Source organism: Melanotaenia boesemani, chromosome 16, assembly GCF_017639745.1.
Source record: "Melanotaenia boesemani isolate fMelBoe1 chromosome 16, fMelBoe1.pri, whole genome shotgun sequence".
Taxonomy (NCBI): Eukaryota; Metazoa; Chordata; class Actinopteri; order Atheriniformes; family Melanotaeniidae; genus Melanotaenia; species Melanotaenia boesemani.
Genome location: NC_055697.1, coordinates 22,904,094 through 22,955,569, shown reverse-complemented (window position 1 = coordinate 22,955,569; position 51,476 = coordinate 22,904,094). Strand labels below are relative to the sequence as shown.

The 51,476-nt window shown below is 38.4% G+C and overlaps 2 protein-coding genes across 6 annotated transcripts in view; one reads left to right on the top strand and one right to left on the bottom strand.

Annotated features, from left to right (window-relative positions):
- The first annotated feature begins 4,638 nt into the window (after positions 1-4,638).
- On the top strand, positions 4,639-47,947 carry LOC121655812 (equilibrative nucleoside transporter 1-like). Of its 4 annotated transcripts, none has more exons than XM_042010661.1 (13): positions 4,639-4,755; positions 34,462-34,544; positions 34,704-34,785; positions 35,611-35,777; positions 37,477-37,616; positions 38,654-38,788; positions 40,493-40,590; positions 40,819-40,900; positions 41,578-41,663; positions 42,771-42,879; positions 43,111-43,196; positions 45,195-45,394; positions 46,195-47,947. In XM_042010661.1, the coding sequence occupies exons 2-13, from the start codon at positions 34,516-34,518 to the stop codon at positions 46,304-46,306; spliced, it is 1,326 nt and encodes a 441-aa protein (XP_041866595.1). In that variant the 5' UTR covers positions 4,639-4,755; positions 34,462-34,515; the 3' UTR covers positions 46,307-47,947. The 4 variants fall into 4 exon arrangements, with proteins under 4 accessions (XP_041866595.1, XP_041866596.1, XP_041866594.1 ...); XM_042010662.1 differs by lacking the exon at positions 4,639-4,755 and adding an exon at positions 15,985-16,005; XM_042010660.1 differs by lacking the exon at positions 4,639-4,755 and adding an exon at positions 21,401-21,504.
- A 1,616-nt stretch (positions 47,948-49,563) lies between these two features.
- Positions 49,564-51,476, bottom strand: part of atl2 (atlastin GTPase 2) — a 14,883-nt gene continuing 12,970 nt past the window's right edge. The window contains exon 14 of one of the 2 annotated variants that reach the window (XM_042010656.1): positions 49,564-51,476. This exon is cut by the window's right edge and continues 20 nt beyond it. In XM_042010656.1, coding sequence (XP_041866590.1) covers positions 51,377-51,476 — 100 coding nt within the window. In that variant the 3' untranslated portion in view covers positions 49,564-51,376. The other variant, XM_042010655.1, reaches the window with a different exon arrangement.

Sequence of the window (51,476 nt, the reverse complement as noted above, 5' to 3'; positions counted from 1 at the left end):
AAACTCTGTCGTCATCAGGAATTCTGCAATCTGTCCCGCTGCATAACTGGGTCACAGATTTAAGCCAACCAGTAAAGTTGGTATATCCTAGAAGGAATGTAAGTGTGGATGGAGGAGAGGGATGTTTCCCTTTGTATCAGGGTGTGAAGGAGGACAGCGAACATCTGGTAGACATGGAAAATACACAAAAGTATCATCAAGCAGGGAGTTGCACAATGGATTATTGTCATGCATCTGTAATTAAGGACAAAAAGGAGGATACATGGGTGCTAAAACAGTGCAGTTTTTTTGGATGATTGGGAAGATGCACAAAGAGTGATGCTGATTTTACTGTCTGCCAATAAGTTTACTATAATAGATGTCTAAGTCCAAGCTGTAATCACAAAGGCAGATTATTTTGTGGAAAAAAAATGAAGGGAGGCCAGATGATACTTTTATCTTACTGTTTACTGTTGACTGTTAGTCGCAGTATAGATATAGATCACATGCTAGGCATTCAGTGGCACGAGGGGCTTGTCTATTAAAAGAGAGAATGAGGGTGGCTGTTGTTGTCTCACATGCCTCTGTTCACGGTTACTTTTAGATGATTGCATCAGGAAAACCCTTACTTAAAATCTGTTAACTATTTGGTACTAAATCAGTCAGGAGGATTTAAAAAAAAAAAAAAAAAAAAAAAAAAGAGTTAAATGAAATGTACAGATTGCACGAGATATTGGCATTACTGACAGATGATGTGCTTTCCTGTCCTGGAAAAGACTTATGACCGAGTTCCCTGAAGGAAGATGTGGGTGAGCCTCAGACATATTGGACGCCAGAGTTAATTCTGCATGCTGTTATATACTTGTATGATCTATTGTGAGTTACATCTGATTTTGTTAGACACCAAGTCCCACATGTGGATGTTGGATTTTGCTACTCCTGTCTTTAACTGCCAATGGACGAAATGTAAAGTATCACAAGGCATCAGGCATGGAGATCGCTGTTCTTCTTTCACTATTACAGGAGTCCCCGTAGTGACCTCTTGTGTGATTTACAGGCTGTGGATGCATCTAGAGTTTGAATATCTGGCTGAAATATGAATCAGCACTTATAACCTGAGGCCATGTTACTCACATTGATAAGGACATCGACATATGCAGTACTCCCTTCAGGTGAAGAAGGGAGTTTTCTCATGTGGAGGAGATGGAGTATCTCAGGATCTTGTTTACAAGTGAAAGGGAAAATTATTCATCAGATTTACTGTAGCTTTAAAACTTTTTCTGTGAAACAGTCATTGTATCATAACCTTGGTGGTGAGGGGGGAGCTAAGCCATGCTGTAAAGCTAACTTCTCTACCCTCATTTCAGCCTAGCCTTACCAGAAATTGAGAAATATAAACATTTGTCCACACTTGAAGTACAAAGCAGTTTCACCATCCAGGCTTCAAAACTGTGAGATGGCAACTTTGTGCCAGGTAGCACCACATCATGTGACAAGAAAAGCAACCTATGAATGTAAGCCTTTGTATACCATGTCAACATATATTTTTCTAACCCTAATATTTGGATTCTGAGTGCAATAGGAAAGTACTCCACAGCTGCCGCTGCTTTAATTGACTGCAGTTCAAGATTGTTGCACATGTTATATATTTTTAAATAAAAGTGCTGCAGGCAATGAGAGTGGGCACAACTCACTTTTTTTTTCTTTTTTTTTTTTTTTTTTTTTTTTTTGCAGAAGCACATGTTTACTGTCTCACATGGAAACTGTGAAATTGACAGCGACAGCTCAGATAAAACCAGATAAGATTGATCAGTTTTACCAGATGTCACGACAGCTGGCAGCTCAGTCTTGGGCTGACTTCTGCAGTCCAGGTAAAACAAAACTGATAAGTCCCGGTTAACAGAAATGGTTGTCCAGCACAGCATGCAGGTTAGAGTCGTCCCTTCATGTTGTTACAAGCTTGTCTCCGGGGAGGTAGTGGTTGTGTCGTTTATTTTATTGTAGCCCGCACAGCGCTGAGGATAGCTACATTTTTACTGGAGATAGGAAAGAATTTAACTGGCTAGTTTTCATGGGTGTAGCCACCTTTCAAAAGTAGAATTTTACCTAATTTACCTTTAAAATGGGAGGAGCCAGCTCAGGCATATGACTTTGGCTTTATTGAGACTCAAAATGCATGGACCTACTTACTCTCCTTATGATACTCTTGATCTTGTTCTGAGGCATCAAAAGTGAACTACACTATTCATACCTTGTGTGACTAATAAGTTTTGAGTTTATGTTACTTGGCTACAGAATGGCTGAGAAGCAACTAAATGTCTATCAAACAGTGCTGCTAATTTTAAGGAATCAACTTCATTCAATTTTTTCTATAATGCTGTGTGCCAATACAACAGAGGACAGCTACCTTATTGTTACTCCTACACAGGTTGATCAACTTGTTAACGGCAGCAAGTTTAATATGTACAACACTAGACACTGTCCTCTGCAAAAGAAAGTACTAAGTCAAAAGAGGTGGATCTTTATAGCTGCCTGCTTTAAAAAGTCTTCAAGAAGATTAAAAAGAAAGTTATGTTAGGCTAATATAGAAGAATTTCACTTAGTCTTTAAAGAATGTTTAATATATAGATAAACCTAGAATTGCTTATTATTCATCATTGATAGAAGAGAATAAGAACATCCCCAGGTTTCTTTTCAGCTCTGTAACTAAGCTGAATAAGAGTGAATAAGCTCTGTTAAGACATGTATAACTGTCAGCTGTGATGACTTCAGGAGTTTCTTCATGAATAAAATAGTTTCCAATTATAATTAGTAATACAATAGTACAATTATAATTGCAGCAGCTTTGGAGGCATCTGTAGAAACTGATTTACTTCAGGGTTTTTTTCAGGCCGTACAAGGCTGTACAAGTGATGCTATTGACATGGGATGTGAAGGAAAGTGTGCTATCAAGGATGACACCCAGACTATTGACCTGAGGGGAGGGGAAAAGAACAGTGTTGTCAGTGGACGTAGTAAAACTGTGAGATTTGGCTAGTGTGGATTTGGTAACTATGAGCATTTCAGTTTTCCACTGGCAAAGGGAACTGGGGAGAGAAAAATCAGATGAGTGATAGGAGTGAGCTGATGAGGAATTTTTTTTAGTCCGAACAAAATTAGATACAAGTATCTGTGGAATACAACTATGAAGGGAGTGGGTCAGAGGATTTAGTGAGGTTTCTGATAAAGCTTACGATTGGAGAAGGCTTGGGTAACCCTTAGCGATCCCTTTAGTTACCCCACCACAGACTTAAGCTACTAGAACATGATGCACCAAGCACTTTTCCTGCACTTTTCTCGCTCTGTCCTTCATGTGTATATATATATATATATATATATATATATATAAATAAACCTTTTTTTCTTTATCATACATATGTAATCAAACCAGTAAGCAGACTGGTGTTAGTGCGGGGTTAAGTGTCTTGCTGAAAGTCACTTTGAAAATGGGGCAGGGGATCCAACCCCCAACCTTTGGAGTAATGGACCACAGCTCTCACCTGAGCTATATGCATACCCCAGAGCTGCCCGAAGATTTGCTGAGAGGATTATCCCCAAACTGCCTAAGAGCAGCTGATGAGTCAGGTGGAGCTGGAGGGGACCAGGAGGTCTGGCTGTCACTGTTTCCCTGATATTACTGCTGCCTAGTCTATTTCAGGCTGCAGTTTAGTGAACACATGAATGACATATCAGATATCAGCCCAGTTCAAGTGTAATGGATCCTTAGTTTAAACTTAAGTTAAAAACAAACAAACAAACAAACAAACAAACAAACAAACAAACAAACAAAAAGCATGTTTTATATATTTTGCTTTCTTAATGTGTCCATTTAAAAAAAACCTTTTTCTGCAATGGAAAATGACAGAGAGCCTCTCTTCACCTCCAGACGTCAACATTATTCATCTTGTTAAACTTCATGAAGCTGCATTCTGTTGACCATAAAAACAATAAGAAATGAAACTAAAACAGCTGCCAAGTCACCAAATATTTATACAGAATGAATAAATGTTCCCTGAAAACATTTATTTTCTATTATGCACTGGATAAAAGATTTGGACAGCTTTAAGAGCAGGTATGAGTAAGAAAAAGGATGTTGAGTAATATTTAGGATGGTTTCTTGAATTTAAGTGGTAAACTGTGCCCATCAAAATGACCACCCTAATTTGCATGACAAGTAAAAAAGCTGACAGAAATTAATTCCCATCAACACGTAGACTACTTTGTAGAAAATAATGCAGAAATGTAATTAATAACCTCTTCTGGTAGCTTTATAGTTTTGGCTCCACAGCTGATCAGTAAAATCAGTAAATAAATAAATGAGTGGCTGCAGTTTGTAATGGATTGTGTTGCCAATTAGAGCAAAGTTGAGTTACAAGAACCAGTTAGAGATTTGTTACATAAATAAAGAGCTTGTGAGTTTTTTTCACCAGCCAGCCAATATCTGATTCTAGACTGTGACGTGTGTTTTACAACCATTATAATCTGGTGGCCTATTTGTAAAAATCCAAAGTAACCTGCTATTTGTCGGAATCTGGACCAGTCAGAGACCCCCCCTCCCTCATTTAACCATGCAGCCTTGCAGCCTGTGTGTGTGCCAGCTGCACGATTACAGTGCGTCGAGTTTTGCATCTGAACGAAAGGAGAGAATAACAAGCGAATGCATGCATCAACGACTTTTATTCCCACTAACCCACGCGCATCTCACATGAGACGGCATCGCAGGCCGGTTGTATGAGGGTAAGTGGTGCGCATTTAAACATACAGTCAAGTGTAAAGGACGGTGGGCAGACTGCTGACACAGCCTGCCAAAGGAGCTCTGGTGGTGATAGTGGAGCGGGGGCACGCACTGGGAGTCCACGGGACGCCCACAAAGTGTACGTTATTATTCTGCAGTTGCAAACTCAGAGCATGCTAATGTTAGGGAGAGATTCTGTGGGGCAGGTGGAGCTCCTGCTGAAGAAATGATGACAAGGTCAAATGGTCTCTGTAATTCGCAGTGCGCTGCGCTACGTGGACGTGACTGGCGCATCATGTCCCCAGTGTGCTGAAAGTGCGCCAGATGATTGTGTGACTGAGGGCATATTGGGCCAGAGCTATTCTTGACTTGTGATATCAGACAGTCTGAATGTATGCGGCTGCTTTGAGGGTCAGCATTAAGAATATCTCCTGCATCCATGTTGTGATAGCTGCAGAGGAAGTTGAAAGAATACTTGGTTTTGTGCTCAAAAGTTGCTGGCCAGAGGTCGAGACTTGTACACAGTTTGAGTTGAAACATCACAGCAGGCGAAAGTGTGAGAATATTTATACTCCACAAACACAAACACACTCCACAGCCACAGATAACATGAAAGAGCTCCAAGAAAATATCCCACTGAGCTAAAACCACTACTGTATAATAAAAACAATGACACCATGTTTTTTAGTTCACAGAGAGAGAGATGCTACTAAAACTACTCTGCTTAGTGTGCTTTATGTAATGTTGGTGAAGTGTGATGACTTTTGAAGCTGGTCCTGGGGTTTTGACAAAGCCTCTGTGATAAACTCTTCTGTTGATGTCACTTTTCACCTGCTGCTGTAACTCAGGATCAACAAGCTGATGCTGCCAGTGTTGAAATCTCAGTCAGCAATCAGGTAGCTGATCAATAAAAGACAGAGAGGATTTGCAGCTACACTGTAGCTAAGGCAATGTTGGACTTGAGGAACTTGTGTTCTCCTTTTTTTCAAAAGTTTTAGACAAAAGAGATGGCTAGATATCCTGATGTTTAGTTAGCGACATGAACCTATATGATACATCTTGAACCGGGTTAACCCTGATGATTATTTCTTTAGGAGCTTTCTTTTCCAGACATTAGATACAGTTTTACAAGCTAAATAATTTGATCTTTTTGATATGGATTTGCCTATTCAACAGAGGCACCCTTTGATTAATCATTCTGAAAAATGATAATCCACAAAAACATTTATTCGCATGCGTTTAAGGATCTAATTTATTTTATTCTTAAAATATGTATGTTTTGTATTTCATTCCTTTAGACATTTTGTTTTCATTTTTTGGGTTGTAGTGTTCTGTTTATCTGTTTTTTGTTTATATGTACCAGTCATGTGGCGCTGCTGAGACATGTGAATTTCTTCACTGTGGGAAAAATAAAGTCTTATCTTGTTTGTTATCTGTTATGTTCTTTTGTATCTCCAACTGGGTTGAGTCTCATATGCTCAACTGTGGGCTGTCTCAGACAGAAGATGATGATCGAGAGATAATCATACTCTGTTGGCTGTAGCGCCTAAACGGCGGTTTTATGTCATACTGTGAGAGGGATTACAAGACAGCTGGTGTCCCGATTATGTGACCAAAGATTGCCCCTAAAATTAAAAAAAAGGGGTAAAAGTCTTTTGGAGAAAAGAAAGTCTTTGTCTGTAGTATGTGTACTACAGCTAGTACTGTGACCATGCAAAGACAGCTGCAGCCCTGAAGGAACTAAAGGAGGACAACTGCACACTGGTTTCTTGTCTATATCTTAGTTTTCTGAAACATCATGTTCTAATTTGAAATGAACAGGTGCATTAATGATAGCCGCGTTCTAGCTTGGGGTCTGAGCTAGCATTCTAGAAAAAAAGTCTGTGTTGCTCATGTTAACTTTAGTTTTCCTGATATTTGCTGAATTCCTGTTGGACAGCTAAAAGCATTGATGTTTTGGTGGTTTTGAATTCTGTTTTGTGCTGACAGTTAACATTAATGTTGAATCCAAGTCTCAGCTAACATTTGCATTTTGGATTTTTATTAAGTATCCAGCTCCAGTTAAAATCAGTCTACAGTAGGGATGGCCATATCAATACTCTAGAGTCAAAATATTGGATTTAATACTTCTTTGAATATCGAAATCCTACTCTGCTGATACAAAACATGTCATTTGTTTTTTTACTTCTGGGCATTTTAGGCAACAAAATTGCATGTGAAGCCCGGCCACAGTGTGGCTGCTTCTTCTTGTTTTTGGTCTTGTACTTCTTCTTTTTCTTAACCTTCTGTGTCACATGATTATGCTCGCCTATCAGATGTTATGATGATGCTGTTGTTAATGCTGTTAGTGATGATGAGGTTATGTTTATATATTTTACTGGTTTAATGCAGGTTATAACACATTATGTTTTAGTATATTTATTATATTACTATTACATATTATATATATATATATATATATTTTATTTTCCATTTAATAAATGTAAATAATCTTATATTAATCTGCAGTTTAAATTTTTTTATCCAGCCATTATCTATTTCGCTTTGTCCATTAAGGGTACGCGGGGAAGCTGGAGCCTAACCCAGCATATAGCAGGTGGGAGGCAGGGTACACGCTGGACAGGCCACCAGTCCATCGCTCTGATTATTTTATATATTTTTTAAAACATTTGCATTCATCTTATTTTTTTTCCATTTACTCATAAATATAATTTATTATTGTTATTAAATGCATTTCTTTCAAGTATTGACTTTGATATTTAACTATATTTCATGCAGCCCTTACAATAAAGATATTAATGTGCAGGAATGTGCATAATTAATGTCAGTGTGCCATCAAATAAATCAGAAAAACAGTTTTAAGGTCAGAAAGTAGTATTACTTTAACTTATATTACCTACACACATTAAAAAAAAGTTATTTCCTGAGGACTGAATTAGCTGGCATTATCAGCTAATTCAGCATTTAACAACATTTGTCACTTGCAAATTCATCCATATTAGCAGAAAAAGCCAGCATTAGCAAATGTTAGCCAGTTAAAACCAGAGATTCCCCACCGTTTGTGCTAATGTTAGCTTACCTGTTCCATGGGAAGAGAGTCAGCCTGGGGTAGATTTTAATCCCCCAAAATAGAAACATCTTGACTTGTCATTGCAAGAAATGAACAAGTGTATTGATGATAGCTGCTTTCTAGGTTGGGAAAAGTTCTGCTGTTGTGTATTCTTGTGCATTGCCAAAGTGATAAATCTAAATACCCGATATGAAAAAAGGCAATGAACGTCCTCGCATGACACTCTGCTAGTGTTGACTGTAGTTTTCCGAATATTTGTAGCATTTCTGTTAGACAGTATGTACGTTTTACTCTTTGTTTTCAGCTGTTATGGAATTTGTGTTGAATCCTGTGTTATGCTGGGAGACAGGTAGCATTTTGTTGACTCCAAAGCTGGAATTTCAATTCTAGTTCTGAACGTACAGCCTCAAAGTTTAAAATAGTGTTTAAAATATATGTAACTTTCAATAAAGCTCTGAACCCTCCTGATAGCATTGTAATAAGCCTTCAGTACTGCCTTTACCTCCACCTACTTGCATCGTCCCTTTCTGTAGCCCACTAAAACACATGATGTGCAACCAGTGACTTGTGTCCTGAGACAGTTAGATCACTATAATCAGAAACTTCATTCTGAAAGTCAGGAAGGGACAACAACACATGTGGTTTGCAACAGAGTAATGTGATTTAGTGGAAGAAAACCAGGTTATTAAGACTGGGTCATTAAATGCCTCATTCTGTGTACAGCCAAATGCCCTCAGGCCCATAAGGTCACTGATACTGATGACTAGTCATAGAAAGAGCAGGGATGTAGGTAACAGGAGACGTCTCACTGAAAGGTCACACCAGTCTGTTTATTATTGTTGTTAAATTTTTTAAATAAGAATAAAACAGAGAGATTGGCCTTCAGAGTTTCCATAGGAGTACAGACTCATTTATGCTCCCTTTATGTACATCAATAGGTACATCCATTTCAAACATCACTTCCGTCATATTCCCATGTGTCCTTTGTGATAGCATGGCTGTTAGGCAGTGGAGAGGATCATGATAATAATTCTTCATAAAAGGAGGCAGCACAGTAGATGGTAGTGGTCTGTGCAGACTGGACTGTTAAAAAACGTCACCTGCTACTCTTATTATATTGATTTTGATCCCTTTTTGTTTGTGGTCTGTGTAGATGTTCTGCATTATAACCACTCAGACCTTATAGAGGATAGAGAGGAAAAAGATGTTAACTGAATTTTGAGAGCTTTTGTAACACACACACACACACACACACACACACACACACACACACACACACCTTAGGTAAAGTATTTGAGCATATTAACTCAGAAAATAAGTTGTGCTATAGGTCAGTTTAGAGTAAACACACTGGAATGTGCTCTCATTAAGTTTAATAAGTAAGTAATCTCAGGTTTGTTATTACATCTTGAATAAAGAGCCTCAAAGTCAAACACATATGAACTTGCTCAGTTTAGAGGAGGCAAATTGGGGTCAAATGATCTTTTATCAACAAACATTCAGTCAAAATAGTATCCATAACACAAACAATGTATATTTCCTAGTAAAAAATGAACAGCCTTGTAATGTTTTTGTATGACAGCTAAAAAGGTTAGAAAGCCATTTTTCATCAGAAGATGAAAGTTGTGATTATATAACTTGTTCATGCTGCTTCAGGGAAACTCCTTGCAGTAATCGGAAACATATGTTTGCCATTTTGAACTTTTGAATAACATTGGAACATTGTAAGACAGCCAGAGGCTTTCATTGTACTTTTAGTGTGAAATGGTCTCTTCTTACACAGTGGCTTCTAACGTTGTGTGAATTCCTGAACACGCTTCAGTTTGATTCTCACTCATTCACACCAAGAATCCTACAGCACTTATTATTATATAAGACCCAGTATATATGAGCAGCAGTTGTTTTCTTCTACCACAATGAACATATCAGAGGCAACACTGGGATTCAGTGTTTAGCTCAAGGACACTTTAAGATGCAGAAAAGCTCTTACATTACAGGCATTTAACAGATGCTTTTATTCAAAGCAGCTTACAGTGGTTAGGCAGAAGCGTTAAGGGTCTTGCCAAAGGACCCAACTGGAAGGTGCTAATATTCGTCCCATGGAAGATACATGAACCACAGCTATCACTGCTGATAATGTGCTGTCTACAAAATGAAAATGCATTTCTATATTGATGTCAACTCTAGTAAAAATGTCAGAATGCTGATTAAAATGTCATTGGCTTTTCAGAAAATTTTAGAAAAATAAACATTCTGCTCATGAAGCTACGATTTTTTACTTTTAAAAGACAAGTCTTGACTTAATTAAAAGTCTTCTTTCATCTAACAGCTAATTTAGCTACCTAGCAGCTAACAAAAGCAAAAGTCAACAACCTGTTAATCAACGTTAGATTTAACCACTGATGTTCAATTCTCTTTGTTACACTGGACTCCAAGGAGACAAGGGCAGGTTAAACACCCTTTATTAACAGACAGGATATTTAGGAAGAGGTCTTACGGTGACAGAATTGAAGGCGTAGATCAGAGGGACAGGAACCATGGAATGGAGTAGGGGTGAGTCTGCAGTGTGTAGATTGAGGTCCGACAGGGAGTGACTGTTGTGCTGGAGTATTTGAGGACTGGTGAAACAATGGAAGACAGGTGTGACAGGTTGGCTTGATTATGATGATCAGATCAGGACCAGGTGTGGAGGATCAGGGAAGTGCAGATGGAATGGAGTGACTGGCTGAAAGTGGAAGGACAGGCTGTAACACTCTTCAAACTTGGAAATACTGAGGCGCTTGGTAATATCATAAATTTATTAGCATTGTACTCTGGGAAATTGTTATGCGTGCTTCATACTGTAGTTGTGTAAACTGTGGTTAGCACTTGCAATCTTGCACAACTTCTGTTGGTATGGTTACAACACAGCTGTACAGTTGGAAGAAACCAAACAATCTAAACTCCAGTGTAATTTAATTACGAATATAATCACACAAAAAACGTAATTCTTTAAATAATGTTATCAGGTCAGTTCAGTTTATTTTGTCCAGTTCCATACAGTTTGCTTATGCTGTGAATTGGCCTGGGTTCTGCTAAAACACATCTCAAGTCACTTTAAACAGATAATAAACTATTTGTATTTCCATCCAGTCTGAAGGAAATGATGTAGGACTTTTTCACTGTTTCCAGCCTCATTAATGTGTCCATTTTGTTTCTGAGAGAAAACAATATTAGTCATATGGTGCCAAACAGGATTGTATCCACATTTGTTAAGGCTGAAGTTAATGAAATGTAGTATAACATTTAGGGAAGTGTGTCTCTTAATTTTCCTAATAAAATTTAGATGAGCAGTTTTACTGTATAACATGTCATAACTGGAGTAAATATAAAAGTTAATAAAAAAGAAAAACAACTTATTGCTGCATAAAGACTAGAAACAAAGAGAAAGTGATATTTGGAAGGACCCATTCCTGCTCTGAAGGTGCTGTACAAAACTTTTTTCAAGTGCATACTGGAAAATAAATGTTTTCAGGGAACATTTATTTATTCTGTATCAATATTTGGTGACATGGCAGATGTTTTTATTCACATTTCTTCTATTTTATGGTTCAAACCCACCAACTTCACAGATAAGTTTAAACAAAACATTTTAATTCTTTCTTTATTTAATCTTATTGAGTTTCTTTTGGGCTTTGAATAGATCACACCAGCTTTAGCTAGTTGCTGTAAATTTACAAAGAATATGTTACTTGTTTCGTAAGAGAAATATGTAACACTTCTTTAAAAGAGGAAGTACTTATGAGTCTACAGATTTGGGTACAATTTTTTTTTAGAGGAAATGCAAGCACACATTTCTAGACAACCGCAGCTTAAAGCAAAACAACATTAATTTCCAACCTGAAAACTGTCTTTCTGACTCATTTTGATGGCCCTCTGACATTTGTTAAGTTCATATTTAAGCTGTCATTGCCTAGTTCAGTCACCATGTTATATGAAAATTAATTGGTCTCTTTTGCATTTTGTTATTTCTAACCTTTTTAATTGCCCTACTTCATCCCTGCTTCACAGCTTTCTGCTCCAGCCCAGACCATCACATGACATCTGCATTTTGTTTTACTGTACCGTGTCACATGCCAGCAACTGGATATTAACAAACTGACCATTTTGAATGTGCACCATGTCTGATTCAGCAAAGAAATGCAAGAGGACATTATTGGAGGGAGCAAGGAAAAGAAAAAGAGAAAATAATAGAGTAAGATATAAGACTAGAGTCAACAAAATTGACTGGCTGGAGAGAGAATGGACAGATTGCAAGACAGAAGCTGAATTAGTCTTCGTTAGGAGGCGACAAAGCATGAAAATCTGACAAAGTTCACCAGTGTGGCTAATTTAACATAATTTCTATTATCAGACCCCAACTTAGTCAGGTTTGAACGTTTATTCTGCTATATAATGTCCATGCAGCTATGAAGCAAAGCCAAAAACAGCACACAGACACAAAAAGAAGATGATGTGAAATTTATAAAAGCATTAGACTTTAATGAGCAAGAAGGAAAAAGGTTTTACTGATAGTAAAATATTACTATTGGAAGCTCCTCAGTCAAAGTGGGGACCTAAACTCTTCCCTGAGCTGTATGTTTCCTAATATTTACAACTGTTGCGTGCAGTCTTTGGGCCCCTGTTGTAGCAGATGCATTACCCTCAATCATATGAGTGTCACGCTGCCATGTGGTTCAGGAGCAAGGGAGGGATCTGGTATCAGTTTCTATAATTACTTTATCTCAGCTTGTGATAAATTAGGCAGCTTTAGGGACAGAATGGGGTTACAAAGGGCACATGAATGATGTATGGATTTTCATTCAGAGGTCTTTGGTCCCAGAGAAATAGTTTAAAAGCTCTGCTCAGCCTTAGATCGTATGCAGAGTTCTCTGAGACCTGTGGACAGATTATATAGCTTTCACCATCCTAGTTTTATCATTATATAAACTTGCTCTAAAAGTAAAATGAACAGCTTTCCATCACTGACATACTTTGGTCAATAAACAAGGTAAATTCCATGCAAATGAGACATACTTGTGTTATAAAATCTTTGATTTCACCTGATTCTGGCAGTATATGTCATCACTATATTGTTTCCAACAGTCTTATAACATTTTCCTCAACATTTTCCTTAATAATGTCTTTAAGTTCATAGGAGCAGGTTAAAAAACTGAGTATTCATGCATCGATACTTGTACGCACAAAGGGTCCCATCACATGCTACAAGACAGATCAAGTGAGTAATGGGTTTCTAGTGGGCACACAGTGTGTTAAATTCTAATAATCACGGCACAGATAACATAATAATGGCAGCACTCCAAATTCCTAAGAAAAATCCGACTTTGCCTTCTCTTACCTCTGTTTGCTTACTTTCCTTATCAGGCAATGACCGACAGGATGGCTGTCAGCTTCTGATAAGATGCAAGATAGGAAGGATGAGGACAGGCAGAGATTACATTTTAAGTGTCAAACAGATCACTGAGGAGAAAAAAAAGATTTCTATGTAGTCATGGGCTGAAAGGAAAATTTACACTGGACCAAACATCTTAACAGCTGAGACTGCCAACAGGGAATTCATACTTCCTGAATAGATCCAACAGGTGATGTTATGAACATCGAAAAATGGATGCAGAAAGAAAACATATCTAATTCCATACTACACATACATACAAAGAAACATGCTCAGCAAACACACATGGACTGATACATGAACTCATGTAGCATGCATATGTGTGCAGTGAAGGAATAAGCTGAGACTCATGAAACCTTGAGAACTATGATTGCACAATATTAGAAGATGAGATATCCTTGTTTAATTTAGCAATAACGGATTTGCTTTATATGAACCAGTACTTCAATATGATAATCCCTACTGTATTAAAAAGGGCTGCATTCTACTGCTGCAAATGCTAGTTTACCAGCGAGTTAACTGTGGAGACATGGTGACTAGACCAGTGAGAAGTAAGGCAATCAGTGTGGAGAACACTTCTGTCAGAGGAGAGTGTGAGGTTGTGAGATTAGTTAATGTTACTGGAGATTAGTGCCTTTGAAGTACTGGCAGGGTTTCTTACGCGGATCCTTTGAAAGTATAGGCAACGGGGAGAGCTAGTGGTCAGAGTTCTTCTGCAGAGGGTGGACAGATCCAGGAATATTCAGGGAAGGCAGCCAGTAGATCCAATGTTGTGTAAATGAACCAGCTCAAGGGCAGCAGATTTGTCTTGATAAATGATCAGGATGTTCTTCAGCAGCAGTGTTTTTTCTAGGAAGCAAAGGACACAAAGAACATTACAGTACAGGTAAAACACTGTAAGCATAAATATAGCGTCCATTTGACAAGAACATGGCAGATAATAGAGCTTGAGCTGGTCCTTAAACACTGATCAGAGATGGTTAGATGGAAAAATAGTGTGGAGGAAGTAGGGCAGGAATCTGAAAGGAGTAGGATCTCCACCTGACAACAAAACCTCAACCCAGGATTATGACAGTAAGGAAAATTTATTTAATTTGAATCAGGTGTTTTGGGACAGGGAAACATTTAAGACCCACAGGAAACTGGCCCTTGATAACCAAAATTAGACATCCCTCTTCTATGATAAACAACAGCATAACAATCTTGAATGCTACACAACTAGATTTTTTCAACCACTCCTTTCATCCCTATATGCCCATTTTCTTTCCTTTGGAAACACTTGTTATCACTATGATAAGTTGTGAAGTAAATAGGTTACAATTAGCCAGAATTGGTCATCTGAAATGACTGTTTTCAAAAGGAAATGTACAGATAAAACTTCAATATCTGCAATTTCTAGTCGACTGATAGGAATTCTCCCCTGAGTTGCTGAAGGAAGTTAATTTAAGATAACTGCAGTTCAGTTTTGCGAAACCATAATGTGAATTCCAGCTTATCTTTTAAATTGTGATTAATTAAATCTCACATAAAAAACATCCATGATGGATATTCTGCAGGTCGTAATTGCCTAAACAACATATTAAAGTTGTCTTTGCTGGGATAAAATCAGAAGTTATTGATAAAATTTAAATTATCCACTTGTTTTTATTGCTATTGTCCCTTATGTCTATTAAAACTCTGTCACATGACCTTTTGTCATGACATTTTGTAGGGAAAAGTTGCGGTCTTAATTTTTTTCCAGTGTTGCATCCAGGATTTTCTAGTTTAGTTATATTTTTACTCAGGACTTTGAGCTTGTAGTTTTTACTCTGGTTTTCCCTGAATGAATCTCAAATGGGCCATAAAAAAGATAAAAATGCTGCACTACTTTACTCCTGTTACTCAGCCTCTAGATTTGTTACCCCACGTTTCCCTTTATACAGAAACCAGTGTCTGCACTGTACTTGAATGCTTGCTTTTCTGACAAATTTCTACTTTTACATAATAAATAATATCTGTAGCTTGTATTCCACTTATTTTCTAAAGTAAATTGTTTTATTTTTCCATGTTTGCTGCAAATCATGGATTATTTTCTTGCTTGCTTCATTGGCCCAGCCTACATGGCAATTCCTTCATGTATTGACAGAAAACAGATGTAGCAAAGTTGCATAACAAGAGAAAATGGAAAGTCTCAAATGTAATGACTATGACTCAGACTGGGAAAGAAATCAAAGATACGGCCCTGCAGTCATATTTTCTAATCTGGCAAGAGCAACGTTGATCATAGGTTCAGCTTTGAATTGAAACTGCTGGTGGGATACTAAATATACTTCAAAGGGTTACCTGTCCTTTTTTCACTTTTTACTGTCTCTTGATAAATCTGTGTATTTCTGCCAGAGTTTAGACTGTGTGCACTTTCGCAACCCATGTGTAAGTCTTGGCACTAAGTTGTGATCCTGGATTCCATCTTTCTCTACAGGCTGTTTTCATGCCAACATCATGTACTCTGGCCCAGGCTTTACAACAACTCCTGCTGGAGAAGTGGATTCAATCCTGTCATCTGGACAACACTGTTACAACACGTACTGAATCCAAGCACAATAGCATGGGAATGCTGAAATGATAGGAATGCACACAATCCTCCTCCTCCTGAGATTCAGGACACAGTCTGATCTGTTGATGTCCAAAATGTCCTTGATTTTATGAGAAATTGTTGGAAGAGGATCAGCAGTCAGTGAAAATAAGTTACGTGGACTCTTGCTTCCTTTGAAGGTCTGTTTTTGCTTTTCTTACTTATGTGTTATGAATGATCAAAGTAGTTTTTCCCAAAACACAGTGAAGTTATTTATTTATGGAAAATATAATAGAAGTTATTAAACTTTCTATAACAGACAAGCAAATAAAAATATTAATTTGAAAGGTGGAGTAATAAAACAGTTAGCTTCAATTTATAGATCTTAAACTAACATATCTGATTTTCTGGCAGGAATATTTAATTCTTTATGTGTTTTCTGTAGCCTACGCCTAAAGTCTAAGTATTGGAGGAGGGAAAGCAGGGCTGATGTTTACTGAGGATTTTGGGTGGTTGGACAGAAGAGCGTGAGCAATAACTCTTGTGCAGACTGATGGGACTGTTACCGGTTCCAGAGGTACTGAAGCTCAGCTGAACAGATAAAACCCATAATGGATGGTTTTAAATCTTCTCCCACAGATAAAATCCTTTCACAGGAGAAGAATTTAGTCTAATCCACCATGACAGAGATTTCATTCAGATTTCTTTCCCCTGCAGGCAATCACATTTTGCTTGGAATTTGAATGGGCTACTTGGGTTAAGATGAGGGGCCACTGATCTCTTACAAACGTCCCTCAGGAGTTCTTTTCTCTTTGTTTGCTCAAGTTTTAATCCCTGAAAACGGAGTCCCAAAATTTTTAATCCCAGCATGGATTTACTTCACTCTTTCAGAATCCTCAGAGCCATGTAGAGGTTGAGGAGGCCATTCTGGGGAATTCCTTGTTAAATGTGGTCCTTTTAAATTTCAGTGTGCAGTCAGAAAGTTACTTCCAGTCCATTTATATCATACCCTCTTCCTCCTCCTACTCCTCCTGTGTGTGCCTCTTATGCCACAAACTTCACAGGATATTCTCGAATTAGACGTGCATGATGTTTATTTGCTCATCTTCTGTTCTACAAATGGAATAACAGGGAAATGTCTGGGTCAGCAGGAAGTGAAGGAGTTGAGATTTTCATCTGACAATACACATTCTTAGCAAAATGAAGGGCGATTGATTATTTTTCAGGTTCTTCCTGTTAATGGGAAAGACTGGTTTAGTATCAGACTACTTTGGCTGTTTGTTCAGCTTTCGCAGGCTGAAACAGGGTGCAGTTGGCAGAGAGAAGAATAGCTGCTGAGCTGTTGAGGCTGTTTTCTTGGTTGTTTATCATCTCTGTGCATCTGTCCTACTATGTAACCATTTCCAAAAAGACTGAAAAAAAGGCAAAGATTAAGAGAGCTGTGTCTAAAATTTTGAGTTTTTAAAGAAAAGAGGGCCAAAATTCTTCAAAGATGTGAAAGAGCATGGCCTTGTCCCAACTTCTTTTAAAACCAGTCGTGGGGAACCCTTGTCCTTTGCGGCCAGCAGTCCTGCAAGTTTTCCGTTTTTCCCTGCTTCAACACACCTGATTAAAATCAAATGGATCCAACAGTCTATCAAGTCCTGAACCGTGACTCCTTCATTTTAAATCAGGGCAGTACGAGGGCCAAGGTTCCCCACAAATTTAAATGCATATGCTGTGTTTAATTCTGTTGAATTTTTACTTTTGTTCAATTTGTTTTGTGCTTGTTTACATTTCACACAATGTCTCGACGTTTTGTGAGAAGGTTTGTAGATTTCTTTACAATTTTTTTACATTCTATGTTCATGAGATATAAATTTTACACCAAAAGCAGCACATTTAAATGGGGTTTTAAACAAGGTTACACCTGCTAAAACAAGTAGATTCAAACATTTTCCATAGCGTGCAATGGGTTTATCATCAGCGGTCTGAAGTCTACAACTTATCGGTCCTTATCAGTTTGTTTTTTGTTTTTGACTAAGTTACTGTCAGTTTATGAGCCCCATGTAAGACGTTATGGTGAATAAATGTTTTGTTTTGTTTGTTTGTTTGTTCTTTATGAGCTGTGCCCATTTTTTGTTGCCTGGACTGCAGCATTGTCAGTGAATATTAGCATGTACACCCAGATGTTGTGTTTCCATTGATGCCAAGCTGAGCTCAGCCAACAGCCAGATGTTTGTGGGTGAGAGTGGGTTTTCTAACCAGTGTCAAAAGGGCTTGGTTGTCTTAATGAAACCATTGTTTTGTTATAAATTGTTTCTGTTTTGCTACTTTTCTCATTTTCCCTTTTCTTTCTCTCACTCTCATCTTTGTGGAAAAACCCAGTAAAGGTTGTGGTTTGCTGCACTGCTCTTCTCTGACCCTTTTAGTAAAAATAAGCCAGTGAACAAGACTCAGAGGTAAAGAGACAAAACAGGCACATTCAGCTGCATGACATAAATATATCTAAATGTGCCCCTTATGGAAATGAAGTGTAGATTTGTGTCTTCACACGAGCAGAGAGCAAGAGAGAGAGACAGATGTCCCTCAGTTCTGTGCAGCTGGACTCCTCCTCGTTGGATTTTGGGTTAGCGAGGAAGCAGACTGTTCCAGCTCTCTGTTACAGATGGTTTCTGTCCAAAACCACAGTGAGCTTTTTTTAGGCTGGGGGGTAGACAGGGTGTGGATGACTGAATACCTACCACAACTATATGAGTAAACAGCAGAGACCAACTTTCTAAGTATACAGCCTTAATACCATGAACACCACCCCTACACAACGCTTCAGACAGACTGATGTTTTGAAATTAAACATTACATTAGTGAGACTTTTTGCAGACACTTGAGAAAACAATTTGTTCTCTGGAGGAAAATAAAAACCTCTTGTGTGTGTTTACTTGCATAACAGAAGCAGCTGATTTCACATTTTTCCTTTACCAATCATTTGTTCCACATTATATAAAGACTAAAGCTGGTTTTGCTGGCATGTTTTATATAGGCAAAACATTTTTTAATGTCACATGATTACAAGCCCTCTTAGAATCACTTTGTCTTATCTTCTATTCAAATGTTTTGTCCTTACTTGCCTCAGACTATGACCAGCCTTAACCTTCAGTCTGTACTCACATGCATTTGTTCAAACACTATAATGTGTAAATAAAGGAAAAATTTCGCTATTCACTCCCCATAATCCTCTTCATGCAAGTAGTCTTTCTATCTAATCATAGTATCTGTGTAATTTTCTCTGAATTAACAAACTACTATCATTTACTGTGTAATGAAATGTGATCAAGATATGAATGTATTCAGGCCAGTTAAGTGGCATCTGTGAATAGGATCTGCAGCTGTGTTTTTCAGAGCTTTATCTGCATCAATGTAAGGGGTTATTGGTTCAGGAAGTGACTTCTTAACTGTGCATTTGAAGCGAGAGCAGCAAATTAACTCCAGCAGGCTTCTTCTCTGTCAGAAATAAGGAAAACGGAGCAACCAGGACCCCATAGTAAAAGGTCAGCTGTATTTATCGTCTCTGGTTACCAGTGATCAGAGATGCTGTGGGGAAATATTGGATTTTGTTATTACTTTTTCATTAGTGCGATGACATTGATTCATTTTTCTAAAACCAGTTTATTTAAACTAGAGTTGGTGTAAAATGCCAAAATACTGTAGACAAATCAACGTTGCTTTAAAAATGACATGAACAATGAAGTGACTTATATATACACAAAAAGAACCAGACAATAAAGTGGGTAAATTAACAGATTTAAAGTTTTTTTTTTCCCACTGTTGTAAAACAATAATAATAATAATAATAAAAAGGAATCTCATGCATTAGATTCATCAATATTTAAAGCATCTTTGATTACAGCTTGTAAAGTGCTGTTTCTTTCTATGTTATTGTAACACCAAATAATGAGAATAATGTTGAAATCTGGCCTATGAGTCCTAATATGAGACTCTTGGTTCTAACCAAGTTGTTCAATTTTCCAGGGCATCAAATATTTGCCAGTATCGAGCGCTATACAGCTGACCTCTATAACATTCACACTTTAGGTGTGAGTGTTGTGTTATTTGACACTAACATTCATTTGATACTTTATCAGAAAATTTAGTCTTTTCTTTGTTTTCATCTGCGGATGTCTTGTGAGATCACAGTTTTGCTCCATAGTTTCATGTTGGGGATTTTTTTGGTTATGTTTAGGCACCAAATGACATGGTTATCGTTGGAAAACAGAATTCTGTGGCCCAAAATAGACTAAAAACAAACAACTGTGAATGTAAATAAATGATGGTGAAGGGGATCCAGTGTGTTACCGTGTTTGCTAAAGGGGTTTGATTAAATGTACGGATGAGATGTGCTGGAAGAGGGACTTTTCTTTCAAGTTGCTATGTTTTTCAGAGAAGCGGCAGACATGAAAAGATGATATCTGCATATTTGACTTCCACAATGAAGCATAGAGGAGGTATAATGGCAGAGTGAAAGCATGCTAGATCAGATGATCTGGACATCACATTGAAGTTAAACCTGTTTCAGATGTGATTCATTGGATAGCAGAATGAAGATATAGCAACAGACTGATGCTGTACAGATACAGAAACTTTAAAGAATCATGGAAAATTATGTTGGATCACAAACTAAGAGGATTTCTCCCAAAGCCAAGGGTGGCTGCTTTGAAAAAAACTCACTCTGTGTTTTATTTTGGTAAAAAAAAGAAAAGAAAAGAACGGAACAAAACAAAACAAAACAAAACAAACAAAAAAAAAAAAAAAAACAACAACAAAACACAGAGTGAGACGTTTCTTAAACTTTTTGTTTCCATATCATCTGGCCTTTTAGTTATGTTACACATTTCCACAAACACCTTGCATTTGTTAAAAAAAGAGGGAATCAAAGCTCCAAATTTACCATATTCTTGACACCCAGTGAGAACATTTACAAAGTGACTAATATTACTCACCCAGGAAGTGTTGAGCACCACATGTCATACTAGTGTCTTCCTGTAGATGCTGATGATTTCAGTGTGCTCATAAGGTTTACAGTTAATAGTTCCCTGCAATCAGAAAAGTTCTTACATCATATATTGTAGAAAAGCAGGATAAGCACTGACATGAAACAATATATTCCATAGCAACAAAAAAGTTACATGCAAATTTAACTCAAGAGAAGTATAATAGGTATTAAGATTAAATAATCATAAAACCTGTCTCAGAAACTAGACACTATTCTTATTACCACCCTTCTAACGGTTGATAAAACCTAGCCATCTTTTAATGTAATATTCCATTACAATTAAGCTGTCAATTGTATTTCATATTAATCTTAATTAGCAAACAGGTTAAAGCTGTTCAAACTGCTATATAACAAGTTTAATATTTGATCCATTTGCAACATAATGGGTCTAACAAAGAGAGTAGCAAATAAAAACAAAACGGTCCTTAAATGCAGCACTTGAGTGTTTCAGTAACTTACTTTACAGTTCTGTGATATGGTGGATTTGAGATTATTTTGGCTTTAATTTTCCTAAAACATGCCCCTTTCTGTTACTTAATGTAATATGGAAATAACCATTCTAGCAGAGGGGGGTGCCCAAACTCCCATTTACGAGGAACTACTCAAAGTGTATGGTCACATTTGTCTCCCTCGCCCGCGCTGCTCAACATAACAAGCCAGCTTTAACGAGGTAAGGAGGTCTCTGTTGTGATTGAACGACAACGTGGACTGTTAAACGGTGCTGGTATCTGGGTTTGGATCGTGTTCCAGGAAGAAAGGGGGACTATTTGACTTTATATTCAGCTGTAAAACTCTGTTACCGGCAAAATAAGTGATCATAGTGTGAACGGTTATTTGTTTCTTAAAGAGGTAGACTAAAAGAAAAACGTGCCTGTTATTTTTAATTTTTATGGTCAATCCATGTCAGTTTGCCCATCTTCCTCTATTCATGTGTATTAAATTTAGCGCCAAATTGCCGGTCCCTTCTGTTGAACCCGGCAGTTCTGCTAATCGGAGCGAGCTTCATATCCTGGTGTAACAAAAAGTTTTGTTACCCTTCATATTCGGTGCTGTGGGGAAGACGCGCATTGAGGCATAAAAGAAAAACGGCGTTTAAAAACGTCCTTTCAGAAACAAAGAGGTGCTCGGTGTAATGTGTCACATTATATTATTTTAACATTGTCTGCTGTGTTTTTGCTTGAATGCTTCAAAAGTTCGTGATAGCCTGTAAATGTCAGTAGTTCAGAAGCTTGTGATGAATCACGGGGCGCGTGGGTCAAAGCACGTGCGTTATGTGCAGTTTGAGTGGCAGCACATGGATCCAAAAGTTGGATCACAGGACACAACAGACTCAAAGATAAGAGAGTAGTCCATTCAAAGCTTTATCAGCATGTCAGTGATGATTTGAAATCTAAGTGTGGCGTTAACACGAAGCTTCGGCATTCCTGCTGCAGTGGGATTAAACTGTAGTAAATGTGTCACATCTGTCTTTATGTAGGTCACTAAAACAAGTCATATACTTGTTGCAGATTTGTAATATTTAGCACAGCGTGTGGTTGAATGATGCCTTAATTACTTTGGAGAATATTTTTGTTGGATAATAATAAAAAGTATGGTGGGATCACACTAACTGAATGAAGAGAGATGGTCCTCTGACTGAATGATATTGTTTCCTGGCCTGGATCCATGGCACATGTGTATATTTGTGACTCTGCTAAGTCCCCCCTAAGCAAAGAGAAGAGTATTTTCTTTGTCCTCCCCAGAACTGCAGGACAGCACCATTGAGTCACTACATCTTGTGTGGTGTGACAGTTAAGTTTTGCCATCTGCTTTTTGAGTCAACAGTTTCCATACTCAAAGCAAAAGACATGTTTTTTTTTTTTTTTTTTTTTTTTTTTTTTTTGCCAATGCTGGCATAATAAAACGTTCATTATTCTTCTTTCATGCTGGTTTGAAAAGAAAGTAAGGCTAAATAGAATCATCAAAACATAGTGAAACAACAGCTCTGTTAGCTTAACTCACTGAAAGCAGTCATGGTTATGAGTGGCGTTCATGAGTCTGCCATATAATCAGGCCACTTGAATGAACTGGGCTGCTAGTTTCTGTCAAGAATGACGGGAAAGGATTGGGGGTCGGGTGGAAAGGGGGTGGGTTGTTGTGATTACAATGGATGGGGAAACCTTTATTCTCAGCCAGCCTTTTGTCATGGATTAGGTTTTCTTTTCTCCAATTTCCAGAGTTTTCCCCCCTGCAAAGATTTGTGTTTACACTGTTCACAGTAGCATCTTCTTAAAGACTGATTTCTTGTCTTGGTGTCTTGTTGTTTCCTCTTCTTATTTGTACGGTCCTGATTACATCCTTCATTAACAAAGCCTGACTATCTCTGAGGTTTATGGGGAGGCAGCTACTTAAGCACAAATTAGGTTCAGGCTATTTTTTAAAACCTGAAGATCAATTTGTTTTTCAGTGGTCACACACAAAAACTGAAACAAATGCAGAATAGAACATCACAATGAATCCAAAAGAAAACATAACAAAAGCAAAAAAACCGAGTAAAATAACCTTTGTTTAAAACCAAAATAAAAACTAATTTTAAAGATGTAAACAAATCAGTAATGCCTGTGCAAAATAATGCTACAGTAGTTAAGTAATGGCAGTTTCTAATACTTTTAGTCATATTTGGGGACTAAGAGCCTCTATCCAGAGGGAAGAAGCCAAAAATCAATGTGCAACAGATGGGAGTCCTCATCCAGAATGGAGGAGGCTATTCATTGTTAACTGCCTGGCATACAGGGATGCTAGCAAAAGTAGTGTCTCCTCAATCAGTCGAGAAGAAAATAAACATATTTGGTTAAAAGCTTTCCTCTTCTTCAAGGATGTGTGACCAAACCACAACACCAGGGAGAAAGATAAAACTGATTCAGTGAAAGAACAATAAAACATTGCCGTTATGGTGTGAAAGTGTGAGAGTTTCCTTAAACAATACAGACACTGTTGATTCTTACACACAGCTTCACAGCTGGTTTCAAAGTACAACTTTTTATCAATGATAGTCCCCAGATATTTGTAAGACTGCACAACCTCACCGCTCTGACCTTTGATTAAAGTATCTCTCTGTGTGAGTTTTCCTTAGAAAAATCAATGATCATATCTTGTTTTTAAAATGTTGAGCTGGAAGTAAGAATCAGATCATGTAAAAATCACTAATAACTGGGCTGTGGCTGGACTCATTTCCCTGTAGTAAACTTAAAGTAACAGTCATCTGAGTATGTAATAATGGATCTACTGCCTGGTTAACAAACAAATAAAAGTCAAGCATGTGTTTAATTCAAATCCAACTGTTTATAAAGCATCTGTAGCACAGTGAGTGTTGCATCCTCTTCTCCTGTATGAGACCTGTATGCAAATTCAAATCTCAGACCTGACTAGTTTTTAATTCTTTTCATCAGAGGTCAGAGCTACTGGCCCGAAATCTCCAACAGTTTTGACACAGCTGGACTTAAAGAGAGGGTTGACTTCATCTTTCCATGTAGTACAGGGGTGCCCAAGTCCAGTCCTCAAGATCTACTATCCTGAAACTTTTAGATACAACCCTTCCCCAACACACCTGAAACAAATGGCTCAATTCCCTCATCCACATGTCATTCGGCTCTACAGATGCCAGATAATGAGCAAAAAATAGCAAAAAAATAGAAAAGCAAACTGTAACTCATGACTGCTGCTTGTGCATGTGGCCCAGTGTAACAGAGACTAAGTCATGTACCTGCAGCTGATGGCTTCAGGTTCTTATGTTGAATTTTTACTACAGGAGTAAATGAGTTGGAAGAGACGGCATCATCTCATGGTTTTAAACGTTTTATTTAAAGCTGGAGACAAGCAGCATAAGTAAATCTAAAAATTTGTTTTGAGTGGAGCTCTGTTCCCAGTGTCATAATAATGTGACTTGTGATTTTGGATCAGATATTATTTTAATTTATTAACATGTCAGAACAGGTTAAACCTTTTAACCTTGAGCAAATATATAAAAATCTTCTTCCAGCCAGAAATATTTTCCTATTTTCTCTGTTTATGATTATAAACATACTGTAGCTGCATTTTCAGTTTGTAGAAAACTTGATATGATCCTTAAATGTCTTCAAATTGCTGACATTTCTCGTCTTGCATTTATCTGATCAAGAACACTTATTAGGCACATTTTTATCAGAACATATTTGAATATGTGCACATTGGGAGATACTTCTTATCAGACTGATTACAGGACTGTTGTGGTTGTTTTAAGTTCAGTGAAAACACAACTTCATGCTCAGTTGAATTTAATGCTATAGCAAAACCATGTTTGCTTTCTCTTAGAAATGACTGGTCGTTGGATTCCCAGCAATGATTGGTTGATAGCACACTGTGATGAAAGTAATTTTTAGTAACATAAACATCTAGACAAGTGCTTATTTATTGGTCATGAAAGTCTTTTTTTCAAACACCCCCATCACCTGAAATTATGTCCACATGATTACTCTGTGTACAAAATAATTATCTGATAATTCAAAGTACCAAATTTGTTCTTTATCTACCAGTAAAGAGAAACATGAATCTTGCTGCTGATCATCATTTAAAACACAGACTAGACTTCTTGAAAATGGTTTCTTGGGCTTGCGGGGGTGATAAGCTGAATGGAAGCTTGCATCTACTCTTTTAGGGTTAAGTAACCTCCAGCCACATGTTCTCCAATTTTTACATGCAAATGCTGAAGACTGTAAAGCGTTGCCTTTAGACAGAGTAAAGACTGTCTCTTAAAGAAAAGAAGGAGGAAAATCTCATACTTTTGCATTGCCATTGTAGACTGTTTTATTAATTCTGTTTACTTATTCTTGTCCGTCAAACTTGTTGATGCTTGAAGCCACCCAGAGGACATCAGTCCACTACAGTCTAATCAGTCTCTTGTCTATTGTTGTTTACTGTACATCCGGCTTCCGTGTGGCCCCTGCACACTGAACGGGACACAGTGCACAATTTCTCTTTTGTCCTATTTCTCCTGCATAAAGAGCACATGTTGGATAATGGTTGTGTGTGTGTATGATGCAACAACTGGAAAAAGAAATCAATTTGATGCAGTTTTCTGTCCTGCTGTAACCCAGTTCACTGGGTTTGTTGTGTGATTGTTCTTTACTTAAATGGCTTGAATACGACCTGAAAACATCAAGTGTAGAAAACTGGTTTCTGTGGCTTTTCTTATAGTTCAAGCAAGCTCGATGTCCTGATATGTTTTTCCATTTCTTTCTCTTTTTGTTTCTTAATTTAAAAAGTATAGAAGCTACAGTGGCTTCCCAGTTTAATACTGGTCAAACCAAATGGCATGACATGATACGTGTGGCTGCTCAGCCTCCATTAGAAGTGGGAAACGACCTCCAGGAAGGACATTTATTCATACCTCTCCTCATATGACCGCCATCAAAATAATCCATGTCAGAGCTGGAAATAAAGGAGACCCTGTAATAGAGGTATACAGTAAGAAATGTGTGCTTCTCTCCTTTTCTACCAACTTTAAGCTTTGGTTTAATGTGCATTTTAAGAAATTATTTAATATCTAGTCTCTGCTGTTCTCAAGTTTGACTTTGCACTGCAGTCCTTGTCACAGCTTGTCGGCTTAAACTCAGCAGACAGACACATAACCTCCATGGCTGATAGCATTACTAGCCACCATTCTAATATTTAAACCATCTCCTCAGCTAATGTCGGCTCTTCCTTCAGGTCTCAATTTTTAAGATGCAATTTGTTGTGAGTTACTTCTCTTTAAACAGAACTTATCTTCCTCTCGTGTGAATGGTTGCATTCAGGTCATACTTGTTACTGTGGAGTTTGACCAGGACTGCTCGGAAAATCGGATTAACTTAATTCCGATGCCTCATCAAGATTCATTATTGTGGGTATGTTTTGATCAACATTGAATTCTAGGTGGATGGATGGATGGATGGATGGAATTGTAGAAGTTGTTCAGAGTCAGACAGATTATTGACAAACTGCTGCCCTCAGTGCATCTTCCCACAAAACAAGCCGCAAATAACACAAAGAATATCTTGTGGAACATTAAATCTACATTAGCCCTGTTGCAAAATTAAGCTTGATTTGTACTCCTGCAGCGTCTGCGCATGGTAGGGCCGGCTTAGCTGAAGCTGGTGAAATGTGCTATCGCACTCGTGCATAGGGTTGCGGTGTTATGTTGCAGTTTCTCTTCTGCCGTTACTGCACAAATTTGGCAAGAAGATCCAGAAATCTGGAAACACCTAATCACAAACAGACCAATCAAAAGGGAGTACTTGTGCAAGCAGGGGTGCACGTGAAGTCTGGAAGAGGTCTGCGTCAAGCCTCCACGGACCTACGTGGAGCATTCGGCAGTGATGCCGTAACCGACCTTACGCAGACGCCGGTTAAGCCATCGTTAGTGGACACTTTAGTGAGAAAATTAGCCAAAGTTTAGTAGTGGGGCTTTTACTAGTAGTGGGGTAAATGTTAGTTAAGTAGTCATAATGTAGCATGAAATTTTCAAACAGTCATTGGGTTCATGTGACAATATGCTTGATAGTGTAAACTGCTTGAATTTATGATTGTTAATTTTCTTTCTTTTTTTTTTAATGTAAGCCTTGTTACAAGAGCAGGATAAAATAAGTCACAGCTTGATCTTTGTTCATTTGAGTGTCACAGATAGGCCAGTCACTGAAAATGGGATAGTGTACCACTCCACAGACTGCAAAGTGCCACCGTGTGTGTGTGTGTGGTGGCCACCATTTCAGCACCCAGCAAACCTTTGCCAGCTGGCTCTCATTGATGACACGTTACGAGAGAAGTCTGCTACAGTAAGATGTAACTAAGGTAAAAAAAAAATTTATTGGGGGTGGGGCTAAGTGAACAAGTGACCCAGGTCACCAGTGACAATCCACGCTACACTAAATATATTACTGGCCTCATTTCATTTAAACTATCAAATTTCCACAGAACTAAATGCATCTGAGTATTTTTCTGATAACGTCATATTTCTCCCCTGAGCCTCCAATTTGAACCCCTCTTTTATGTGCTCATGTGTAGCACGTCTGTACCGGTACATTTTAAACTGTGGCTGGTGCTTCTGTAATACTGCTGCCTATGAATGATAATATTTGGCTTGAGCTTGTTTAAATCATGCAATATATATGTGTACATACACTCTTCAAGCCTTGGCTAGGGGAAGATTCGAATAGTGGCTTTTCTGTGTGGAGTTTGCATGCTCTCCCCATGTATGCATGAGTTCTCTCCTGGTACTCTGGCTTCCTCCCACTGTCCAAAGACATACATGTCAGGTCAACTGGTCACTCTAAATTCTCCCTAGAAGTCAGTGTGAGCAAGCAGCATTATTTAGTACTCATTTAGGTTCATGGTATCAGCAAGCTCTGAACAGCAATTACTTCCAGTCTGTCTGAAATGCAGGTACCACTGTTCACCAGCCTCTTGAGGTGACCACTGATGTACAGTCAATTTAACAAAAAGTCAATCTCAGTTCTGGGAATATATCCAACCTAACTTTAGAGAATTGCTTTTAGATGCTACAAGGTCCTCATGGAGAAATATTAATCCATCAGAATCTATTTGTGCATATTGAGTGAAAAGTTAGCGGCCAGAAAAGGGGAAATGTGATAATAGACGCAAATGGCCAGAAGATGACTAACATAGTGAGAGGACTTTTAGATTTCAGCAAGAGATGGGAGCTCCTTACCTACTATTCTGTCTACATTTTTTCTTGTCTAGTAACACCAAAGGCGACCTTGTATTCCAGTCCACATTCCATATTGACTTTCCTCAGACACTGGTTTCTTAGTTAATGTCAGCTATAGCAGTCTCGTGTCTCTGTGATGCGTGATATTTAACAAGTTAACCTGTGGTGACCCCCTTCACCTCCAGGAATGACTCCCTCACTACCTGCACATGACCAGCCAGAACAACCATGCCATTCATCATATCTATTAGCAACAAGTGCTGAGCTCTGGAAGTGCCCTGAGTGAGTTTAGATCTTTCAGATAATCTGTGGAGTTTTTAAGTAATATTTTCATTCAATCAGAAAAAGCTAATACTGTGGTGGCATTTCTGGAACTTGATGTTTTGGAACATCTTTGGACATTTTCAGATATTCACAGTTGAAGACTGTAACCAAGTTCTCTGATATCTTGCTAACATACAAGTAGTAACTCTGTTTTGAGAGTAGGAGCCATTATCCCATTTAGACTTTATTGTTGACTATTTTTAGTTTTAATTATCTCTTAGTTAAAGAGTGTCATGCAGCTTGGTATTTCTGTGGTGAGGTATCGCAATGAAGAACCAGTAAATAAAATCCAAGCATTTAATTATTCATTTAGGACAAGTTAGATCATATACTTACAGATGCCATAACAGATGACTTGTCTCCCACCTCACATCCAAAGTTCAGCTAAGCTAACAGTGCCTTGTCCATTTCAGACTCTTACTATTTCAGACACACTATCCTGTAGGTTTTAGATGTCTAAGACCTGCAGGATATTGTGCCTTGAGGACCAGGGTTGGGAGTCACTGGTCTATAATCATTTACACATGCCAAGCAGCTGGCTCAGCCCAGCGTTGGTGTGTGCTTACACACATTAAACTGGCATTGCAGAACCAGCTGAGTGGCAAAACTGTTATTGACTTGAGCACTGTGATGTGTGATTCAGACCCTTTAAAGCCTCATCTTTAAAGATCAGCTCAGACATGCCTCAGCAGCCTAATGATGCTTGGGTCTTTCATGTTTGTATGACTCAAATCTGGCTGTCTATATATGAAAGATGCAGGATCTTCTAACCTTGTGCAGAAAAAGGAGGGTGGGTGGACCAAATGTGCTCTCCAGGGTTGAATTTGGTCTGCCTTTCATGTCTTTGGGCCTTCCTGCTTTCTCCATTGTTTTTTTTTTTTTTTTTTTTTTTTTTTTTACACTTTATTTTTGTGTTTCCAGGAATTTATAAACAAAGCAGTAAGTAACAAGTTACAGAAATACAAAATTTTCCTGGCATCGTACCGTTTATCCAAAATAACAACAAACTTATCAAAATAAAACAGACAGACCAAAAAGCAACAAAAGCACACAAGTAAAAGAAAAACAGATAGTAAATAAATAAATAGCTAGGGGAGGGGATTATAAACCTGAATATAAATATTCACAATAATTCCTGATCATTCAAATTAAATATATGTTGTCAACTCCCTTTGCCAAGTAAGAATTCCACTTTTCCCAAAGAACATCACATTTATCCTTCTGGAGCCTCAGGCTCAGAGTCATACATTCCATACTTTGTATGTACCTGATTATAGTTATCCATTGGCTAATAGTGGGGGGATCCTTACTAAGCCACTGTCTTGTTATAGCCTTTTTACTTGTTACCATAAAAATCTTAAGGAGGTATCTATCATTCTTGGGTAGGCTAGGGTCAATATACCCCAAGTAGAGTGAAATACATGTGAAGTCAATACTGTAACCCAGAACGTCTGCAATGATGGTATGGACATCCTCCCAGAAGGGCTTAATAACAGGGCAATTCCAAAATATGTGTGAATGGTCTGCTGGGGAGTGTCCACATCCCCTCCAACATTGAAGTTGGGCTCCAGTTTGTTTACTAATTTGTTTTGGGGTTAAAAAAAATCTTACAAGGTTTTTCCATGAGAAGTCTCTCCAGGTCTGTGAAACAGTAGTTGTAATCTGTGTGTTAATTATATTTATCCATTGCTCTGGAGAGATTGCTAATCCCAGCTCCTCTTCCCATTTTACCTTTATGTAAGTAATTGAGTGGCCCCTGAGATCAATTATATGCCTATATAGTTGACCTATAATTTTTCTAGATAATTTTTTATTGTAGGCACTGATAAACATTTGTGTGATACCTGATAAATTTTTTGGGATATGCCCTTTCATGTTTTTATCAAAGTAATGTCTAAGTTGAAGATATCTATAAAAATCTTGTCTAATCAGACCAAATCTTTCTGACATTGTCTTGAAGTCTATGAAATCCTGATCTTCTACCATTAAACGCAGTGCTGTAATTCCCTGTCTTTCCCATTGGACCGCACCTCCGGAAGCTATAGCCAGTTTAAAAACTGGGTCATATACTGGCCAAGTCAAGATCAGGATTTCTCTCTGAATTTTAAGTTGCCTTACTGTTCTAAACCAGATATCAATAGAAAAATTAACCAGTTGGCTCTCAATATCACAGTATTTGGCCGCCTGTGGACATCCCAGCAGACTCTGTAAGGGTCTTTCCAATAAAGACGACTCCAGAACTTTCCATTTTGTCCAAATTTCTTGGTTGCACCAAAGGATGAGAGGTCTGATCTGTGCTGCTAGATAATAATCTTTTAGGCTTGGTAGGCCCATCCCTCCTTTTAATTTAGGTAATTGCAGTGTTTTATATCTCACCCTTGGGGTCTTACCACTCCAAATAAATCGGGAGATTACTTTGTCCCATTCACTAAACTGAGTGTCAGATATATAAATCGGTAAGGACTGGAATAAATAAAGGAGTCTGGGTAAGACGTTTGTTTTTATAACCCTAACTCTACTCCCAATGTCCAGGGGTAGATGAGCCCATCTGTCAAGATCCTCTTTTATTACTTTGCTAACGTTTACATAATTTTCAGAATACAGCTGATTATTATCTTTTGTTAGGTTTACTCCTAAGTACTTAATGACTGAGGAGTCCCAATTAAAATTGTATTTGTTTTTTAAAGCTGATGAGGGGATGAAGTTAAATGTCAAAGATTGAGTTTTATTAATATTTAGAGTATAGCCTGACAAGGTTCCATATCTCTCCAACAGGTCCATTAATCTGGGAACTCCCAGTTCTGGATTCTTTAAACTTACTAGTACGTCGTCCGCATAAAGGCATATTTTATATTCTACATCTCTTACTATGATACCCTCTAAGGTTGGATCCTGCCTTATGGCTTGAGCAAGTGGTTCAATGAATAAATTAAATAGAACAGGGCTTGCCGGACAGCCCTGGCGGCAGCCACGTTGCAGATGTATAGGTTTAGAGAGGCCCCCATTTACTTTAATTCTAGCTATAGGGGCGGTGTACAAAGTTCTTATATTCTGAATAAATTTTCCATGAAAACCGAATTTGCCCATAACTTTATAGAGGAAATCCCATCCCACTGAATCAAAAGCCTTTTCTGCATCCAAGCTCAGTAGTATAGCCCCTTGTTTTCCTCTTTGTATATGTTCAATAATGTGAAGTGTCCTTCTAATATTATCCTGAGTCTGCCTACCTTTAATAAAACCCGACTGGTCTTCATCAATCAAAGAGGGCATAAATTCCTCAATTCTTTTTGTTAGAATAGATGCATATATTTTATAATCTTGGTTCAAAACACTAATAGGTCTATATGCACCACATTCGGTTAAGTCCTTACCCTCCTTCGGAATCAACGAGATTGCAGCCTCCCTCCAAGAAGGAGGGAGAACACCTTCACGAAGTGTATAATTAAAACTCCTTTGTAGTAACGGTATTAGCTGCTCCCTGAATGATCGATACCATTCTCCCGGGAATCCATCAGTCCCCGGTGACTTACCTAACCTCAAAGAGGAAATGGCCCTATCAATTTCCGCTGTTGTTATATCTTTCATTAGTTTTTCATTTTGTAGTTTACCGAGGGAGGGCAAGTCACATTGATCTAAAAATTCCTCAATCTTGCCTAGATCTAGTGTTGTGGGTTGGGTATACAAAGCCTGGTAAAAGGGTTGAATTTGGTCTGCCTTTCATGTCTTTGGGCCTTCCTGCTTTCTCCATTGTTGTCTTTGCTGTGATGAAAACTAACACTGTATCTAATTATTGCAAACACATAAGATGTATTTTGTTTCTTCTTTGTAAAATATGTCTAAATTAGGTTGAAATTAATGGTTAAAAATGGTTCAAAGCTGATGGGAATTGACAAGCACAAACAGAAAAAGGGATTTCTTAGAAAATCATTGATTCTCAAAATCACTTAAGGGTGTCCTATTTATATTAGCTTATCTCCACAAGTACAATTCCTTTAATTACTTGTTGCATTTAAGTTCTCATAAGCATTTAGTTACTGAGAAAACCTAAAAGTAGCCCTTTGTCCTTTAGCTTGATTTGATGCCATACTACTTCTTTTTTTATTTTTTGTTTATTTTTTTCAGAACATGTGTGGGAATTGGGCTATTTTGTTTGGAAAAGTTATCATACAGCTATTCAAGCACATGTACCTCATCTGGTTCAGAGGAAAACACACTCAGAGGGAGGGGAAACAGCATAAATAGAGTTAGAATTGTCAAGATGGACAGGGGAGGAATTGGGTAGGGTGCTTGATGCACCTATGAAAGGGTAGGGCAGTAGAATATGATTTACACGTAGGCTTGAAGGCAAAAATATTAGAAGTGCTGAGGAGGAACAGTGGGTGACACTATGTGAGAAATTATTTGGCATTTTAAACTTATTTTGCTCTGTTTACTGTTTTGCTAGTTAATCTAGGAGCTGGCATCTATATGCAGAGAATGCTGTGTGAATATAAATGTAAAACGGTAGAAGAAGGTGTGGTTCATGAAGAACAGGGTCTTTCAGGAAAGAGGAGGGATGAACTGTGATGCAAAGAGGGGGAGTTCCAAAAGCTGGGTGTCAACCCACTGACGGCTGTGTGGTATAAAATGAAGCTTTCACAGCCTGTCCAGCCCTTGTGTTAGTGATGCATCTGATAAGTAGGAAGAGGAATCCTCTGTTTGTGCTTGATATCTTCTCGCAGTAAGTTTTTTTTTGTGTGTGTGTGTGTGTGTGTGTGTTTTAATGACAGAGGATTGTCATGCTTTTATAATTTTGTTTATTTTGGTAAATTTAATAGTAATGCTATTCCCTGAGATGATGCACAATATGGAAAGATTTCTTTCAAATGTTTGTTGAATTAATATTTGATCACTTATTGCTCATAAGACTGGATTGTCTCACTCTGAACCATCTGAGGCTTGTTTCACGAAGTGAAAGTTAGTAAGTGGAAGTGTTGCTTCATCTTTATCTGAAGGTTTGAGGCCTTCTTACAACACTGCTGGCAAGAAGGTGCTGAAACTTTGGCTGAATTTAAATTGAAACTTTTAGTATTTTTTAATTGCTTTTGCCAGTAAAATCATATTTTAAAGTCAGTCATGGTCTTTGAAGGAAGGTGAAGGAAAAGTAAATGTTACCTAAGAAAGGTTGTACTCTAAAAGGTTGTATATTTACGGCATAGATCAATTAGCTAAACCTGAGTTTGTAAACTTATGACTTACCAACAACAAAGGTAAACAAGCTATTGTGTGCTTCTTTTTTTATTTGGCTGTGCAAATCCATCATTGCCTGTTTGGGCCGGCTTGTTCTGAACTCCTTGCTGCTTCTTTTGGCTCCTGATTTTATAAATTGTAGCCCAACCTGCACTGGGAAATAACAGTTGGTGAATTGATTAACCTACCGCGGTTTGTTATCCAGTTTATAAATACAATTAGTTAACAGTGGAAAAACATGTCTAAACACTTACTGTGCGTCACAACTAAGTGAAAAAAACAGAGAAGTGAAACACAAATGTTGACCAAAGAATTATAATTTAATTGGTATATATGTCTTTCTGTGCATTTCAGACCTGGTGCTACATCTATTAAGCTCTGAACACAACCTGCGACAGTGTTAGAACAATGACGGCCATCAACGTACCTCGGGACAAGTACGAAGAAATGTTTCTTTCTTTTTATGTTTTCATTTGTTCAAAATGAAGCTTGGATGACCTCCAGTAAATAAAGTAGTTGGAGATTGTTTGTTGATACAAAGATAAATGGTTTGATTGATGTACTTTCATGTAGATTTCCTTTTGCTGCTTTCCCAGATACAATGCAGTTTGGATCATTTTCTTCATCCTGGGCCTGGGAACCCTCTTACCATGGAATTTCTTCATGACAGCAACAATGGTAAGTTTGAGAACTTATTTAATCCTCTGAATGCGAGACTGTCTGCAGACAAATGCGAATAATAATTTAAGTTGGAGACTGACCCCTTTTTGATAGTTAATTGAGAAGTTGGGTTCCAGTTAAAAGGAAGGTCAGCTAGCTTAAAGGAAAATCTGTTTACCTTTCCTTCCAAACCTGCTTAGCTTCACTCAGTTTTGACTGAAATGACTAAATCAGGTGGATTTCTGTTGCATCTGTTTGGTCTCTTTTCATCCCAGTAATTCTTCTTCATCTTCAAAGAGTTAACTTCTAAAATGTGGAATCTTTTTTGTTTTATGAGTGACATAATGTGGACTTACCTTTAGAGAAAACTGTTGATGGTTAAGCTTAAAAGATAGATTTGTTATGACAGTAAATTGAAGTTGAAAAAGACACATTGGTGAAGAAGACATGAACCGGAAATTTAGCTATTTTATACACATATACTCTCAACTTTGTCATGGATATACAGCCAGTTATGAATTTATGTTTTATTTGACTCTATACGTCATTCAGCCAACCACTAACTGTTTTCTTTTGTAATGTACGCTCAGTTGGGTCTTCAGGGTTAAACTCGTGTGGGCTAATGCAAAACTCCTGCAACAAATCCTACAGTCATGAGTTAGAGATGCTTCTCATTACTAACCTTTTTATGTCTAAGGATGGCATAGATATTTAACTCATTGTGATTTGAGCGGTTGAATAAATTAAGAATACAAGCCTGCTATTTGCATCATGTGACACAAACCTGTGACTACATGTAACTTTATAGTAGCTGAATGTTCTTTCTCTCATGTTCTTCTTCAGTACTTTACCAACAGACTGAAAGACCCACCATCTGCCAATATGACTGCCAATCAGACTTTGGTGGACACTCGCAATGTGCTGGAGTCAAAGTTTAACAATGTGATGACGCTGTGTGCTATGGTACCTTTGCTCATTTTCACCTGCCTCAACTCCTTCATACACCAGAGGTACTCGCCCTCCTCCACACTGACATACACAGACACAAAGAAGACACTGATCCCACATGGATTTATTTATATTGCACAATTCAACAACTGGGAAGTTGATTGAAACAAAATGTACAATAAAAACAAGTTTGACACAACAGTAAAAGGTACATGCAGTTAATCAAAGTACTTTAGTGCTTTTTCCAGTGCAGGATTTAAGAGAAGCAAGAGCTGCGATAGACCTGCATTTCTTATGTATGTTGCATAAAGACTGGAAGCTGCTTCTTCCATGTTTAGTTCGATCTCTGTAGAGAGAAAGTCAGACCTGTTCCAGATAAGAAGGTTCATAACTTAACAGCAGATGTGAAATGTATTTTGGTCCCAAGCCATTTAAAGCTCTATAAAGCAACAATGGTGTTATGAAATCAGCTCCGTGACAGAGAACAAGCCATTGTAGAGAAGTCAGACCTGGAAAGTTATCACCCGCTTCTCTGGTCTTTGGGAGAATTCGAGCAACAACAATCTGAATGAGCTGCAGCTGTTTGATAAATCTTTTAGACAGACCACTGTTAATCAAGCCTGCTAAAGATAAATGCATGGACCAGCTTTTCTAAATCACTCTGAGATATTAGTACTTTAATCCTTGTAATATCCTTCAGGCTGACTTTGTAAACGGCTTGATAAAGCTGTTGTGTCCCCAAACAGTTTACATTAACTTTATCCTGGGACTCTGGCTTGAAATGGGGGAACAAATTATTTTTAAATACCTGAAGAAAGTCTGCAGCATTCATTGTTTACTTGCTGGACAATGTTTAACCATATGCGTGCAAAGAAATACTCCCTTGCTTTTCCAGCCAGCGAATGTCTCAAAAATGTTTTTAGTTACTCTTGGAAAGTGGATGCTCAGCAGCTGATTTGTTTTTTATTCAAGAATATTACGTACAACCCGAGACATTTGATTACAAAGCATCAACTTTCTTCAGGGTCTTTCCTGCCCTTTCTCCCTGCTCCCTCCAATAAGTCCTTATAACGCGATCCCTGTTACGTGAATGCATATCTAAATGTCTTTGTCCGTGTTTGCTTTAATTAGAGTCAGATTTGGGGGTCTGGTATGAGCTCGTACTGTGCAAAAACACACCCAGGAATGCTATTTATGTTCTCTGCTTACTCCACTCTCCTTCTTCACCTTTTTTTGTCCTGCTTATTCACCGTATTTTATTTCTGCTTTCTGCTTACTTCTGCTTTTCTCCTATTCCTTTTTTGTGTGTGTATCCAGAAACAAATCTTGCTCATTAGAAGAGTCTCAAGCATTATTTCCCACTTGTTACAGTTTTTTTTTTGTTGTTGGACTTTATCTTTTAAAAAGTTCATAATTGATTAATCTGAACAATGAAACCATTTACAGTATCACAGAAGTGCAAATATTTTATTCTATCTTTTCATGGGCCAACACTATAGAAATTAAACTTTGACATACAGAATATGAAAGTTTACTTTCTATAGTTTGGTGTAGTGTATTTCAAAGTTTCATTTCTATAGCGTTGACCCATGAAAAGATATAATAAAATATTTGTAAAAATGTGAGGGGTGTTCTCACTTCTGTGAGATACTGTAACTTTTAAATGGCTATGGCTTATTTTCTTGGTCGATGCTTGTGCAAAAACTGATGTTGTGCATTATTAATTTTTTTTTTTACGTTTTATTTCCTGTGTGTGTTTAGGATTCCTCAGAAGCTGCGGATCTCGGGCAGCTTGACAGTCATCCTGGTGGTTTTCATGCTAACAGCGATACTTGTCAAAGTGGATGTGGCCCCGCTCCCCTTCTTCGTCCTCACTATGATCAAAATTGTCTGCATCAATTGTGAGTTGTGGTTTTATTTACGGTGTGTAGATGATAGCCTGCATTGCTAACCAGTGTCAACTTCATTAGCCTTCGGTAGCATTAGGACCAGTTACTAAACATTACATGGTATCGTGTTTGCTGTTTATCATCAATATCTTTAATGGAAAGTCTTCTGTTTTCTACACCTTTCTATTAGTCTTTTTAAATTGTAAAATCTAAAGCAACTTATCAGCAGCTACCTTTCCTCTCTCTGGACTTCTGTAATAATCTTGTTGGATGCTTTGCCTGTGGTTTTAACTAATGAGGGGCCCCACCTTTCTCCCCGCCGCCGCACTCTGCATGTTATGGTTTGCAGATTTAGTTAAGAAAATTTGATGTTGTCCATGTGAAACTATTTGATTCTCGGCATTTTGAAGGCGTGGCGCTAACATTATAGCCGTGGCTGAGTCCACGTAGGGAAACACTGAACATTGTGACCAAAGCATTGCAGCATTGCAGCCTTGGTGACAAGTGGCAGTAACTGCAGGGCTCTCTTGTTTCTGTGTGTCTTTTCCCTTTTTAGTCACACTCCTATTCACTGTGATGAGAAAAGTTCACACTCATACAGTACATAGCTTCATACCATGCTGAGCTTCTCAACACAGTCTGAAGTCTCACTCTGGTTGTTTATTTGCACTGAGTCACTGAGCAGCAGGGATAAGCTCACCCCCCTCCTTAACCCCTGTGGACTGGTCCTGACCGCCAAGTTCTCATGTGGAACAGCCCATGGTGTTTTGTTTTGGAGGAGAGGATGGGGCGACCTTAAAGCTTTGATATTTACATCGGCACTTCCCTCCTAATGGCTGTGTCACAGGATTTCTGCAACTAGCTCAAAAATTGTAATGTGTGGTGTGGTATAAGTTCTGCTTTAACAGGCTGCAACTTTGAGTTCAGACATTTGTGAAAGTTTAAATCTTGTCTGCTATGAAACATTGTCTTTAAATTTTGTGACACAATGACTTTTAAATATGCTTGCTAAATTAAAGCTCTTGGTTTTGTTTTCTGTCCTTTACCAGCGTTTGGAGCGATTCTTCAGGGCAGTCTGTTCGGGCTGGCAGGGATTCTGCCTGCCTCCTACACCACTCCCATCATGAGCGGACAGGGCCTGGCCGGCACCTTCGCTGCCGTCTCCATGATCTGCGCACTGGCCAGTACGTCTCACGCACACACAAAGCACATGCACACCTCCTCTGTAATAAAACGGCTGATGTCCAAGTAATTCGGGAAAATGGCAACTAATAGGAGCATTAACATACATGTTTGATGGATAATTTTAACAAATTAATCAAGCATTATGTATCCCATATTAGAAAACAGCTTAAAACTTAAGTCATACAAATGTTTATTAAATGTACTAAGTGATGAACTTTGTTCCGATTAATAATCAGCCACATGCCAGTGACTAACCATAAGTTCACTTCTATGAAATGAACTTCCTCAGCCGAATTGCGCTCAATAAAGACCTCTTACATCAAATCTGGCTTTCTAGGAATGCTGGAAGAACTTTGTCCTGAAGCATTGATAGTTTGAACTGAATATAGTTGTTGGATCAGTTAGATGTAGTTTTTCTATCAATTTGCCACCTCATTACAACAGTTAATTAGCTTCTTAGCTTCAAGAGGCAGCTAAATTAAATCAAAGGCAATTCATTACTCCCCATTTTCTGGCATTGGCTGAATAGTCAGTTGATTTTCCTGGGCCCTGTTTACACGACGGCGTTGTATTTGAAAAAGTATGAAAAATACCTCAGTGCAGATGGAAAACGCAAATAGGACAGGAAACGATGTAGTGTGCATGTAGTGGGTGGTGAAACCTTTCAAAGACACATGCACTGTGTGCTCTACATTCACATCAGACCTGAAAACATGCAGTAACTAGTGATGTTATGTCTGATACAAAAGCCACAAAGTCTGCATGGAGTAAAGGGGGCGTGTCCAAATGAAGCCCGGAGCGAGGCATGTATTATTTTCCTGAATATCACACGACCAAAAGACAAATGAGACCTTTTTCTTTATTCACGTGAGTGCCTCGTTGTGTGATTCAGGCTGCTGAAAAAGCCGCGGAAAATGCAAGAAATGCTCTGTGTAATTCAAGGGGACAGTGAGGCGATACATCACATGCAGCACTGACGAAAGATGATGATATGACATATTCCAATAAGATAAAATATAACGATATATATATATATATATAAAGATAGATAAATTTATTCATATATTTTAATATATTTATAGATTTTTTTACAGTACAGTTGTATCATTATGTTTACATATGGCTAGAAAGACTCAGCACATTCACGGAGCTTCATCACACCATCACTAACAGTAACTGCTGCTTGTATAGAAGTGCATTGGTTATCTAGTGCAGCCTTTCTCAGAACTCGGGGTTCAAAGATCTTGTCTTAACGTTTGAGAACAGCTGATCTAGCAGATGGAATCTAAGCGTCTTTGTCGGCGGAATCAAGGTTTTGCTTTAAGAGACCATAAAGAACTTTAAAGATTCAGCAGCACAAACACAACACGGAGGTCGGCTATTGTTGCTTTGTCGTGCTGTTCGCGGGTGTAAACAGGGCCTGAGTACGCAAATGCAAAATGACATGACAGATGTAATGCTCACCGAAAGATTCCAGCTTGTGTTTACACAGACAGAACTCACCTTGTGTTTTCGAGAGAATTTCGCTCTATGGTTGGTCAACCTTTGCAGTTTTGTCCAGCTAAAACTTTGTTACGAGAGGCCAAAACCTTTGTGTTTTACTGTCTCATCGATGTCGTGTAAATGAGTAGATTTGGCAGTTGACAGGATTTTTTTATAGGAACACAAAGTGTTAACAGTTTTTTTGTATCTTTTGTTTTCAGCTGGATCTAAACTGCAGGACAGTGCTTTTGGATACTTCATCACAGCCTGTGTTGTTATTCTTCTGGCCATAATGTCCTACCTCACTTTACCCAAGATGGTAAAACCCCTGCAGCCAGTTTGCTCTACATAACTTCAGAAACTTTTTATGGATCAGTTTTCCTATTTTCCTTAATGAATCTGTCAGAAACTCTTTATTTTTTGGAAATTTCTTTGTACTGTAGAAAGTTAATGTTTTAGTGATCACACGTAACCGTTGTCTCCCTCATCTCATTCTTCTGCTGGCTTCTTGGAAGTGGCTCATTATGGCTGCTGTTTTCCTTAACAGGAGTTCTTCCAGTACTACATGGAGAGTAATGGCTCCAAACAATCTGTTGACGAGGAGAACAAGATGGATTTACTCAAAAAAGGTACACAAATAATTGTTACAGGCCTGTTCTGTCATGAGTGCTGAAGATATTTAATGTGGGCTGTCCAGGTTGAGCAATAAATACCCACAAACACCTGCTTCATCTGAAACGGATCCAGTATTTTTTTCTAAGTTGCAGATTTTACTACCAGGTTTTTATCACTGTTAGCCGCTAAAACATGAAATTCTTGCTGAATGTTTTTATTGAAATCATTTCTTTTGGAATTGAAGTTCAGATTTCTTGCCACGTTTTTGTTTGCACAGACTTGTTCCTTTCTATTTATCTAATATTGGAAGTCATCCATTACTAAACTTGGAGACATTAACCCCACCAAAGTCATGCAGCAGCCTGGTGCAGTGTTTTCCTTTCAGAGAAAAAAGGTGGAAAAATAACTATCTCATCATTTTGAGTCAGTGTTTCCTGGATTGTTTCCTTGTTAATTGTTCTCTTCACCACTGATAATTTAAACCCACTCTGAGTGTTTGGCTGTTTGTTGACAACTCACCTGCAGAGTGTGAGTCATGGGGGAGATTTTCTAGTATGTGAGGGTGTAATGGAAAGTCTAGTGCACACACCCACTCAAATGTGGCAATGATCCTTTTAAGTGTAACTTAACCATTTAAATGATAAACAGCTGTTTTTGTTTTTTTTTATGTTTGTTTTTGTTCATTTTTCAGAAAGTCCCGGAGAGAAGCGACCAGTGGTGAGTCTGATGGACGAGGAGACCAAACCCAGCGTCTCTGTGATTGCCATCTTCAAAAAGGTTCAAATGACTTCATTCTCACATTTATACTGAAAACAAAAAAGAAAATTTAGAATTTATTTCAGTCTAAACGTCTGGTTTCTGTTTACAGCATTTCCTTAATCATGTCACTCTAATAGTCAGTGTTTATTCAGTAACTAAAGTAAAAAACGTGACATGACTCAATCTCAAGTGTTTAACCACTCCAATTAATCTAATCCTCCATTAAAGTTTTTTTTCCCCTAACACACCCATTTTATGAGTCAGGAAGACTCTTATCCATGTGCAAATTTGCAAATGACCAGTGAAGTGTATGAAATGCTCTTTAGCTCCATACAAGAGCAAACACAAGAGGCTTTGATTGTTTTTGAAGTGGGGCTGAGTGAAAGTCCTGTAGTCAGTGTGTTATCTGCGTTACAAGGTTTTCTGCAGACAAGAGAACAGCAGCTGAGGTGTGGGGTGACAGCTAAAGAGATTTAAGCCGCCTCTTAATATACATAAGATTGTAAGTCTCATCTACATTTAGAATATTTCCGTTGCTTTACAGCCTGTCCAGCAGCTGTTTCAGTAAGCAGCTGATGCTGTCGCTCTCACAGCCTCTGACAAAAACTGCAAATATACATTTGCCTTGATATTTGTTGAATAGTTCGAATTAATGACCGTACTGAAACTTAACAATGTCAGGCAACTCATGAGTTTTCATTTAGACTTTTGCACTTTGATGAAACCCAAACTTAGCTGGTTTTTGTCAGGCTTTTACGTATGTTAACTCACCCTTTTTTTTCCAGGGTTCACATGTTTTTCAGTGCAGCCAAACTATCAATAAATCTTATCTACCCAGTTGTTTGTTTACAATATTTGGCACTGAAGCAGGTCTGAACTGATGACACAAATGCATGCCAGCACGTAAACCAGTTATTTTCCAGGGCTCAGCTCCTGATTTTAAATGCAGCATCATTATTACGTCGTCAAGTTAAAAGTCACCGAAATCTTTCTGAAAGTGCTGTAATCAGCAGAAGCTTTCCATCCACCCAGTCACCAGATATTATCAACTCCATTCAAACCACTTTTAAATGGATTTTCTGGTTTAGCGTCATATTGATCACCCTCTCCCTGTTCTCTCATCAGATATGGGTGATGGCTCTGTCTGTGTGTTGCATCTTCTGCGTCACCATTGGAACTTTTCCAGCCGTCACCGTTGAAGTCGAGTCGAAAATAGCAGACGGGAGTGCTTGGAGTGAGTCCAAATTTCGACTTTATGTAAAAAATGCCACCATTATAAAGTCAACAAGTAATTCTGAGAAACTGACTTCTGAAAGGGATAGTTGGGTAAGAAAAATACGGGTAAAAAAATCAGATTTTATTCCTGAGCCAACATGCCGCACATGTGTGATGATGTTTAGATTTATAAGACATCTGCTGGCATGTTGTTGTTAACAGCAGCTTGTTGGTTTTGATCCATTTTCAGAAACCTACTTCATCCCAGTGTCGTGTTTCCTCCTCTTCAACTTGATGGACTGGGCCGGTAGGAGCCTGACGGCCGTCTGCATGTGGGTCAGTAACAACACTGATACATAAATAAAATGTTTTGGGTAAAGAAAAAAGAATTTGTCTTACATCTGTGTGACAACGTGAAATTAAAACCTTGTTTATTCAGTCTTTGCAGAGCTAATGCATTCTACCAGCACTAAAAGCATCAGTAACAAACTTTAAGCGCACATCTTTAACAAAAAGAGTTTGTAGTAATAGCGGCGACCAGTGTGGGAACTTTGCCGTATAACAAACCGAACAATATTCTCTTGTTTATAAGCACTTAAGACTTAAAGACTCCATTTAAAAACAATGGTTTGCAAATGTTTAGGTGGATCTGCTGTAGCCCAGCGGGTGTGTGGCGTTGTGAACAAAAGATATACTTGTTGACAGTTTAATGGAGACCTCTGGCTGTATCAAATGTTTACCCATGAATAAATCCCTGTGTCATGAGACTAACAGGAGAAAAACAAAAAGCCTTTCAGAGTTTACAGTGAAATTACAGAACCATAGATTAGTTGCTGAGATCAGGAGTTTGTTTGGGAAGTGTGTGCTTGTGTGTTGCTTAGTGAGGGAAGTTTAATTAGGGGTCAAAAAAAGTCAAAGTGGGGTTTTGAAGGTCTGCTTTTTGGTTACATCTGCATGCCATGACCTCCTCAGTACTGCTTCATACGTGAGCTCAGTGCCTGTTAAAAGGCTGGAAAGCATTTCTGGACATTTTGGATTCTCATTGTTTTTTGGCTCTGGTGGGACGCCTCTAGCCAGATTTAATTATCCACACTGCCTCTAAAGCTAGGTTCACACTGCAGGCTGAAGTGACCCAAATCCCATTTTTTTGCCCCTATGCGACCTGTATCTGATCTTTTCATAACAGTCTGAACGACACAGATCCGATTTTTTCAATTGTGACCCAGGCCACTTGGATACGTGGTCCTAAATCCAGTACTATGATCTTTTGCCATGCGACCTCAGTCTGAACGGCCGGGTCGCATTAATCCGACCTGCACGTCACACACAACATTGTTTATAAATTCCTTATTTGTAAATCACTTTCTCACCACTCCTGACTGCAGCTCTGTACCCACGTTTCTGCGTATAGACGTTGCTGCCGCTGCACCACAGAATGCCATGGCCACAAATCTGGCTCTCCTCTTTTGTAATCTCCTCCTTAAAACGATGCCAGTGAAAATCTACTGGCTACGGTTGGACAATACCTTTAAAATGGCAACATACTCTCTGCTGTTACTGCAAACACGAAGACGTCACACGCACGCTCACGTCGTTGTGACTTCTATGCATGCGGGACACTTTTTGTGCGCATAAGATTCATACAGAAGATCACATACATCGCATTTAACTGGAAATGTGAATGGACTCTCAAAAAAAATCCGATTTCACAAAAAAATCCTAATTGAGCATTAAGCCCTGCAATGTGAACCTGGCCTAATAGTCACAGGAATGAGCCTTTTTTTGTTAAATTTAACTTATACATTAAACTTCATACTAAAGTTTTCCTTTCCTCTTACCAGTCAAACGTTGGCTTCATTCCTGGAACAACATGCACTGATATCTTCAGAATAAATGAATGAAGAAGCCTAATTTCCTGTGATTGAGAGGATGTAATGTAATATAATCAAATGTGTACAAATTGAGCACAGTTGGCAGACACAGTCTGACCTGCAGAGGAATGTAGCTCCTGGGTGCCGATAACAGCAGTCAGCTGCTGCAGGAGCATGTGAGCACATTTATTATCATTAGACCACAGTGATCAGGATTCTCGGAGGTGCTCCAGGATCTTCAGGCAGTTGCATCTTTAAACGGCTAAATCATTTTCTAACAATATGAGATTTTATTACTGGTCATGAGAAAGATCAAATGAAGCAAGACAGTAGTGAAATTGTTTTAGTTTTTTATTTAACTGGTCTGCATCAGCCCATGTAACAATATCCAGAAAACAAACAGGAAACAGCTGGAAACTCAAAAACCTCCCTTTAACCTTTACCTCTGTGTTTCTGTGTCCAGCCGGGTAAAGACAGTGTTTGGCTTCCTGTCCTGGTTATTCTGCGAGTCATCTTCATCCCGCTCTTCATGCTGTGTAACGTCCAGCCTCGTCACCGCCTCCCGGTTGTATTCGAGCATGACGCGTGGTACATCTTCTTCATGATCCTCTTCTCCTTCTCCAACGGATACCTGGCCAGCCTCTGCATGTGCTTTGGACCCAAGTAAGAGCCTCACACATGCAGTACTCACACTAACAGGAAAAGTTAATTTCCTGTTAATGTGATGGATGAAAGCTCAATTTTGTTCCTGGACAGGATGAAATGCAGTTCTCATCCATCACTTTTTCAACATACCAACAGCATTATTCAAAGTTCTGTGTGGAGACACTAAACCTGGTAGCTTAGCATAAAGAATGGAAGGACGGGGAAACTCAAAACTACAAACTGATTCTTTTACATTTGCTTGTTTACAAATGAGATAAACAAGATAAATCAGTTAGCTTTTTTCCCTTGTTTCCTGTTTAACGCCAACCTGAGCCAACCAGCTTGGCTTGTACTGTCATACTTGTCATCAGGAAGTAGTTTGTTCAGAGCACAACATAATTTAACAAAACTGTAAGTGTGCCCACACACGCTCAAAGCAAAAACTCCATGACTACAAGCACAGGTTCTTACTGCTCGTCAAAATCTACTTTTTTGGATTATAATAGTTGCAACAGGAAGGATTTTTGCAAGTCTGGATGGCAAAAAAAAATAAACAAAAGTCAAATTTTTGCTCATGTGACCCTGAATCACACTTTGATATTGTTTGTGACGAGATCTGATCTGATTCTTGGAGGTGTCTCAGTCAGGATGCTAAAGGTTTTTACATGTCCTCATATAGATCAGCAGGTGATGTTCAGATATGTTGACTCCTGCAAGTCACAATCCTGAAGTTCTGCTTTGAGACAGATCTTTGTCCTCTCCTGTGATTTTACAGCCAATCATTTCTAATGATTTCTGCCTTTCTGTTGTCTCTGCAGGAAAGTGGCACAGCATGAGGCGGAGACGGCGGGTGCCATCATGGCCTTCTTCCTGTCCCTCGGCTTGGCGCTGGGCGCCGCAACCTCCTTCGCTTTCCGGGCAATGATCTAAAATCTCTTGAAAAGATGTAGATAAGACCACCTCGCCCTCATCAGCCGGCCTGGAATGAACAGACCTCAGTCTTCCACACGTGTCATATAGAGACTTCTTCACCCAGCAGGGGTTGAAACATGTTACTGAATATTTTTTATTATTATTATTTTCTCCAAACTCAGCAGCAAAAGAAATTTCCTGTATATTTTTTTTAATGAAGACCACTGATCAATCAAGTTGCTGAGTATAAATCAAAACCAAAAGTGTTTAAAAAAATAGTTTTAGTGGACTCAGATAGAAAAAAGCAGAAATCCTTCCAGCTGTGAGTAAAGTTGTTCCCACCAGTGTTTGTAAAGAACAGTTAGTATCCCACAGTATTCTGAACAGGATATAAAGCTAAATAATCTTTTTTTTTGTAGTAAGTTTTCTTGACTAGGAGCAGTCACATTTTTATAAACGAAAAGCTTTTAGATGGCTGGTAAATGCTTTAAAACGGGGTTGTCGGATGCTGCAGCTCAACCAGTCTACTTTTAAACCACCATGCTAAATTAGTAAACTGTGATCGTTACGTGGACGTTTACACATCAGGTATGAAAATGATACGTCATGCTGTGTTAAACAGTTTTTAACTGTGATCAAACCAAATACACAAAGACATGGTGGGGAAAATAACGAACTCTGAAGGGAAGCCATAATCCATCAAACACTTTCTGAACTGCTTCGCTCCGTTTCTGCTGTCAGTTTTCAGCTCCAGTTGGTTGTGTTCTTTAGCTTCCTCAGAACAAAGCAGTGTGAACTTGAAGAATGCAAAACCAAAAAAGAAAAGGATGAAGTTTCAATTGGTACTCCATAGTCTTAAGACTCTTACACACCAAGCTGAGTGCTGGCCATCAGTCAGTTTTTCTTTTAATGCATGAGTCCGTTAGTGTCCGTGAGCTCTGTGGTGTTCATGTTACACATAGTTTTAAATGCTTCGTTAAAGGTTTAATATAAAGAATAATGAGTTAATTAAAATTGAAAATTGGTTTTGAGTCTGTACATGTTAAATATGTCAGATGTTTAAACCTTTAAAACTGAACTAATTATCTGAATATTTTCAAACATGGTTTATTTCATTATTCTGGTCGAGTTTTTCTCTCTATATCATGGCCTTTTGTGTAGTTCATGGTCTTTACAGAAGTGCCATTTTTGTGTTCCCTCACAGGGTTACTATGGGAGACGACGCAGTGGGGATTCATAGTTTGGTGTGTAAGAGTCTTTACTGATTCACTTCAGTTGTTTCTGATAAGGTCATAAGCAGCTGGGATAATACATCAGTTTGACTTGAATGGAACAATTTTCTGTTGACATTTTTGGTGGATATTAAGTTGTTTTTTTGTTTTTTATTTGGTGCTGTTACTGATAAAACAAAGGAATAATACCACCATGTGTTCTAAAAGCAACATCAATATGCAAAATACATGCAGCTGTTAATTAAAAATTACATGTGCCATTGTGCAAAGTGATTAGCAGTATTTTTAAATCTCACTCAGTGAAGATTAGTTTCAATTGAATCTCACTTGAAGATAAGTTTGGTACCAGAAGAAGTTCTTATATTTGTTGGGGATTAGAGGGCTGACCATGTGTTTTTGTTTATATGCATTTTGGGGCCTTTTTTTTTTTAAAGTCTGCTTTAATTGTACACATCATTATTATACCAGATATGTATATCTCCTAACAGTCTGCTTGTTTATAAGCACAACATTGTCATAAATGTAATGACCTTTACAGTATTGCTCTTAAGTTAGCCTGAAATTGTTACTTAAAAAAACATAAAAACAAAATAAATGTGTATTTTTAAGACTGTGGCTCCTCCTGCTGGTAAGTTTTGGAAATGCAGCTCTCAACTAGTGAAGCAGATATTTTACTCTTGAACTGTAATAATTCACAGACCTACGTTTAAAATCAAACTTCAGTCAGGAAAACAAAAGTAAATACTTCCAAGTTAAATGATTACTTCCGTTGCTGGTTAGATGCAAATGTGTATTTTTGTTAGAAAAGAGTCTTACAGTCGGCCTCAAGGTGATGATTATTTTTTTAATGAAATCATTAAATACCTTTGGGAGGGGGTGAGTGGCAAGTTGAATAACTAACTTGGGTTAAGCTCTTAACTATTAACATTTTATATATTTTAATGTATTTAAAATATAAATGGCTTATTTTAGCAAGTTTAAGCAGAAAATAAAATATACTTCTTTAATATTTAACATTTTTAAAAACTGGCTGAGTTTCTTAGCTGAAAACTGATCTGTGGGTTCCATAAGACTAAAAAATGAAGCACACCAACATACACCATCATGTGGTGGAATCAAAAAACAAATTTCAGATTTAATGAATGGCAAGCATGAACATTTAACAACCCAAAACACAGACTTTAACTGACTGATGAGGGAAAATACACTGCCTGGCCAAAAGGAATAAATAATCACCACCTGGATTTAACTAAGCAAATAGACAGGAGCCTCCTATTGGATAATCACTGCATGGCTGATTATCGTTCAGCTGGCAACACATTATTTAACCCCAACTAATGCAATGAGTAGCTTCACATGGTCGCTGAAAAGATGTTAGTGTATTTGCGAAGAGTCAAATCTTTGGCGCACACCAAGCAGAGAAAACATCTGAGATTGCAGAAACTACTAAAATTGAGTTAAGAACTGTCCACATATTATTAAAAACTGCAAGGACAGTGGGGAGCCATTGTCTCTGATGTTTAATAGTGATAAAAGTAAGAGCTTTTCCACGTGAACAATGTGAGGGAACTCAAGTGTTTGGGACTGAACAGCTGTGTAGCCATGAGAAAACCACTAATCAGAGGCTAACTGAAGTAAAAGGTTTCACTTAGGGAGCACATAGGTTGGACTCTGGAGCAACAGAAGGAGGTCACATGGTCTGATGAGTCCAGATTTACCCTGTTTCAGAGTGATGGAAGCATCAGGGTAAGAAGATGGGCAGATGAAGTCATGCACCCATCATGCCTTGTGCCTTTTGTACAAGCCTGTGGGGGCAGTCTATGACCTGGGTTTTGGCAGTTGGTCAGGGTTAGGTTCAGCAACATTATGTTGTGAAAGAGTAGTTCAGGCATCTTTTTCACACGTGGATTGGACACCACAGAGTAAATGAAAACACCTAAAAGCAAAACAGAGGACTAAAAAAAAAAAAAAAAAAAAAAAAAAAACTGCTTCTAAAAATGGAAAGAATTCAACAAATCAAAAAAGGCGATGGGAGAGCAGTAGTCATGATTTATTCTTTAAGGAAAGATTTTATTCAAAAATAAATTACCAGAGACAATTTTTAAAAGGCAGACAGTAATTATCTCCAACTGAAGAAAAACCTATCAGGATACAAGTAATCACTCCATGCGTCTCTTATCTGTTCTCGTCAGGAGAAAGTAAACCTACAGCAGCGACTTATTCTTTAACAAAACACAGACTGGTAAGTTGATCAGGTGAAGAAAACAAAACAGCCATTGTCAACCGATTCTCTATAAAATGCATACAAAATTTATTTAAATACTTAATCAACATACATGTCTGATTTGTAATAAGAGCACGCAAACAGACTGTACAGTATGAGACTGGCGCTTGAGGTGAGAAATCATGGATGGAATTGATGCAAAACAGCTCAGACAGATGCAAGAATGAGAGTAATAAGCTAAAACTCTACAGATTTCTTCAGTCAGGTTCTTTCTGGGTTGTAAAATACTTTGTATTCAGCTGCTTCTGGGGGATCCAGCTCGGATGGAGAAACTGTCAGCAGACGATTAAATTACACGTGAGATCAAGCAAATAATACAGCAGCTGCAGAGTTGAGATGAACTGCTATCACTCCCAGATCTGTCAGTTTAAGATAAAGCTACAACCAACAGGTGGTAAGAAACAAGACTGGAAACAGAGGAAAATGGCTACACTGAAGTAAAACTGCTTACCTGGATCTCTAAAGCTCAGCTTGTAGTGATGGTTGGGCTTTAGAGTCAGGGATGTGTAGCTAAATGTCCCCCCAGTTTCATCTCTAAGGATCAAACCACCAATGACCTAAATCCGAGCTGAAACTCCCAAAGCAGAAATCGGCCATGCAGCTTCTAACGCTGCAAGCATCCAGTACTGCTGCAGCTTTAAGGGAAGGCAGAGGATGAAATACTTATTTAAAAATGAACGTGTCTATGTCTGGGCTCTAAAAGCTCTTAATAGCATGCAGAGGGCTAAACAATGACAGGTCCACTATGAGACACTGAAGTCTGTTTTAAATTCCTCATAAGTTTCTACAATTAAAAAAAAAAAAAAAATAGCTGAGAAAATGGCGCCTTCCTCCAGCTCTTCGGTCAACATAAAGATTAAAGTGACAGAGACGTGTGGACATCTTATCTAGAAGCAACCTGAGCCCAGAGTTTGTTTATACAAATGTAACCTGGGAATGGCAGCAAACAGGGGAAAAAAAAGCTTGACTTGATTTCATGCTTTAGAATCCAGTTCTAGATAAGCTGGACTTAAGCTAAATCAAATCCAAGAATCACCTCATCAATAGTTTTCTAAGTAGATTATTCAGCTGTGCTCACAGGAAAATGTCCTTATCAATCCACAGCAGAAGTGTCTGGTCTGTAAGAGAATGAATACACACACTTTGAAGTGATTCAGTCTGCATCTGGTGTTGTTAGCAGCTGCCCACAGCAGCGTCAGTTTTCCCTGAATTGTAGCGCAGTCCCAAAGGGAGAGCAGTCCACTACCAGCAAAGATGTGTGTGTGTCACAGCATGGCACACCCGAGGATCACCCGAGGTTTTGGCAAGAGGCTTCTCTGCTCGACCCTCTCACAAACATGCAGTGTGTGAAGTGAGGCACTGGGGGGCGATGAAGATGCACAGCAGACTGTAAGCCTACAGGTCCATGACAGGCAAACAGATGGGAAAGCAGTGTGATGATGGTGGAGGGAAAGGGGGAGTAAACAAAAAGAAGGTCAGCTTTGGTGTTGAACTAGTTTCACAGTTCTAGGATTGGACAGCGAGTAGGGAGGAGAGTGATGAACATGTTGGGGGTGATGAGGAGGAAGAGTGTCAGTGAGTCTTTAACTTGGTGTGCTGTGAGCCCTGTTCTGTCAAGCTGGCTTTGATAGAGTTAACCACCGTCTGTCTGACGTTGTCCTCCATATAATGT

Excerpts from the sequence above, each read along its gene's own strand:
- LOC121655812 (XM_042010661.1), top strand. The coding sequence starts at position 34,516 with ATGACGGCCATCAACGTACCTCGGGACAA. Across the intron at positions 40,591-40,818 it reads ACCTCACTTTACCCAAGATG|GAGTTCTTCCAGTACTACAT; the intron begins GTAAAACCCCTG and ends TTTCCTTAACAG. Across the intron at positions 40,901-41,577 it reads GATGGATTTACTCAAAAAAG|AAAGTCCCGGAGAGAAGCGA; the intron begins GTACACAAATAA and ends TTCATTTTTCAG.